The sequence below is a fragment of the Athene noctua genome, chromosome 25 (assembly GCF_965140245.1).
Source record: "Athene noctua chromosome 25, bAthNoc1.hap1.1, whole genome shotgun sequence".
NCBI lineage: Eukaryota > Metazoa > Chordata > Aves > Strigiformes > Strigidae > Athene > Athene noctua.
This window is the reverse complement of record NC_134061.1, coordinates 2,686,688-2,750,762: the sequence shown is the minus strand read 5'-3', so window position 1 is coordinate 2,750,762 and position 64,075 is coordinate 2,686,688. Positions and strand designations below refer to the sequence as shown.

The 64,075-nt window shown below is 47.1% G+C and overlaps 5 protein-coding genes across 14 annotated transcripts; 3 read left to right on the top strand and 2 right to left on the bottom strand.

Moving 5' to 3' along the window:
• Nucleotides 1–10,654: 10,654 nt before the first annotated feature.
• Nucleotides 10,655–14,757, top strand: GIP (gastric inhibitory polypeptide). Its single transcript, XM_074927153.1, has 4 exons — nucleotides 10,655–10,728; nucleotides 11,888–12,034; nucleotides 12,376–12,507; nucleotides 14,661–14,757. The coding sequence occupies exons 1-4, from the start codon at nucleotides 10,655–10,657 to the stop codon at nucleotides 14,755–14,757; spliced, it is 450 nt and encodes a 149-aa protein (XP_074783254.1).
• A 1,915-nt stretch (nucleotides 14,758–16,672) lies between these two features.
• On the top strand, nucleotides 16,673–23,026 carry SNF8 (SNF8 subunit of ESCRT-II). Of its 2 annotated transcripts, XM_074926840.1 has the most exons (8): nucleotides 16,673–16,744; nucleotides 17,188–17,238; nucleotides 17,805–17,943; nucleotides 18,245–18,349; nucleotides 19,066–19,138; nucleotides 19,792–19,933; nucleotides 20,093–20,167; nucleotides 20,594–23,026. In XM_074926840.1, exons 1-8 carry the CDS (start codon nucleotides 16,691–16,693, stop codon nucleotides 20,729–20,731), a joined length of 777 nt encoding a protein of 258 aa, XP_074782941.1. In that variant the 5' UTR covers nucleotides 16,673–16,690; the 3' UTR covers nucleotides 20,732–23,026. The 2 variants fall into 2 exon arrangements, with proteins under 2 accessions (XP_074782941.1, XP_074782942.1); XM_074926841.1 differs by lacking the exon at nucleotides 17,188–17,238 and having other exon boundaries at nucleotides 16,691–16,744.
• A 137-nt stretch (nucleotides 23,027–23,163) lies between these two features.
• UBE2Z (ubiquitin conjugating enzyme E2 Z) lies at nucleotides 23,164–33,124 on the bottom strand. The gene is made up of 7 exons (XM_074926839.1): nucleotides 32,775–33,124; nucleotides 30,884–30,956; nucleotides 28,919–29,106; nucleotides 26,852–26,963; nucleotides 26,132–26,244; nucleotides 25,501–25,591; nucleotides 23,164–23,676 (listed from the first exon to the last, which is right to left on the bottom strand). The coding sequence occupies exons 1-7, from the start codon at nucleotides 33,095–33,097 to the stop codon at nucleotides 23,506–23,508; spliced, it is 1,071 nt and encodes a 356-aa protein (XP_074782940.1). The 5' UTR covers nucleotides 33,098–33,124; the 3' UTR covers nucleotides 23,164–23,505.
• A 1,632-nt stretch (nucleotides 33,125–34,756) lies between these two features.
• ATP5MC1 (ATP synthase membrane subunit c locus 1) lies at nucleotides 34,757–37,381 on the bottom strand. 2 transcript variants are annotated; one of them, XM_074926653.1, is made up of 5 exons: nucleotides 37,231–37,381; nucleotides 36,670–36,718; nucleotides 36,007–36,084; nucleotides 35,559–35,734; nucleotides 34,757–34,981 (listed from the first exon to the last, which is right to left on the bottom strand). In XM_074926653.1, exons 1-5 carry the CDS (start codon nucleotides 37,371–37,373, stop codon nucleotides 34,867–34,869), a joined length of 561 nt encoding a protein of 186 aa, XP_074782754.1. In that variant the 5' UTR covers nucleotides 37,374–37,381; the 3' UTR covers nucleotides 34,757–34,866. The 2 variants fall into 2 exon arrangements, with proteins under 2 accessions (XP_074782754.1, XP_074782755.1); XM_074926654.1 differs by having other exon boundaries at nucleotides 35,559–35,710.
• A 199-nt stretch (nucleotides 37,382–37,580) lies between these two features.
• On the top strand, nucleotides 37,581–55,268 carry CALCOCO2 (calcium binding and coiled-coil domain 2). 8 transcript variants are annotated; one of them, XM_074926776.1, is made up of 16 exons: nucleotides 37,581–38,302; nucleotides 39,317–39,436; nucleotides 41,778–41,966; nucleotides 42,309–42,411; nucleotides 42,769–42,902; nucleotides 43,626–43,751; nucleotides 44,239–44,357; nucleotides 44,470–44,560; nucleotides 45,262–45,387; nucleotides 45,859–45,986; nucleotides 46,098–46,188; nucleotides 46,957–47,079; nucleotides 48,323–48,412; nucleotides 49,101–49,145; nucleotides 49,630–49,667; nucleotides 54,441–55,268. In XM_074926776.1, exons 3-15 carry the CDS (start codon nucleotides 41,787–41,789, stop codon nucleotides 49,639–49,641), a joined length of 1,368 nt encoding a protein of 455 aa, XP_074782877.1. In that variant the 5' UTR covers nucleotides 37,581–38,302; nucleotides 39,317–39,436; nucleotides 41,778–41,786; the 3' UTR covers nucleotides 49,642–49,667; nucleotides 54,441–55,268. The 8 variants fall into 8 exon arrangements, with proteins under 8 accessions (XP_074782877.1, XP_074782873.1, XP_074782872.1 ...); XM_074926772.1 differs by having other exon boundaries at nucleotides 49,101–49,218; XM_074926771.1 differs by lacking the exon at nucleotides 54,441–55,268 and adding an exon at nucleotides 50,185–52,174 and having other exon boundaries at nucleotides 37,581–37,910; nucleotides 49,101–49,218.
• The last annotated feature ends 8,807 nt before the right edge of the window (nucleotides 55,269–64,075 follow it).

Sequence of the window (64,075 nt, the reverse complement as noted above, 5' to 3'; positions counted from 1 at the left end):
TTTTTGCCTTAAAAACATGTAGATGCTGCTCACCAGGGAAAGTTTGGTTCCCATCCTTCCAGCTGCATTACTTGGCTCTCCTGAAAGTACCAAACCGAATTAGCCAGAGGAGTCTTTGTAGGAGCACTGCTGCGTCCATGTGCGTGTTTCTGAGGTTTCCAGGGTGTAATCCAAGCTCAAAATTCACAGGTGAAAAGAAGAGAGCAATGAAAGTGGGGAAATAAATTTCCTGCAGCACAAAAAAAAAAAAAAAAAAAAAAAAAAAAAAGTGCACTTCAAACCTTCCCTGGCTGAAAACTTGAGTGTGCACCTTCCTCTGGTGATAAGTGTGTGTGGCCCCCCCCCAAAAAAAAAAACAAACAAAAAACAGCTAAAATCAATGATCCACTATCTGCTTCGGATCTATTTCTAATCTTGACCAGAATACTTTTGTTGTTGCTTTTATTGGTTTACCCACTACCTTCCCCATGTAACATAATCCTTTGCAATAATGAAATGAAGGAAACCAACCTAAAAAAAAAAAAAAAAAAAATCCAAACAAAGGGGGAAGTCTTCAATTTAGATCTGAAACAAGAAAGGCTATCAGTCAACCTCCTTCCCCTTGCTAGAGCATTCCAGATGCAAGGTATTTAGAGAATGCAAACAGCAGAGACTAAATCATTGATCTGCTGGGGGGTGATAGAGCTGCACTCCCCTCTGTGCAGGAGCTGGGGGGGGAGAGGGCTGCCCCCCCAACCCCAAACTGCCCCTACCCAGGCTGAGCCAGGGCAAAACCAGCTCTGCAAAATCCACCCCCCTCAGGGAACCAGTTCTCCCCTCGCTGATTTAAATGTTATCAGCAACAGAAATCCAGTGGGATTTCTGGAGCCAGGGAAGGGCTGAGCAACAGTTTGCACCCGGGCACTGTCACTTGTAAAAGCCTCTGTGGCCTTTTTCCTCCCCCAGGATTTTCTGAAATTGGATTTTAGTTTTTTAAAAAAATCACTCTGAGGTGTTGATTTTTTTTTTTCGTGTGAGTTTACAAACATTTTACAGTTTTTCTGCCCCGCTCTCCCATCAACATAAAGCTTCTGATTGAATACATAAAATCTGATTTGGGCAAAAGTTGGGTTGTTTATTTTGTTTTGGTTTTGTTTTTTTTTTTAAGATTTAAACCTTTGAATCAGGCAGAAAAGGTCTTAATGAGTTTTTACAATTTATCTACAAATTCAAATAGTTATTGTTGCCACTTAGGAGTTTGGGGAAATTTCTTATGGGAGAAGGTTGAAGCTGGGTGGTAAATAATGCAGCTAAAATTTCACCGAAATGGGGGTTTGATACGAAAGGGTGCAATGACCACAGGCTGCTGAAGTGGTGTTGATCTGAGGCAGAACATATCTAAAACAGAATTTTTTTTTTATGGCAGATTAGCAGTAAACAATAACAGATTCTATTCTGTTATTTTTCTGCCAGTCATCATTTGAATCTTTAATTTGTTTTTTTGGTGTGTTGTTTTTTTTTTTTTAATCTCTGGTGATATCACTAGTATTTCATTTGGACAACGTTAAAGATGCACTTAGAAAGCCCAGAAACTTTGAAAAAACCCTCCATTTTCAAAAGTTTGAAAATATGTGTTAATTACTATCTTTTAAATATGGGCTGAAAGTTTTCAGTAAAATACACAGGTCGTGAAGGAAAAAAAAAATATAAAAAATTTGTTTTCATAGAATCTGTTTCAAACAAATCTCAACTAGCAGAAATAATCTGAATCTAGGGGAAGTCTGTCCTTAAAACATAGGTGAGAATTCAACAGAAGAAGAAGAGTGAGGGTTACAGTTGAGAAATATTTCCTTTTACTTAAGTGGAATCCCAGTTTAAACCACCTTTTGTTCAGTTTTTATTATGTGGAAAATATTCATGACTGGAAAAAGCAGCTCATATCTAAGAAGATCCAGTTGATTAAAGCTCGTGTTGATAAATTTGTTAAGAAGCGAACTTGCTGTGAAATTAATAGTTTGCTTTAAAACAAAATTAAGGTCTGAAGGTAGATTATTACTAATCCCCTGGTTCTCTGTGCATTTGAAACACCATCTTGGCATTTAAATGATGTTTTGTTCGAGCTGAGGATCAGAGGAGCATCCCCAGCCCCAAGGAATGGGCTGGGCGATGGGAAATGCCCCTCTTGCTCCCTGAAGGGTGAGAGGTTCAGGAGCAGCAGTGCTGAAGATGGAAATGGTTAAACCTGCAACTCGCTCGAAGATCTGCCTATTCCCTAAACATTTCAGTGCTTCACTTAAAAACAAAGCAAATCCTGCAATAAACTCTGGCTTCAAAAATCAACTCCCATCTTGAAAAATCCTTTCGTTCTGGTACTAAAAAGCTGGAGTCTCTTTAAAACAAACCCAACAGAAAACCACAACCAAACAACTATTTGCTTCTCCTCTCCATCTGCTGCTCTGCAGTTTCTGGGCTCTCCCCAGGGCAGGGTGCTCAGCTCCGCTCAGGACTGGGTGCTGGTTGCCCTTCCCAGGTCCTCCTGGAACAACCACCTGAATTCTCCGTTGGGGTTTGCAAACACGCAGAGAACTGTTCAAATTCCCACCATACCAAGCTGCTTTGCGCGGATTAATTTTTTTCGCCCCCCCCCCCCCCCCCCCCCCAATGGAAACGGTTCCGTTTGGGGTTGTTTTTTTCTGCCCCTTTCTTTGGGTAAACTCGAAATGTGAGGAAAGCAAAACGCTCATCAGAAAAAGCCCTGAAACGTTGTTCAGATAGTCCCTTTAAATTTTAAACATTTTCCCCCAATGAATATGCCACCACTTCTTTACAGCAGACCTTTCTAACCTGTCAATTCAGTTTTTCTTCCTCAAAAAATCACTGTGAGCAGCTGGACAGATAGCTGGAGCAGCCATTTCTCCTACGGATGGCTGGAGCCGTGGGGGAAAGTTCTGGTCTTGGTACAGTGATAAACTAAACTAACGTGGTGGAGAAAGCATCGTGGGGGATGAATCCTGCCGTTGCTGAACTCCCCCTGACCTTATTTCAAGTAGGAGCTGCTCGTTTGAACCCCCCTCCAAACATTTGCAGCACTTATAAGGCACAGATTAAATGTTTTCCTTTCAGTAACTGTAGGTATTTGTATCAGATTTCCTCCAGTCTGAAATAAATGCATTTATATCAGATTTATGCTCCGCAAGTACAAATTTGGGGGCCCTATAATTTCGAGTCACTGTTTAAATCCCCCAAAGAACAGCGGGCTCTCCAGCACTCACTGCTTTTCATATCTCCACTTTTTAAACTCCCTGTAGCAGGAGGCAACGAAAGGCTGAGCCACTAATACCACTGCATATTTTTTTTTTTTTTCCTAATTCTTTATACCCAAAACAAGTGTATCCCGGGAGGTGGGAAGCTGCACAGCCAACACTTTCTGTTGTGGGTTACTTTAAAAAATATAGGTCATTTCACAATCGAAACCTTGACCCATACTCCACTGCCTGTGCCGGGGCACCCGCACCGCTGGGCTGCCGGAAAGGTGGTGTTAGGAGAGCAGCGAGGGCACGAGATAGAAATAATTTCACGTTACTGAACCAGCCACTTGGGCAGGCGCCTTGCCGTGGACCGGGTTGTCTAGTTTCTCGTCCTGCTGGTACATACTTGGGATTTAGCGGGACTGATTATTTCCTCTCCTTTCCTGCAGCTCCACCACTCTGATCTCCCCAGCTGGGGAGTTCTGGCTCTATCTTTGCTCAAAAAAAAAAAAAAAAAAAGGAATAAAGGATGGTTTTCGCATTAAGATAGCTGCCACAAGGTAAAGTGCTAACAGGGTAAAGCACAGGTAGTTTTAATGCTAGAGCAAGCCCGGATCATCTCTCCAGCCTCTGGAAGCAGTGGCAGCACTGACTACGCAGAGGTAAAAGTTGCAGTTGTGGGATTTTTTTTATATGCAGCTCGGTGGTCCAAATAAATCTTCCTCGCATGGATGTTACAGGTGCTGTCGTGGGCTTTTTGTTACGGCCGTTACTGTCCTGTAGGTCCCTGCTCCTGGGGGGTACGACAAGCATTTAAGAAAAAAAGAAACAAGCAGAACATGCAGCGAGGAGAAGTCCATATTCCTCACATTTTGTGGTTCCCATTTTTAGTTGTTGTGGGGTTTTTTTTTTCCCCCCCCAAAGGACAGGCAGTCAGGAAGGCTCTGAGACAGCCACTCCAGCGAGCTTAATTCATCAAGAACAACTGCTGAAGCCTTAAAAGGCCCTAGGGTTTGTTTGCAGTTAAAAGGGAGTATTGGTGTTTAAAAACATATCTGGTATTTTGCCATTGTGAAAAAACCTGTTCCATTCCCGCAAGCCCTGGAGAGGGAGGCAGGTCTGAAGCCAGAAGAGAGGACGGAGCAATGTTTGGCACTTCGAGGATGCCCTAGAAATCCATCCAGCCCGCCACACGTGTCCCCAGTGCAGCTCGGTGCGAGCGCTGGGCACAAGGGATGGCACGAGGAGCCAGGCAAAGCCTCGCTGCCTTCAGCTGGAGCCAAAGCTGCTTTTGCCAAATTTTAGTAAGTCTGAGCTCCCTGGCAGAGTCCTGGCACTCAGGATCGGGTCTGTGGTTTTCCCTTCCCGACAGCACCAACCTTTGCTGCACGAGATCCAGAAGATGCCGTACGGAGCTGAGGCTGTGAGCGGGCAGCGGGACCCCAGGCAGCCCCAGGAAGGGAGGGGAAAGCTGGACGTGGGCTGTGGGGTCAGGGATTGGGGGAAAGAAGCTCGTCTTTAGGACTTGTGCTCTGCAAAGGTGTAACAGGATGAGTGAGAATAAAGCACGTGAGAGTAACCTCCTCTGCGAGACGTTGTTGGTATTTTAGGGAGAGAAATGAGGTTCCAGGAAAAGCTTTGAGCCTCTATGGCTTTGACAGCAGCAAAGCGGAGTTAAAACCAGAATTAGTCCTGAATCAGGACCAGAGTTTGAATGATACTCCAACGCCTGTGATTTCAGGGAGAGGATGGGCATGAAAAACTTAAAAATCCCTCCTTCCTCTCTCCCTGTGATTCGAGGAGCAGAGCAAATGCTAATAGTGATCGATCGTAGCTGGATACAGTTAAGACTCTCAGATCAGCCTAACGCTTGCACAGAAAATGGAGCAGAAAGTGTTATTTTCACCTAGGACACGCAACACCTGGAATCCTTCTCTGGCAGAGCAGAGGTGCCCTGAGCGGTGCCACACAAAAGAGCAATCGAAGAGTGCTGCTCCAGAGGGAAAGGGAAAATCTTACTCACCGCGTCCACTGGGAACAGGAGAGAGGGGTAAATTGTGCCACTGAAGTGAGATGTTAAACACTAAGAAATTTCTTGGGAAGTTTTGCAGCATTTCCATTTCTGAAAACTTTTGGGAATGGATCAGACTCGTCCTTTCAGAGCGATTTAAGCAGAGCTGAGGCTGTCTGGGAGCAGGGGAAGGAGTGGATGACCTCTTAAGGTCACTTCAAGCCCTATTTTCCATGATTACAGGGACATCTAATACTTGAAATGCTCTGTAATCGAAGTTGCCCTTGAGATGTTTCGGTGTCTCAAAGCAGAGCAGAAGGACCGTTTCAGTAGCGCAGCTGTGATCTTCCCAACGCATTCCCAAATTCCTGAAACACCAACTCCTCGAGTCAGGTCGGCTGCGGAGAGGAGCAGAGCTCGCTCACTAAGCGCTGCCTGGCAGGGGAGGAGGAAGCAGGGCAGCCCCAGCTCTCCTGTTGAATTTGTGGGGAGACAAATGCCACAGCTGGGTGAAACCTAAAGTTGTCCTCAGTCCCAAGCTGGGAGCCAGCTTGTGAAATGACTTGTGTTATCAGCAGAGGCAGCGGGACACAGATAATGCGGCAAGGGCAGCGCTGCCGCGGCTGTGATGGGCTGAGGTTAGAGAAGAGCAAAGTTTGCATCGTTAATTAGACCCCCCCGTTACCCTGGAAGAAGCAGACGTGGGCACGTGGCCCTTCTCTAGGTCAGCACTTCACTCGTCACCTCTGCACCACCCGGACCTGAACTGGCATCAAGAGGTTCAGCATTTTAGGCAGCGGTTAGTGGATACCACAGAGAGAAGGAAATGCAGACAGTGTCCTCCCGTCTTTGGAAACAACTTCTGCACATCTGGGTTTTGGGGTTTTTTTTGTTTGATTGTGAGAAATTTTAGAGGGATGCTGCTGTCCGAACTGCATCACGAGCAGATGCCCTGAAATAACCGTAACTGTGAACCCTGGGTCAACATTTAATGTTGCTGGATATTTATTTCACTCTATTAACTTTATATCCTACAGAGGCACTTAATGAGAGGAAAACAAATAGGTTGCACTTTGGAGAAACAAGATATCCGAGTTGGCTGGGAGTGAAGGACCCAGAATACATATAATAATGACACCAGGATAAACTATTCCATTTTATTGATTAGCAACTGTGCTAGGAGTGTAAATTGGTCACTTGTAACTATTATAGTGCATCATTTATTACAGCAGGCACGATGCTCCTGCATGGGTGAAAAGCTTTGGGAGACCCTGGCATGCTTGTGTGCTGCTAGAGAAAGGACTAAGCCACGTGCTAAGTAGTTCCTGTGAACGTAGTAATTGCTCCCTAATAGCACTGAACTCTTAATCTACGTTAATAATGTCCTTCTGAGCCTTTATCTTAATGCCATATAGAGGCAACACTTTTTGCTGGGGAGGCTGGTTGTGCCAGGGAGTTGTGTAGCTACAGAGCAGCAAGAGCTGAGCTCAGCCAGCGCCGGGCTAAGCTGGACACGGTTCATTCCGTGCCCTACGGTCTCCTGGGGCAGGAATACAGGGAACGGTTAAAACCAGCCTGTTGTCTGACGCTCTGTCCCCGCAGCACTTTCTGAGAAGAGTAGAAAAACCACTTTTTTAGAAAGGAACCGCAGAGCGGATAGCTTTTGCGTGGAGACACGTACCTCACCACGCTGGATTTCTTGCACGTGTTTGGGACAAGATACAGCACGGGCACAGCGCCAGCACAGCAAAACCCTCTCCCACGCCAAAACCACCGACACTTCGATTTTGCTATTATTACTGCAGTTCCACTGAGGGCTGTTTCTTGCTCAGCCCTGTCAACCAGAAATCTGACTTCTTTCCCACACAAATCCCTGATGTCGCTGAGCCAGCACAAACCTGGGGAGGATACACGCATACACGCACATCCCTCCTCCGTCTAGGTGTGCGGGGTTCCTGCTCCGAGCGGCTCAGCTGAACTCCACAGAAAATAAATAAATTTAAAAAAAAAAAAAAAAAAAAGGCTGGCAGACCTGAGGGGATGGTTGTAACTTGGATAACCTCCTGCAAAAGTTCAGGCAACTCAGGGAAATCGAGCTGCGGACGGGACTGGGCTCGGCAAGCCAGCACAGCCACGGGCACTGCTTGGCTTTGGTGCTGATGTGAGCAGAGCTTAGCTCCTGGGTTAGGCTGGTTCAAACATCATCCAGCTCTGCTCCTTCAACAGATTGAAGCTGGGTGTGACGGGGTGTACCTAGAGCAGGCGTGCACCTGGTAGCAGTCCCTAAACAGGATTTACATGTTAAAATGTGATGGGTTTAACTCTCCCAGAGAAACCCAGGGGAAGCAGGACAGGTCAGACACCGGGTAAGACATCTTACCAGGCACAGCAGAGCTGGTGGGAAGTGGATTTACCTCTTGTACTCCGGTGGCGTGATTAACATCTGCAGAACATCTGCTCTCCTGGATCCAGCTGTGCAAGGGCAGGGCAAGGTGGTGGCCTCACTGACCCATGTCCCCAGCAGCTGCAGAGCCACAGGGAAACACTCCATCACTCACTGAGGACAGAAAGAGCCCAAATGGGTGCTCGGGTCCAGCTGCTTCGCCTCACCCCTCATAGGCGACTGCTGTGCCACCAACCTCCACCTCGTTAACCAGTGCTGCCTCACCATTTCCTACTAGTTTCCTGTCCGCCCCTCTCTATCCCAAGTTTTCTCCTCTTGGAATGCCCGTTTGGGGGGATAGATGCTGTTTTCTGAATTTGGGGTTTGCACAAGGGGTTGCAGACTGCAGCTGGGATACCCTGACTTGATGGTGACTAACAATGATGAGAGTCATCGATTTTAGCAAAGTTATTCCTCCTGTAAGAAAGAGAAGGAGCAGACTGGATCTCTCAAAAATAACATTTACATTTGACAAAAGAAAAGATGGAAATTAAGGAGGTTTTTATCATGGAAGGCAATGCGACGTGTAATTAAAGTTTAGACCAATGTCGTGTGCATTACACCCACAATCCATGTGCATTCTTGATTTGGTGATATAGTAATGTTTAATTGCCATTAATGTAAACATATTTTAAAAGGTTATTTTCCTGCTCTATAGGTCAATAGACCTAATGAAGCAGCTCTAAGTGGGTTTGAATTGCTTTGATTAGGTGCTTGATTTCCTGTTTACCTCATGGAAGTGGGTTTGGTCCTGCCCAGCTAATGTATATAAAAGCCCTGAGGGGTCTCATCAGCACCAGAAGTAGCTGAAATCCTCCAGGCAGCTTCAGAGGAGAAAGGTAAGAAGCTCTATGTCAGTCTCTCTTTTTAACTTTTTTTTTTTTTCCCCCCAAGATAGTGGGAGTGAATAGTGTTTGAGAGCATCGGGCTGTAGCAGAGCAGGAACAGCCTGTCACTTTGGCTGAGTTTTTCCCAAAGTGGTACAAGACTGGCTGTTTTCTTGGTAGCTTTGGCAAAAAAAAAAAAAAAAGACCTGCAGCAGTGTATGTGTCAGGCTGTAAAGGGAAAGACTGTTATTTCAGAGGAGGATTCAGTATGTGGCAAATATCAGGTTGGGATCTGCACCTACCCAGGGAAAAGAGGAGAAATTGGTTCTTAGCTGCTTTTTGGGGACCTCCCAACTCTGGATAAAACAGGGATAATGCTTCTTCTAAAGGAGATGGTATTGCACAGGGGACTGGCAGACCTTCGTGTTGCAAAGATCCCACCAGTTGTTCCTCTTTTTGTGAAGAAGTCAAGTTATTGGATCAAAACAGCGTAGGTATCGCAGCAAACCCTGTGCCAGACTGGGCTGGGAGAGCTCAGCTACTCCAGTTCAGTGTCACACGGGCAAAGGCGTCTTGTATTAATTCAGAATGGTTTTTCAAGAGTCTCTGAAAACGTGGATTGCTTTTCCTCCCTGTTTGGGTAAATTCTGCGGGGAAGTTACTGCCCTTTCTTAAAATTAAGGCTACAAGGCATTTCCTCTCCCAGCATCGTAAATAATTATCCGAAGCAGAACAATATTCTTGCACAACTTATCTGTTTTCAGACCCATCATCACACCCACAGTTATACCACCAATACACGAAATGAAAAACAAATAAGAGGGAAAACCTCAGTTACTTAATCATGACTTTTTTTTTTTTTTCTTTTCTCACTTGAAATACTCCTCAGCTTTTTGGATAATGGAATTTACTTCTGCTGTTAACACTCTGTAACAATTTGTCTTTTATTGCTTTCAGCCTAAGTATTTTAGGGATTTTGCCAGTGTTCAGAATATTATACCTTTGCTTTTAAGAGCATTCCTCAACACTTGAAAAATCTGAGATAATGCAATACATTTAGGTTTGGGGTTTTTTTTCCTCACTTAATAGGAAGGGCTGAAAACATTTGTAAAAGATGTCACAATTTTCCAGAGGAAAAAAAATGCTACAATTACAAACAACACCCAAACTTGCAGATTCTTGCTCTCTCCAAAACAATAATTGGGCTGTTGTAAGAGTACAAATAACTACTTAGAGGAGTAAAGTTCTATCAATGTGTGAATAAATTTTTGAAGGATGGGATAATTGAGTCCTGATCTTTTTGTAACTGTGTTATTCCTGTTGACAGCAGCTCTCCATTGCAATGGAGTTTCCAGAAATAGGTATAACAGAGTGAGGGACAACAAAATATATCTGGGAGCCATGATCAAAACCATTTTTGTACAGAGTTTGCAGAGCTGGAATAGTAATTAAAAGAGCTCAGATGTCCAAGGACTATTGAGCTGAACTGTGGATGTGAGGACTAGGAACAGCTTGAAACTAATAAATCTTGGAATTTGATCCTGTCACTGTCCATGGGATATTTTTCATAACTGATATTCGCTGACTGGCTCCAGTCCCTACGTAAGGCATTATCCATCCCAACAGAAAATCTCCCAGAAATTAGATCAGGCTCCTAAATCCTGCAGAACCACAGTGTGGGATAAGCAGGATGCCATTGCTGCTGAATTGCCTGATCCAACGTACGTTCCCGTTCACATACTCAAGATTGAATCGACCCTTAAAGCACAATGAGGTACCCACAGGGTCAGCTTGTAAACATGGAGGAAGACAAAGCCCCTGCCTCCAGGAATGTGAGACCCACAATGAATTTGATGGTTACAATAAAAGTATAAGGAACCAACATTAAAAGACACCACAGTGGGGAAAGAGCGTTGGCATTGAAAAAGTAATTTAACTGGGAGCGGCAGAAGAGGGCTTTGTAGGATGGAGAAGGCTGCTCGAAGCACAAGGACTGAAGGAGCACATTTACAAGCACAGGCACGTGCCCAACCACCGCCGCACATGCCTCTGGGTTCGCTGTCCTGCCCCTTATGTGTCCCATGTGTTACAGGGGCTGGACATCTGGACTGCCCTCTGCTTTGGAACAGAGAAACCAGCCAAGAAAATGATGTCTTTCAAAGTTCTCTCTCTGCTCCTCGCTTCTCTTGGGTTTGTTTTGATGGAAGAAAACATCTCGGGGTAAGTGTTTTGGAAAGCTCACGGTGTGTTTTGAGCCTTTTCCAGCTCCCCACTGGAGGCAAATGGATTTTTTCCACTGGCATCTTGGTAAGTAGGTGAGAACATGAGTCCTGAGGTTGATCTCAGATAATAGAGACAGCCAAGTGTACAGAGATGAGGGAATGATAAGAGAGATATCAAACTAAAGCCCTGAGCCTTTGAGATGAAGCCAGGAACTCCCAAGTTTTCCCTACAAATTCATAGCTCTGGGTTAGGAGGAACAAGCTGGAAGTAAACCAGGAAGAGAAGAAGGTTGGCTGTGAACTAGAAACAAGATGTAATCATCTCACATGAATGAGGTTAGGGGGCATCCAGTATTTGGAAGCCTCTGAAAATATGACCAGTTACATAAAGTAGGTGTATAATAAAGACTTTCCTTCTCTTTCCCTGACTCCTGCTCCAAAACTTCCAGCTACTACCTGAGAAGATCCAAAACGATCCTTATTAGAGCAATAGGAGTTGCTGCAATCCCAGCTTGTAGGACTAAAAAAGGATCAGCTTTGAAATCTTTTGCTAACTTAGGTAGCCACCAACTATGTCTCTACTGTCAGACCACTGGTCTCAGGGTCAGCCCTTGCCTCCTGCCACCCACCCTGAGCCTCTCGAGGACTCAAGAGGTGGATTCCCTGTCCGTAGGTGTGCAGCTCACTGGAGGAGGGAGCCTGAGCATGCCTGGTGCCTTAGCTCGGAGCCAAAGTCCACGTGAATATAGGGGATATGCTGGAGTTGAGAACTGTCAGTGCTGGGTTAACAGTTGGACCGGATGATCTTCAAGGTCCTTTCCAACCTAACTGATTCTGTCAATCAGGCTACGGCAGGGAAAACCATGCTGACTCCAGACTATCAGCAACTATCCTGAGCTGATCTCCTCCCAAATTCTCCAGTCTCGAGCTGCAATTGTCAGGAGCAGGTGAAATGGCTGAGGAGCATGTTAGCCCCTTCCCCAGCCATCCCCTTACTGTTACAGCGCAGGAATTGTCACCTGCACCATTAAAAGCGATCACAAAACCTTGCTGGCGAGGAACCGCCAGGGCCACCACGTGCAGCCCAAGCGAAACTCGCCCAGCGTGGGCTCCCGCTCGGTGCAGGACTCACTCTTGTCTCTGTGCTCCTACCCCAGGGTAAGTACAAGGACTCCCAGTGCCAGACCAGTGCAAAGACGCTACTCTGAGGCCACCCTGGCAAGCGATTACAGCCGCACGATGGATAGCATGCTGAAGAAGAACTTTGTGGAATGGTTGCTAGCCAGACGGGAGAAGAAAAGCGAGTAAGTGTGTGTAGACTTTCAAAGCTCCTACGATCCAAACTCGCAGCTGTCGTCAGCCAACCGATGGCTACAGAAGAATGTAAAGCCGAGGATATTTTTCTTGGATTGCAGCAGTGATTCTCTAGGGAGTTGGTTTTCTTTTTTTTCTTTTATTTTTCTAAGTCCTAGAAATGTTTCTGGTCTGTCGGCACACAGCACAACTATCCCTCTCCCTGTCCAAGACCGCCTTCTTCTCTGGCTGGGAGATGGAGTGGGAGGGAGCTGGGTTTTTGTGGAAAAGAAGCATTTTGGCACCCTCTTGTGGCATCTCGGGCTGCTAGCTTCCCATTTTGCCTTTCCAGCAACATCATCGAGCCGTACAAGCGGGAAGCTGAGCCCCAAGTATCAGCTGGGAATGGTCAGAGATTGGACCTGGGCACTCAGGAAGCCAAAGATTTCTTCGCCTGGCTTCTAAAAGCCAAGAAAAATCAGAGGTGAGATGGGAGAGTAGAAAGTCTGGTCGCAGGGAGGGAATGAGGACCCCAAGTGTTTAACTTTTGAAGGAATGTTTGGAGGCAGGAATCTATGGTAACGGATTCACATAGAGGGAAAAAAAACCCGATTTTAATTTCAAAAGGAAATTTCACATTTTGCAATTCTGTCTCAGGAGTGAGGAAAAGAACAAAGACCAAAAAAGCCTCTCTAATTTTGAAATTTCTCGCAAAATGCCCAAAATATAGATGATCGGGGTCTCTTTTGGTTTTGCAAAGGTCAGCACAGCCTCATCAAAATCCAGCACTTTGATAAGGTCAAAGCACGGACTTTTGACAGGGCTGAAGCTCATCCATTCCCCTAACACCCCAACATCACCCTAACAGAGAAGTCAAAATGAAGTGTTTTGACCTGATCAGAACAACAAAACCCTCTCAAAAGAAAACTCTCCAGCAAAAATGATGGGCAATTGATACATTTCTGCAAAACATTTTGATCTGATCAACAAAATAAAATCCTACTCGTTCGCACTCTCAGCATGTGGACTAGTTTTTTTTTTTTAAAAAAAAAAAAAAGCAAAGCGGTTATTTCCTCATATCACTGCTACAAGCTCTTATTATGAAAAGCTTGTCATCTAAACGTGAAACGAGGCAGGGGGAAACCACGCAGCCAGGAGGAATTTCCCAGTTGGGTTCTGATCTGTGTGTCCCCAGTTGCACAGATTTTTTTTTAATTTTTTTTTTTTTAAGGTGTAATCACCTTAAAATCATCACGATGGTGGTAACGATGGCGAGACGAGCTTGCCGGGAACAGGTACCTCTGGGCAAGGTAACCTGGTCCATCTGGAGCTCTCTCCTGCTGCAGCTCGTGCCTTCGTTCCCCGAGCCATCTGGCTGAGAGCACACTTGTGTATCTCAGCGCTGCGTGGCTTTGTGCTGTGTCAGCATATCCGCAGCCTGTCAATAGCCTGTTTCACCTCCCCCAATCTTAGCTTATGTCACAAATGTTCAAACAGCAAATTAGACACGAGTCCAAAGGAGAAAAATCTGTTCTCAGGCACTTTCTATATTTAAAAAAAAAAAAAAAAAAAAAAAATCCCACCAACAAATGAATGAGGGATACATTTCCTTTCTTTAACATGAAGGGGATTTTGTAAAACCTAACAGGTTGCTGCTGCTTAGTCTTAAAATGGTGGCAAGAAGGAAAAAAAGCACTTACCGCACACAGTCCACATCCTTCAGGCACAATCCTAATGTCTTCTGGCAAAAAAAGAATGGAATTTCTAACTACAGGGAGTCATGGGACAGTCACCCAGAACAAGAATCTGGGGGCATTTGTTGTCTTTTACAGCCTTTGCATGAAAACTGCTTTTGAAACCAGGGTGCGGGGGATGACCCGGGGTGGGGGAAATGAGCACAGTTATGGTGCACAGGGGTGTCTCAGGCCAAGCACTCAGAAAATCAGACACTGAGAACTGCTAGTCATACGGAAAATACAAAATCAAAGAAACAAGGGCTTTGAGGGATCTCAAGAGGTCATTTAGTCTGACCTCTGCTCCGAGGCAGGATCAATGCACCCTAAACTGTTCCTGACAGATGTTTGTCTAACCTGTTCTGGGGGTGGGGGTAGAAGGGGGAAGGGAAACCTTTGATGCTAGTCATTAATCAGCTTGATTAGCTTCATTTTTTTAAAAAAAAATAAAATGTTTTCTAGTGTCTCCCTCAATGTTCTTAATTGCAAATAAAAAATGCAACTGGCAGAGGAAAGTCCTTCTTGGAAACAAAGAGTTTCCTTTGTGAGTCTGAAGCATAGATGCTGCTTCACCCACGCTCTGCTTTTGTTTTGATGCCTGCTGGTTCTGAGAGGAGGTGGGGCGAGAAGGGGGGGTCACTGGACTGTTCCTTCTCGTCCCCCCAAGCCTGACAGACCTGTCCACTGCCGGGCAGCCCAAACATGCCAAGATCAAGGCACTGTTGAGTGCAAGGAGCTCGCCATGTCAAAAAGCTTTTTGTGGGTTTATCTGAGTCAAAGATATTAAGACAACGAAAACAAAATATCCCTGTGAACTTGAGGGGACTGGGATAAGAGAGTGTCGTATACTGCACCTGAATTATTGCCTCTCCTCTGTCTTTACGGCATGGCGCGTTTCTTGCAGTTTGACTTCTCTGGAAGGTTCAGAAGGTTTGAAGGCTGTTTTGAACCAGGATTTTCTGACATGGCTGATGTTGACTGATCTCTGCAGACCGATGTGAGTGGCTGTTCTACTTATTCCTGTCATTACAAGCACCCCTACAGATCCTTTCCCAGCCTTTTGCCCCAAAGGTACTTGCTGCAGTGCTCAGTCAATGAATTTAGGATTTCTTTAGATAACCACTGAGTGCTTACATGGCACAGCTCAGCTGGGTTTGACTGGAGAGGTAAGAGCTCTGGCCAGAGTTTGGTTCTGCAAAAGTATCTTCAGACCATTGATACAAGAAAGATGGGGGAAGACAAATTCCAAAAAAATACTGTCTAAAGAAGGGAGGATAGTAAATCCTTTTCCCCTCTTTTTAATGAGCAAATGAGGTGTTCATCAAACCACTTACAGAACATTTTTTTTTTTTTCCCTATGGATTGTACAGTGCTATGAAAGGCATTCAGAGACACACACAAGAAACTGCGATGCAAAAGGTGCAGGGGAGGGCCATGAGGAGGCTCAATGGAATCGCAAGCCCACTCTATGTTTAGTGGAGTAAAATGAAGGCTGAGAGAGACAGTCACCATCTATAAAAAAAAAAAAAAAAGCCACAGAGCAAGAAAAGAGCTGTTTATGCTAATAGCAAAAGTTGGCACAAGAACAAAAAGGGATGAACTGGCCATGAATAAATGTAGGTTGGAAATAAGAGGCAGCTCTGTGCTACAGACAATTCCATGCAGCTTGGTCAGACAATGTGAGCCGAGTGGCCAGCCAGCAGGCCAGAGAAAACAAATAACGGTTGAGCTCATACTGCAGCCTTTCCTGCAGAGAAACACTTATTTGCATCTCTCTCCTCTAATCAGTTGCTGATTTTTCTCAAAGCTTGTAGGTGCTTACTGTTAGATACTAACTTTGATAGACGTCTTGTTATCAGAATGGATTTGCAAGGTATCAGAGGGGGCTGCAGCGTGGAGAAGGCCAGGACTTCTGTGTTTTCTATAGGAACCAAATGAAAAGGGGGTGAGTGCAGTACACAGGAATTGATGCTTTTCTCTCCCTCTTCTGCTTTGTCAGGACTGTGTAACTCCAGGACCTTCCCGAAGAGCTCTCCTCATCCTACCAAGACACATGAGAAGGAGGAAGATGTCTTACATTCATTCTGTTCTGTGCATATTGTCTATTTTGCTAATGCAAGCAATAAAGAGTTTAGTCTGAAGCTGAAATAAGATGCAAAGAAAACTTGACTTGGGGATGGGCTATAAAAGATTACTAAATTGCCAAAAAAAATAAGCATCCTTCCCAAACAAGGATGGTGAGGGTCGTAATAACACACTTTGTGTCAGTGAATTGGTCTGCAGCTGGCTGAACCGTAACGCTGAAAGATCCCGACTGCAGGTTTTCAGGCTTTTAGGATCTGCCACGGGGCTCTGAGTTAAAAAATGATGTTGGCATCAGCTGTGGGTGGTGAAGTCCAGCCTGGGCTGCAGGGAGACAAACCCCGGCCGAGGGCTGGCCCTGCTGAAACCCACCTGGGAGCCAGCCCACCCTTCCAAAGGGGTTCTGAGGGCTCATTCTCCCTCCTGACCCCCCCAAGTGGGGCTGCCCCACACCCCCCAGGGGGAACACCCTCCCTCAGAGGGGACCCAGCCCCACAAACAGGCTAAAAATCTGTGGGGGAGGTCACCTTTACCCAAAGCAGGGCTCCCCCCCACCCCGGGGGAGACTGAAACCCCCTCCAGTGAGAGGTACCACAGAGAGGGGGGGGTCATCCTCCCCCAGAGGGGACCCAGCCCCCCATCAGGGCCTCGCCCCCCCCATACCCACACCCAAGGACCCCTCCGCGCGGCCTGAGGCCCCTCAGTGTCCCCCAAGGCCCTCGGGGGGTGACCCCGGGGGGGATCCCCGTTACAGGAGGGAGGAGGGGGGGACACCCCACCCCTGCCGTGCGTCGGCACCGCCCGTCGCGGGGTGATGACGTCAGACGGAGCGCGGCGGGCAGCGGCGCCGGGATGCACCGGCGGGGGGTGGGCGCGGGCGCCATCGCCAAGAAGAAGCTCGCGGAGGTGAGGAACGACGGGACCCTGCTGAGAACGGGGCGGCCCGGCCCGGGTTGCCGGGGGGAGCGTGTCAGAGCCGGTGCGAGGGGTGTCAGGCCCGAGGGAGGGGACCGGGAGCGACAGGGCCCGTGTGAGGGGGGGCCAGGCCCCCCAGTCTCGGGTGGGGGGAGCTGCCAGGCCCCATCGGGCCCGTGTGAGGGGGTCCAGGCCCCTCCGGCCCTGTGGCGGGGGGTGCCAGGCTCGGTGTGGGGCCATCCCAGCCCGGTGCCAGCCCTGCGCCAAGCCCAGGGTGCCACGAGCTTCCTGGCAGCCTCCCAGCTTGCCCAGAGCCCCGGGCTCTGCGTCCTCCCGGTTCATCCCTCCTTAAGGAGCATCTCCCTCATCCAGCTCTGGTTTCTGGTCCATCTGCCCTTCAGCACTGTCTCCATCATCGTGTTTTCCTCCTGCAGGCGAAGTACAAGGAGCGAGGGACGGTCTTGGCCGAGGACCAGCTGGCCCAGGTGGGAGATTCACGCCTGTCCTGGCAGCAGGAATAACGGTGGTTGGGAGCCCCGCAAACCTGGGCTTCCTTTCCTCCTCTGCTTCAGTGTCTGGAGCACTGTCCACAAGAGGTGTGGATAACGATGGCACCCATTAGGTTGCCTTGCCATCAGAGAGCTGTGATGTGTGTGCTACAGGTCTTGCTCTGCCTCCTGAGACCTCAGCGACACCTCATTTCTGTAGAACTGGTTTTACCCCATGCACACCACAGAATAACTGCTGCCCCCCCTTCACAGCCTGTCTCTTTGTTCAGAACAACCCTTCGCCTTATCTCCACTGTGGTCTTGACACTGGTTTGAATTCAGTGTTAAAAGCATGGAGAATTCTCATTTAATCAAGCAGTTTTATCTGGTTTCCTTCCTTTGATACCACTGGGCAGGCAGCATGTCAGAGACTTGAGTGTTTCTTGAGGAGTCTGCTCACTTAATGCCTGTCTGCTCGCTTAATGCCTGTTGGGGGGCTGTGTTTTATGCAAAAACTGCATTACGTTAAGTGCTAAGACAGAAACACTTCGATTCTCTTTCAGATGTCTAAGCAGCTGGACATGTTTAAGACCAACTTAGAAGAGTTTGCCAGCAAACATAAGCAAGAGATCCGTAAAAACCCCGAGTTCCGGGTCCAGTTCCAGGATATGTGTGCAACAATCGGAGTGGATCCTTTGGCATGTGAGGGACAGGCACTGGGGTTAATGACTAAGGACTCATCTCACTGTTCTCAGACTGTAAACTATTTCCTTGAGGAGAGCTGATGGTGTTTTGATTCCTGGGGTTTGTGAATGAGTGTAATGTACTATTGGGTGTTACTTAAAAGGGTGTGGGACAACAGTAACCAAAATGGAGACTCTTCTCCGACAGATCTGAGAGCTCTCGCAGCAAGGTTTGTGAGCAGTCTGTGTCACACCAGTAACTGTTAAGGAAGGATATTTTTGCCAGTGGTCCAATCGCTTTCCCCTTTCTTGCTTCACAGCTGGTAAAGGATTCTGGTCAGAAATGCTGGGAGTTGGAGACTTTTACTATGAACTGGGTGTGCAGATCATTGAAGTTTGCCTGGCTCTGAAACACCAGAATGGAGGTGAGGATCCTACTGTGTCTGGTTTCTAGGAGACAGAGCGAACAGGAGGATATCTTTCCCTGTGGAAAATGAGTCGCAGGGCTCAGTGTAGTGCTCTTTACTAGATTTCACAAATTACTGAATGGCAGTTCTGTCTTCACTGTCCCCAAAAGTCTTGTTTCCTTTCTGTAACATGTTACAGCTACACCACTGGGAATCACCCAGCTTTATTCGTTCAGAAATCAACCAGCTCTGCCCTGTGTAGGTAGCAAAACCATAACTCACAGTATCATGGGGAAGGAGCAGGGATCCATGACAATCTTGGAGTACAAAACTGCTAAGTTACAGCGTTGAGCCTGGCAGTAAGATTGTCTCTAAAGGATCACAGCAATATCCCGAAGAGTTGGAATACCAGTGATAAGTGCCTCATGAAAAGATAGTAGATGTTCTTCGCTCCAAAAGGGCAATCTGAGACCAGGAATGGGCTACAGCAAAGCCAGTTGAAACTTGAGTCTGATACATTTGTGGGAGAAGGCAACAGCTGAGCTGCATGTTAGTTCTGGGAACAGAAGTGACTCGATGCTGATCTCACCCGGGGCTGGATACTGGGAACAATGAACAGCCGCTTGTAAAAGGGAAGGCAGGGGTAAGCCAGTGCCAAACGCACAAAGGATCCTTGACTGCTCTTGCTGGATGAATTTTGTAATGCTTTCCTGTCTCCTTTTGTTGACTCCTAGGTCTGATAACACTGGAAGAACTTCATCAGCAAGTGCTGAAGGGAAGGGGGAAGTTTGCTCAGGATGTCAGCCAGTGAGTGTCTGCATGTTACAGGAAAGGGGAATCAAGTAGCATTTGGGGAAGAAAAGGGGGTGACTGATCTCAGCAGCACTTGTAGGCACTGCTGTTAACTGAACTTCAAATTTGACTTCTAGCAGTGGAGCCACTTAACACGTGATCCACAATTAATGGCCTGACCATTTCAGAACGCAGCAGTGTGCTTTCTCTGGGAGCCCTGAGGCACAGAGGACTGTTGCCTGGAGCCGGAGACAGTTCCCTGCAAACCCAGCTCTTTCTGCCCGTCTGCTGAAGCTGCTTTGGTCTTCTGAGCTGTAAGGCAGGGGCTGATGGGTGTCACTGCAGAAGTGGACTTTAGGACACTACTCACCACAATCACTAATTGGGGCTGAATCTTAAAGAATTTAGCACCTGCAGCTCAGGTGCTACAAGTGTGACTCTACTGCAAGTCTGTGCTTCTGAAAGGGGGCACAGATATGCCAATTAATTCTAAATTGCTTTATAAAACTTTTTTTTTCAGCTGTTGATTACCTGGTACTGCAGCAAGCTCCAAGGAGCTGTTACTGCTCGTAGCTTCTGCACGTCAAGTCTTCCTCATTCACAGAATGTAGTGTGTGTTTTGAGAGAGACTCTCACTTCAAAGCCTTGCATTGACCTCTGCTTCTCAGGGATGATCTCCTTCGTGCAATCAAGAAACTGAAGGTCCTGGGGAGTGGCTTTGGGATTATCCCTGTTGGTGGAACATATCTGGTCCAGTCGGTACCAGCTGAACTGAACATGGATCACACTGTCGTCCTGCAGCTGGCAGAGGTATTTTTAAAATCTCCTGGCTCAATACAACCAGTTTGAAAGAACCTTATTGCTTCTGTGACAGGGAACTGAGATTAGACCAGGCCTGTAGGCAAAACTATCCACACTCTTCTAAACTACAGACTTAAGTCTTTATAAGTATTTTTCCTCTCTTTTCAGAAAAAGGGCTACGTGACAGTCAGTGAGATCAGGTCCAGCCTGAAGTGGGAGACAGAACGTGCAAAGCAAGTGCTGGTACGTACGAAGGCCTCGCGTGCAGGGTGGAGTTCAGTGACAGTGCAGTGACTGCTCCCGCAGCCGACGCCTGGCTGGGGCTGCGTTATCACGTCATGCAGGGGGGATCCTAAGCTCGCTGGTAGACCAGAGGCAGAGTACACACTGTGTAAACATAGATTAAGGAAAGCAGAATCTCAGAAGCTGCAGATATTCCTGTGGCTTCACTAATCTCCGTTAAAACTCGGATCTTGTTAGCTCAGGTCTTACAAAACACGCAGGGCAGGATGTCTGAACTATATTTCTCCTGCTTAAGTAAAAATTATTGTAGTCCAAGTTCTACACCCTCCCTTACTCTAGAATAGATGTGGGGTCAGGCCTCAATTGCAAATGGCTTCTCAGCTCTTTAGTTAAGTTTCACTCACAGTTTCCTCTCTGTTTGTACAGGAACACTTGCTGAAGGAAGGAATGGCCTGGCTGGATACGCAGGCAGCAGGAGAACCTCAGTACTGGCTGCCTGCTCTCTTTACAGAGCTGTACTCTCAGGAAATCACTCCAGAGGAAGCCCAGGAGGCAATACCTTGACTGCTACGCTTTCTGTGCCTGTATATAATTCTTCTTGTGAGGTTATTTGCGTATCACCTGAAACACAGGGACAGTGGACTTCAAATAAAAGTTTTGTAAAAAGTGTCTAGCTTGAAAAGTTTAATAGGGCCAATTCATGCTTGCTTACCTCTGAATTTTCTCCTGTGTTGTGGGTGGAAATGCCACTTAATATTACAGACAACTGATTACCTTGTCACAGCAAGAGGGGAATTATCTAAGCTGCTATTGCAACTGTCTCAGAGGATGCAAATGTGACTCTGTCTAAAGAATCTTGGAGCCAGCAGTGACACTGAGAAACTGTTCACTAGTCCTGTCTGCTCTGTGAATGAGTCGTTGTTCAACTAAGGAGTACCACAGTCTAGATTCTGCCAAAACAAACTTTATTGCACAAAAAAAATCTTATGTACAATAGTATATAAACAAGGTATCTTAAGAGTGACTCTTGTGCATATATTTTCAACTCAATTAGGTCTAAAAATCTGTTGCTAAAACATCTCTGCCTAGAGCAGTCATTTGAGGATTGTCACTTTGAAATGGAAACATTCAGAAATGGTAGGACAGACAACATTAGAGCTATAAAACTAATACTCTTTTACAGCCACATGCTAGTTATGTGAATAGTGTCCACAATAAGGCATTTTCTTGTTTCGTTGTATCGGTGGATGGTAACGCCACATGCATCACAAACAGATTTCAGAACCAGCTCTGCCTTGGGAAGGCAGCAGAGTCACAGCTCTACCCACAATGCTACGGAATGGTGAAAAACAACGTGACATTTACAATGGGATTAAAGAGGCGGCGAAGTAGCACACAGCTCATGACTTCTCAGGAGAGCCCACTGCCTCCCCAAGACCTCATTTCAAGGTGAACACCGCTTTAATTTACTCTCGTCTGGTGTATGTGTTGAGTGAGTCCTATGTAAGTTCAGCTTTCCCTCAAGGGAAGACAGGGTTTAAGTCTAAATCAAGCCAATGACAGACCCAGGGAAGTTTGCTTGCTCAAGGGAAAAAAAGGTTCCCAGGTTGTTAAATGGCACCTTAACAATTCCGAAATGTTTCCACCTTTCAGCTTTTCAGAGCTGCTTAAGCAGCCTCGCGCAGGCTTCTGAGTTCTGCAAGAGTTGATATAAATCAGAGACTGAGAAGAATTCAGTGACGCATGGGGCATTGCCTTTCTGTACAGCGCACGGCAGGGGTCTTTTGGCCCCTCTTTCTGCGCTTTTTTAGAACAAAGACGACTGCGTTGGAAGTTCTCCCACCACCATCAGGAGTCTGAAACAGGGCCGAGCTGGTGGGAAGGTGTTTAAGGAAACTAGGAGAGGGCCCAGGACAATGTGCAACTTTGTGCTTGAGCTTTCTATCAAAGCTCCCGTAAAAATATTAACCAAAAAAAAAAAAAAAAGTAGATCAAACTCTTTATCAACAAAACATACTGCTCCAATCAATCATCACCAGGTTCGTTTACCTGGAGAAACTGGGTATTTCACCTCCACCCAAGTTACACTGAACACATCTTCAAGGTAATGGCACTCGCAGCCAGCAGACACCTCTCCAAGAGGCCGGCCTTCTCTCACAGTAAAAAGCTGCTGTTTATAACGTTCAAAGCACTGAAGTGTTAAAACTTTACAACACTCGGCTAGCTTGTGCTCAGCCAAGTTTGGCAGAGGAATTTGTCAGTAACAAGGCGTACACCTCTGCAGAACTCCACCCAGAAGCAGTGGCTTCCTTAGCTAGAATTGCCCCTTTTTCTATCGATGGATCAAGGTAGCAGTGGGGAGCGAGGTGGCAGGAGGAAGAAGGGAGGAAAATAAAATATTACACTGACTAGAGAGGTGAAAAGCAAAGAGTACTTCAGTTAAGGAAACAAAACAGCTCCATTCAGAGCAGCCAGAATAAAATATTTCTAGAATGCTAAATTCAAATCAACACCTTAAAAAAAAATAATACACAAACTAGACTTATTTTTAAGTGCTCCCCCCATCTCTGACCAATTATTTTCTCACCCTCCCTTCCCCAAAACGCCAGGATGAACACACCTGCACTTGATTTATGGATTCTTGCAGTTTCCACTTTTCATCCGCCCCTTTGCGCCTGAAGTCTCAGTGGATGAAGTCACCCAGGGCTTAAATAAAGCTTTCAGAAAGGAGCCCAGATTCCACCACTGCTCTTTATCTTTGGTCTGTCTAGAACAGTGTCTAGAAGAAAGACATCAGGTAGATGGGCTCCCCAGAGCAGAGAGGCTCCCCCTCTCCCAACCCGCACAAAAAAGGTTTTGCCTGGGCACACGGTACGTGGGCCCTGTCATACCCTGGCCTCATCAGAGCGCTCCTACAGCCACAGCTCCACATTCAGCATGGCCCCAGGGAAGGGCTCACTGTCTAGGAACAGAAAAGCTGTAAAGAGGATTCGCAGTCTAGATCTCATTCTTTAATCAAATGGAGAAAAATAACCAAAAAAAAACCAACAAAAAAACCCCAACCAGTGTAGGTGTTTCCAAAAAATAACCTGATGCCACATGCTCCAGCTTTCTAGCATAGTAAGTACCTTTTAAGAGTAGCCTGTCACAAGCTTGGCTTTGTCTAGCATGAAGTCTTCTCGTTCAGCGTTATCCACCAGAGCAGTAAAAGGAGACAGAAGATATCCTGAAGTTTTCTCCACTCTGGCATTGGTTTGGTTGTCGAGTTTGTCAGGGGTACTCTAGAGTGTGAAGACAGAACATCCCCACGGCTTGGCCTCTCCACTGTTAACGCAGCTCTAAGCTTTAGAGCAACCTTGAGTGTCTGTCTCTGTCTCGGAGGAGCTGCTCTCAGAGTCTATTTCTGTATTCTCCTGCTGGTGTTTCTCCTGCACCTTCTGCCGAATTCCTTGCAAACGCACTAATAGGGACTGATAGTCAAAGTGGCCTCGTTTTTCACCGAAAGGATCCTGGAAGAAAACCATAGATAAGCCCATTAATACAGACCATTATCCTTCTGGCAAGAGGCAGAAAGAAGCAAGCTACAGAGTAACTGGGCAACAAATGGTCAAAGATTTAAGGATTAAATCCCTTTTTATGATGAAGAGGGCCCTTAACTTCCCACTGTCGTGGCAGAGGTTGAAGACTGACGATAATTTCTGTCTAGAGTCTCTTTTGGAAAATTTTACAAACCCAAACAAACTTTAAAAAACAGATGAAAGGCCAAGCAGACATGGGTTGGATTTCTTCTACCAGTTTTGAGGAAGTAAACTATTTCAGAGATTTGGTCTCAGGACCACTCCAGAGAGGCAGAAAAAACATTACAAATATAAGTCTCTAAAATCCAGAGACCAAAGACTTGACCACACTTTTATTAGTGCTACAGACCCTTTCTAACCGAGGCCCCCAGCTGAGACGTGGCCAGGTCAAAGACAGAAAGTTTTTGGAGCTTATTTAACATTTGCTGCTTTTATCACCGTCCCAGATCGAAGACACATTGTCAGGGCTGTAAGGGGGTGGTAGAATTTACACTGTCCTCTCTGATGGGAATCTCTGGTACAAGCCAACACGTGGCTCTGGAGTTAACAAGACAGCACATCTGGCAAATGCTCGACTGCTACTGAGCCTGGAGTGACTTCATTTTAAACACAAGGCAATGAAGATAACAATACCATCTCTCCAGCACATTGTGTTCATGCTTCCTGCACTACTATTTACAAGAGAACAGAAAACCAGCCATGGCAGTCACTACCTCTGGGAATGGAGCACAACACACTGATCTTCACAAAGCCCGGAGAAAGCAACTGAGCCCTGGCTCCTTGAAGAAGGAATAAGAGTGGGCAACACCTGATAATCCTCTAATGTCACCAAACTTCGCTAAGCAGCCTTCAGCGCAGCAATCTCTGCAGCTGTAAGTCAGGCACAGAAGTTCCTTATGGGAATTTCTCACTCCAAACATGAACTCTCCTGCTTTGGAAATGCTTTCAATTTATGAATTACACTGCCAGTGATGGCACTGACAAGAAAAAAGGGCTCAGAGACACAAGATCATTAAATCAACCACCTCCATCTTTTCTTAGCAGTGGAATTTCTCAATGAGTCAGACAAGAGGTGGCTGATGAGGGAGGAAGACACATCTGTTCATATGCAAATAGCTTGGCAATCTATCCTTTAAAGTCTACTTTCCTGCAGAAACAGGCTCCTGTATTCAACCTGTCTAGATGTGTCTGCCATATTTTCAGTGTTCCTCCACCTCTTCCTCTCCGAGTAACTTTTGACTCCATCGGCCACTTTGGATCTCACCTGACAGAACAAGGAGTGTCAGAGAAAAGTTCTTATCTGCTATATAAGCAAAGGAAACTCAGAAAAAGAGAAACTCTAGCAGTGACCCAAGAGGAAAACACTGCAATGGAGTTCAATTGCCACCAGTAGTGGATAACCTGCATGTGCCCTCTCTGCTTAACATCAAATCCACATGAAAGCGAACTATACTGGGTCGACTACTGAACAAAGTACCTGCTTGCCTGGGGAGTGTCTTGGGTCCAGCACTCAGAAATCTAACAGCCTTGAAAATACCGCGTGTGTACTCTGAACTTGGGGACGGTAGGGTTTTATCCACAGGAATGTCTCAGGTCTCAGTTTCATGGTTGATTCAAAGTTGGAATATACATTTCATAGAAAAGATCCAGATCCACCCCATGTAGCTCTAGGTACTGCACATTGTTGATTGTCACTAACCACACACTCTTGACTAAGGCAGCGTGTTATCCACAAGAAAACTGTCTGCCACTCACCTGCATTGTCTGTCCTTGGAGATAAAGTCTCTCTTTACACACCCCTTCATAGAAGTCATAGTACTCCATGAAGGATTTCTCCATTACTCCCCTGAATGCAATGAGAGAGCAAACAATCATCACAAAACGACAGTGTTACAACCGTCACATCACCCAGGGTCACCCCATCCCCACTGAACCCCAGTTCAGGTAGTCAGCAGGGACACACATAGGGGTGTCCCAGACAACTAACAGGGTCCAGCGAGGCAGAACACAGAACAAAACAAACTGCAGCATCACTGCAGCTGAAGAGATTCTGCACATGCTTCCACAACAGCTGTGCTCCCCTCCCTCCCAGATTTTTTTTTTTTTTCCCCCATAAGACAAGGCACATTTATTCCCAAACACAAGTCAGAGGATGCAGCCATTGTGCACATTAACACAGCCTTCGTCACTGAGCAGCTCCTCGGCGCCGCACAGATTCAGCCATCCACTTCAGGGGAATCAAAATGACTCTTGGCTGGACAGGGAGACTCTAAGACTTGCTCTTCCCTGAAGCAACTCTCAGGATCTCAGGAATAGCAACCAGAGAAGTTTATCCTGCTTTCCCACACCCACTTCCTTATGCCCCCTCCATCCCTCTTTTCCGTACCGTAACGGCTCAGGACAGGGACACTTTCCTTCCAGCATGTCACACACTGCTACTCGGATGGTCTCATGCCGAATGCACTCGTTATAGTTCTTGCTGTCCCCGGGGTGCCTCTCCTGGAAACAGAATTTGGGCCACTGAGTCCACAGGACTGCAACGGCTCTTCGTCTCTCCCTCCTGGGCGGGCGCCGATGAATTTCGCTGGTGCATGAACCCACTACAGTTTTGTCTGTTCTGTGTATGCTGAGCTAATTTATCCTGCAAATGAAAAACTGGCAAGATCTCACACGTCTCCAGAGCCTTGGACACACACAGCTCTAGAGACAGGTTGACTGAGAAAAGTTCACACAGAAATCTGCCTCTCTGCAAGATGCTGGAGACCATGAAAACCTAAAAAGTCTGGTTCCTGCATGGTCCCAAGGAAACCATTTCAGGAGTCATGTAGCAGAGAAATGAAGAGCCATCCCATCTCCCCGGCAACTTCTCAAATGCCTCATGTTCTTCTGTTACCTTACACGTACATGAGCTAAGCAGCCTCTGGTTCAGAGCTGGCTGGCAACTCCCCCTCAAGCTCTGACTAGAGGCAGAACAAGCTGGAAAAGAGCCAGGCGACATAACCTACTTTTGTCCCCGTTTCCAGAATGTGATTTGCCACCAGGAGCAAGGGTGGAGGGAAGAGACAAATCGCTGCAGAACCAGAGATGATCCACCTCAAACTCTCACCTGCTCAAAGCCGGGTTCATTGTGATAGGGGTTCTCAGTCATCAGAGACTGGATGGAGATGAGGACTGAAGAGATACTCTGTGCTGGGCTCCATGCAGGCCCGGTCCAAGTGCTGAGGCATTAAAACAGAAAAGCATCGATTAACAACACAGGAGTGGCCCAGTGAGTGCCATCCCTCCAACTACCAAAGATCAGAAAGCTTGGGAAAGCACACCTACACCTTATAGAAATGTGACGGGAAAAGAAACAACTGCTGCAGATATAGAAAGCACTGGACACTGAGAAAGTTTTCAGGGTCAAAGCAGTTTATTTTCTCAACCAAATGAGTACTTTGGCTTGAGCAAGACAAGAGAGGCTGGTAAACCTTCCTCCACTGCTAACACACAGAGGGTATCACAGAGGAGTGGAGGAAATGTAATATTTCTGAGCATTTTAACAGGGAATTTGAAAGCTGTGGCTGTCATCTCCCCCAGCAGCCTGGAAGAACACAAGCTACCAGCACTACCACAAGTCAAAACCAACAATTCTTTAAGACCTGAAATCTGATTTTCAAGACTCAAACAAGACCATCACTTGTACAGTCTGTACTGCAGACGCTCAGCCCAAGGGCTGCCATCAAAAGCACTAACGGATGCTCTGCTATAGGAATAAGGTGCCCGTTTCATACACACAGGGTAGCAAAAACCTTTGCACAGAACGGCATAAGCAGAAAAAGCTGTTCTGCTGCTTGCCCTTAATATCCTAGTTCCAGATACAGACTTCGTCTCCCTGTGAGCTGAACAAGGATGTGCTGACCCACATATGCTCTTCCTAAATCCTTTCATTCGCAGCTCCCTCTGCGCTTCCCGTTTCTGCTAAGGCCGAGGCTCTTTGTTCACTCTTCAATAATTTAGTTTCCATGCCAGGGCTACAATTGCAACAACGAGCAACAGGGCAGCTTGCATGGGAGCTGCTGGGCATTTAGACCCCTGAGATACGGACATGCCCTACGCATCTCGGGGCTTTGCAGGCATCGGCATCCAGCTGACTGCATCAGGAAGGCTCCTGGGCTGAGAGAAGTGTTTCCCAGCACAACCCATCTCTCTACCAGCCCTGGGCCAGTATCTATCTGCTCCTAGGTTATCAGCTACTTGGACTAACTTTGGTGTAAGAGGCACATGCACCGCACTGCTGAAACCAGCCCAGCAAAAGCTGGTTTATCACCACATTCATGCTCAGACTCATGCTGGTTGATCAAATCCCTACAGGGATTGTCCCTGCATCCTTCCTCACCTGGCTGCTGCCACTACCTCTCTGCAGCAGGAGGAACCAGGTACTGACAACCCAGCTGCACCAGTCCAGAGTCTCAGCAAAAGCTTTTCTTTTTACTGGCAACTGAAAGTGTCACAGCTGGGGTTGGGAATATCACACCAGGGCCAGGGTTCCTCCGGCAGAGCTGTAAGAGCTGTTCAATCAATCCGGGCTCTCACATGTTTAAAAATCAAGCAGGGGAACAACAAGCACTTGCAGCAGTGGAGCCTGTTTGAACAGGCAGCATGGGAGCAGTGCTTGTAAATCATTACACCCACCGCTCAGCCCCACATACAGTGTGTAGGTGGAAGCCCAGAGCAGTCAAATGGCTCTCAAGGAAGTTCTTAGTGGCTTTTAATTTTATTTATTTATTTTTTAAACCCACACAGAGAGAGGAAATTAAAACCACAAAACCCTACGTTCAAACAACATTAAGGATCAGGCTGCAAAGCGCAAAAGCGGAAGAAACGCAGTGCTTGGTCGGAGGCTTTGCAAAGGGAAGCGGGAGAAAAGCAGCAGCATCCGCTGAGCTCTGCGCTTCCCCTGCTCCCTTCTCAGGTGCTTTTAAAGACAAGCTAGACTCTTGTTTCAGTAGAGGGATTTGTGCTGCTTTACGTCTCTTGATTCTGCACATGACTTCACAGAAGCATAACGGTGCATCCAAGCACATGTCTGGGGCAAGATCAGGGCAGAAAGCGCTGAGAAGGATGCGTGAGGCAGAAGACAGTCTGCAGCCACCTCCTGATTTCCCATAAAACAGCCAAAGTCTCCTCTTACCCTAGAATACTCAGGCAGACTTTCCCATTGCGGTAGAAGTTGGGGTTAAACCTCACTGTGTTATTTCCCGTTGTCATCAGTTTGACCCTTGGTGGGTGGATGGGATAATCTGGAGGACAGCGAAACAGGAACAAGAAGAAACCCCCTTCATAAGGCGTGTCAAATGGGCCTGTGATCAATGCATGAATCTGGAAAACAAAAGCCCGTCTTGCGCACCACTTCAAAATTGTGCAGCACCGTCAAAATCCTCAACAAAGCCAACCGAAGGCAAGAAACCTCCACCCAGGCAGCAGCACGGAGGCAAGCGTCTTCCCCAAGCATGTGCAGGCCATACTCAACCCTCCCTCCTCCCCTCGTCAGGCAGAGCCACTGCTGCACACTTCTCTCCCCTCCGCCACACTCAACGTGCAAAGCAGGTTTCCAACGCGAGGTTTGGCCGGAGTCCACAACAGCTGCCTCCCATACATCTCTATACAGTCCAACCCAGGCTGAATCACAGTTCAGCTGGTAAGCTGTGCTTTAAGGAAAAAAAAAAAAAAAAAAAAGATTTCAAATATGAAAAAAAAATAAATATCTAAATTTAGAAAGAAAAAAATTCAGAATTTCTGCCAAAACGAGAGCATTCCTCAATTTTATGGTCTCGTGCTGATTCGGTCTTATTAAAACCAATCCCTCAATTTCCTCTGCCAGGATCCGAAATTAAGACCCTATTCTCTCCATGGTAATTACCCTCATAGATCCCAATTGCATACCAGGAAATCTGCTCCCTCTGGGCTATTAAGGAAGCTTACTCCCCAAGTGATCCAAGCAGTTTTAATGATCCTCTTACCTCCCCAGGATTTCAGTTAAAAGCCTCCAGGCTGGTGTTCTACAAACCCACATTTCTCGTTGAAGGGCATTTTGGCACTTTCAGCTCCAGAGGCTGAGGGAAGGCAGAGCTGCAGCAAAGTGCCCCAGGTGGGGGTTGGCTGTGCAGAGACACTCCCTTTGTGCTACCTCCAAAAACCCAGGGGCCCTAAGTCAGGCAGGTGCTTACATGGAGGGAATTTGGGGGAATCTGGGGAATGCCACGTTTGTCAGGGGGGTGGAAGAAGTGTGCAGCAGAGGAAAACCAAAGCAACCTCACACACACACATACACGACTCTCAGAAACCAGCACAACCAGACCAGAGAAAGGGCAGCACCAGCCACAAAACACACCGGGTCAAGAACGTGGTTTGAGTCTCCCAGCTCACTGCATTCTCTCCAACACAATCAGAAATTCCCAGTCTGGGATGGAAAACACCAAGAGCCAGGACGGGGATAACTGGGGCAGGAGAGGCTGTAGCCATGCCTGTGTCCCCAGAGAGTGGGTCTGCTGAGGCAGCATGGTGGGAGCAGCTGCCTGGGTCAGACCTGCAACCCTGGTGCCTGTGAGAACCCAGCGGCAGCTCCACGGCCGGGGCCAGGGACACATCTCTCTACCAGCTCACAATTAAACACTCCCAGTTTCCACAGGTGGATTACAGATCCTCCAGCACTGCTTGTGGCTAATGGACATTTCTCATTTCCAGCTCCTCTGAGAAGCACCCCATGACCAAGAGCTTTCCATGGGGCTCCCTCTTCTTTGAGCTGTTCTGTTGGTTGTTTTCAACCATCAGTAGGGTGAAATGAGCTGGAGCAGCAGCCCACTGGTTCTTCACAGGGCCACCACGCAGAGCTGGCTTTATCTGTGGAAGCTCCTCAGATCCCTGTGATAGTATCTCTCCACAGAGCCAGTTTTCTTGAAAGCCTCCTCACATTTTAAATGCATCCCATCTCAGTGTCACCAAGAAATGTGGAGCCTCATTATGCTCCTGCAAGACTCATCCTGACTTTTCTCAAAACATTAAGGGAATACTCCCATTTGGGCAAACCCTTAAAACAGCCACCAAGAGCAACATACAGAGAAGCAGAAAGTTGAACCAGCTCTAAATCTTCCCTTACCTTGGTCATGTCGTGGGGATCAGGCACAACAAACATTCCCGGGGGTGGTTCCTTGTAAATGGACATGATATCCCTGAACAAAGGAAACAGGAATTAGTCAAGATCTCCCTTGGCATTCAACAGTCCTCAAGGTACAGAACGTTCTAGATGACAAATCTGTGCACAGATGCAAAGGGACAGACTTTTAAGATGGAAATTTGCAATTCCTAAAGAGCTAGACATTTTTCTTTTGCCTCTGACTTTTCTGGCTGAGCTCTTTCAACTCATCCCCAGAACCAGTTGGGACATTTCAAGAGCACAAGCAACATTCAATGAATCAATACACGAAGCATCAGACCAAGTGCACCTTGACTACCTGCTGCCTCATATTTTACCACAGATCAGCTCCAGTGTGTAAAACCTCAACCATAAGCTTCCCCAACCATAAACCCTTCCCTAAGATAGTAGTTTAAAAGATGTGTTAGGCGAATTTTGTTGTTTAAAGGATGATTTTCCCGCCTCACGTTTTCCTTCTTCACACTCAAGACTATTGACAGCATCTCTTTCGTATACCCAGTCATTTTTTTTTTCCCAAACATAGCGTTGAGAACCTTACTGCTCTGACAAATTCAGGTTTAGTCAGATAGCAGGTTCAAGAGTAGTTAGGATGCACGTACATACAGACTTGATCACAATGGCCTTGTTTCCTTAGGAATGCGGACTAAATGAACTGAGAAGTAACAAACCACCTACAACAGTCTACAGATAAACCAAATGGCACCCACTACCTTTCATCACCAAAAAACCTCCCTCCCATAATCGGAGCTGTGCCAAGCTCCAGCACAAGCTCCCACTCGACCTTCCCATTTGGGAAGCAACCGGAGTTCAGAGAGGTTTCAGGGCGAGAACAAGTGTGAGAGCAACAGGAGCACCTCGCCTTCCTGCCTACGGTTACAAAGTCAGTGCTTTTGGCGTTTGGATTGGAAAGTGCCCAAATATCTGGTGCCATCTTTGGAAGACGTTATACAAGCTCTAGAACAAGGATGAGCAAGAGCCTGGCAGGCAGTGTTACTTGCTCCGAAGGAAGAGGAAGAACTTGTTGAAACGGTGCCAGCATGTCTAACAATACAAAACCATATTGCTCGTTATATCAAAGGTTACTGACATGCCAGCTTTAACTAAACGATCCTTTAAAGAGCCTGAACAGCCAAATGGGTGGGCACCAGCAGGAAGGAGGATGCTATGGGCAGATCTAGGATAAATAACTCGACCGTTAATGGGGACTGAGAAGCCAGCAACCTTCCCCACTTAACTTCCCCTCAGCATCTCCGAGGAGCAGCCAGCAAACCTGAGGCAGGATTAGTGCCGTGTCCCAAGTTGCTGTGAAACGCCCCAGCGACAGCAGATGGAGAACGAGACCCCGGATGGTGGCACAGAGGTCCATGGGCCCTGGGCAGGCGAGGAGCGAGACTCCATCCTTGGCCAAGCACCTGGGCAAGGTGAGTCCTGGGGCCTGGCAGGGCGCTGGGTCTGTCCCCAGGAAAGCCCCAGGACAGAGGGAGGGACCAGGGCCTGTCCCCAGGCCCGAACCCAGGTCTCCAGGACCGCTGGTGCGGGTGTGGTGAGGCCCAGGGGGCAGTTACCGCCCCGAGGGTACCGGGGCCGAGCCAAGCGCCTCTGCCGCGTTACGAGCCTCGGCTCCGTGCCCGCTTTCCGCCCGGGCTGCCCCCCCAACACAGGCCGGGGGGCTCCCTGGCCCGCGGCTGGCTAGGCCCGGAGGAGCACCACGAGGTCGGCAGAGGCGAGGACCGGAGCCACCCCCGAGGTCGCTACGGGAACCGGCACCCGGCAGCGCCGATCAGCCCCCGGGCCCAGGAGGCTCCGCCGCTCACGGGCAGGGCGGCTCTCTCACCGTTTGATCCGCAGGAGGCAGGCCGGGCTGGGCCGCTCGCTGTCCCAGTCGCCGCTGACCGTGGGGTCCCAGAAGGCGGAGTGCGTGAGGAGCGCGGCCCCCGCGGCCGCCGCCGCCGCCGCGATGGGGGCCCCGCCGCTCCCCGGGGCGACGCCGGCGCCCGGCGTCGCAGCGCCGAAACCCGCCGCCGCCCACAGCTCGGCGGGTATGAAGACGCCGGGACTCCCCGCGCCGCCGCCCGGGCCGGCCGAAGCGCCGCCGCTACCCGCCGCCGCCAGCACCGCGGCCGGAGCCGCCTCCTCGGCGGCCGGACTCTCCGCCATTCCGCGCCCGGCCTCGGGGAACGCCGCTTCCGGGACTCCGCACCAGCGAGTCCGCCGGCCAGAGCGGCCCCCGCCCCTCGCCTCCACCACCGATCGCCGGCCAGAGCGGCGCCTCCCCCGCTCCCCCCTCCCACTGCCGCCACTAACTCCCCCCACCCACCATCGAGTCTCGCCCCCATGCGGCGCCAGAGCGCCCCTTCCATAGAGACGCCTCAGCGTAGGCTAGAGTGTACCACCGGGAGGAGCGCGCCTCCTGCTGCGGCGGGGGTGTCCCGGGCTGGAAGCCGCAGAAATGGCTAGTTTGGGGCTTTTTGGGTGGAAAAAAAAGAAAAACCCAACCCTGCGCTGGGAAAGCGGCTGCTGCAACAGACGCGGCAGGAGAGCGGGACGGGCCGGAGCGAGGCACAGCCATGGGGCAGCGCCCAGAGCTCTCCCGGGGTGCCCAGCCTCAGCCCACCCGCCCCAGGGAGCAAAATGGCCCCTTGGGAGAGGGGGAAGCCGTTATTGCAGCTCTGCTTCTGGCCTCCGCGAGCCATCTGACCCCCGAAACACCTGCCAGAGCCCCCCAGCAGCACTCGGTGTCTTAGAGCAAGGTATGACCACACCTGAGAGCTTTCAGGGCCAAGGTCACTTTTGTTTCACCATGAATACAAGAAGTTACTCACCCACCGCTTCCCACCTCTAAGGGAGAATAAACGTAGCGAGCTTAGACACATATAACAGTGCTGTTTTTCTGGCTGCAGGTGTAGGGTTTTTCCTCCCTAGTTCACCCAGCAAGTCTCCTTTGAGTTCTTTTTGGTTTCAGAGTCACATTTCTTCAAGAAGTCTCAGAGGGTTTTTTTTAAAAAAAATAATCTTCTCAGCCCCTCTTCCCCTCACAGGGGAGCTCCTGCACCCCATTCCTACCCCCAAAGAGGTCACAGCCATGCTGCAGTAGTTTTAAGCACACACACAGTAGCTGCATTAATTTAATTACCTAAAGCAGATAACAAGACAAGCTCCCCCAGTGCTCAGCTTCCTACCTTCCTTAAAGGCACAAGGTTTGAGATTCGGGTCAGATTTTAGCATTTCTCCTCTCTACTATAGTGCAATAGCTAAAACAGTTTGAAGCACATAACTGATGGGGGAGGGAAGAAATAATGCTGTGGTTCTTTGTGTAAACTGATGCTTTGAGAAGGAGCATGACTAGCGTGACCTTGAAACCAGCTCTTCTTTGCTAAGGAAGAAGATTCAGGTATGGCAAGTGCATACCCTCATGTCCTTGTAATTTAGTTAAGCAAACTCCATTAACAAACTTCTAAGCACCTTCACCCGTACACATCACCTTTTCTACATAGTCAGGTAAAAAAAAGGCAGCATAGCATTTTCAACAACAGTAAGTGGAAAACACCAACACTTTGTCAGCTCATCTGGAAGTATTTGCTTCACTAGGGCAACGCTTGTTGGGATTTTTGGAGAGATTTGAGCTGTTCAAGGACATCCTCTTTTATCTGACTCACATTAGTTTCCCCTCCCACCGCCATTTCATATTCCTCTTCTCCTTTATTAGTGGGTACCCCCACACCTGGGACATTACCCTCTTCAACCAATACACCAATTTCCCCAAGTACTCCCCCACCACTGGACCAGAACATAAGAAAAAAAAAAAAAAGCCACCAGTTTATTTAGAGAAATCTTTTCTTTAATTGTCAGTCTGGAACGCTCTGATGGAAGCAGACTCAAACCGTGGAGGACAGAGTGATGGAAGCCGCAGCCAGGACCAGAAGTTGTCACATAGCAAAGAGGATAAGGAATGCCACCATCAAACAGAAGAGACCCATGGCCTCAGACAGGGCAAAACCCAGGATGGCATAGGAGAAGAGCTGCTGCTTGAGAGACGGATTCCTGTAGGTTGTACAAGGTGGGGAACAAACCAGAGAGACAGGGAGGGGGGGGGGGGAGAAAAAATAAAAAAGAAGTTCCACAGTGAGGAAAAAAAAATCCCAAGCCAGAGCCCGTATCACAGAAAGCCAGGACTGTGGCACATAAGCAACAGATTTTGGAGCACACACCAGTTTTATGGCAGGCAGCCATCAGCTGGAATAAGAAAGCCATGATTTTTCCCTGGTTTTAGTGATGCAGACATGTTGGGCCCTGAAGGCTAGTTCTACATGCCCTGGTGGTACTAAACAACAGCTCCTGCTAACAACTAGCCCTTCATTTCTTCTAGAGGCAGGCAGAGCTCCACAGGGCAGCTGCATCATTCAGAACTATAGGGTGGATTCAAACAATTCAACTGCTTTCTTATTTTAATAGAATAATGGACTATAACCACCATTCTATATCCAGTTAAACACGGTACCTGCTTGGACACGCTAGACATGTAGAGCTAGACATACATTACAGAGAAAGCTCTACCAATCTACTAAATTTAGTGCTGCAGGAAGGGAATAAATTCAAACCAGTCTGGCATCTTACTTACCTGGCATAGCCAATGATCAAGCTGCCAAACACCGTTCCAATACCCGCTCCTGAACCAGCCACCCCGACCGTGGCAGCACCAGCACCAATGAACTTAGCAGCAGTGTCGATATCCCTGGAAACAGCACTGGTTTGGAACTCACGGCGTGTCAGCTGCGGATGGGAAACGCCAGCTGGCTGTGGGTTACAGGACAAGAAACACACTAACGACACTTTTAATCATAAATATTTCTTTTAATAAAATATTATCAACATTTATCCTCTACTCAAGGCAGAACAAAATCAGCCAAGCTTGCGAAGTCATCGCCAATCTGGGCTAGAAGCTAGGTCCCCCTATTAGCCATCTTCTTGATATACAAACGTACTCCTCCATCCCAGGAGGAATCGTGACATATCACGGGCAGCAAGCACAAAAATACAGGACCCAGTTTACCATGTAAGAGTCTCACCTGTACAATCTGAACTTCAGGCCTGCTGAAAACAGACACTGAAACTGGTCTGGCCAGAGCCCTGGAACAGCACCGGAACTGAAATGAAACACAAGACAACTCCTATCATGGGATAGATCTGCACTAATCCTCAGAAAAAGAGCAGTTATTTAATGAATGTCTTGGAATTTAAAAAAAACATCTTAATGAAACAAGACTAAAAAGCAAAGGCATATACAAATCCAGGATATTTCTACTTTAGCCAGTGGGATTAAGCCCAGGAGTAGCACTACCACAGACCACACACTGCAGCACAATGAGCATCATCTCCACTACAGCAGCTCAGTCATTACAATATCATATGTTCTCTTGCTAATGCATACCTTGAGAGAAAGGGACAGCTGAATGTTTTTATGATAATTAATTTATCTCCGGAGAAACCCTCAGGCCTGCAGTTCAATGTACATCCACTAAGATAGTAGCTATCGCCCTCTGGTCACCAGAGGTCACCTTGTTTCCCCTCCTTGTTAAATCCGCAGTAAAGCAAACCCACACGATCTCACCTCAGCTGAGGGTGGCCAGGACAGTGTTTTGAAACAAGCACCACAGAGAAAGATTCCACAAGCATGTATTCCCACTAAAAACTATTATACTTAATTATTATCCTTAAGAAAGCCAACTTACCAAAGCTGGAGAGCTGACGAGAGCCAGAGGAGCCTGCATTTTGCTTAACCTAATACAAACGAAGAAAAAAAGGAATTGGGAACCCCGATGCCGTTGCCACCAGCCCACACCCCCCTCCCAGGAATGACACACGTCTGCCTGGAGCCACGTCCCTGAGGCTTTTCCCCACTGCCCCCACGCCCGGCTCCGTGTCTCCCCACTGCCCCCACGCCCGGCTCCGTGTCTCCCCACAGCCCTCCCTCCATTAATCCTCGTCTGGGCCCTTTCCAGGGAAAAACTCGGAACGGCGCATTTCTGTCCTCCCCAACACAGTCGAAGCCCCTCTCAAGGGTCAACTGAGCCCGCCCGAGCCCCGGGGGGGTGCGCGGGGACAGCGGACACGCCGACGTTTATCTCGCCCCCCGCGGCTGCCGCCTCCCTGCGAAGGGCACGGCACGGCCGGGCGCCGACCCCACCGGCCGCCCGGGCCCAGCGCTACCCCGCGGCCGGCAGAGCCCCCCCCCTCCACCGCCGGGCGGGCCGCGGTGCCCGGAGGGAGCTGCCGGGCCGAGCGGGACCCACCTCCGCGGGGTGCGCTCAGGGCGGCGGCGGCGGCTGTGAGAGGAACGCGGCGCTCCCGCCCCGCTCACCTTGCCGTGTCCCCCCGCGTCCTCCGCGCTCATTGGCTGCCGCCACGCACGGCGCGAGGCATCCTGGGACAACATCCGCTCTCCCCATTGGCTGCGGCAGAGCGAGCACCTCCCACCAGGATCCGGAAGAGCGCTGCCGAGCGGGAGGGCGGTGTCGCCAAACGGGCCGCTATTGGTTCGGGTTTTTTCCCTGCGTGCTTGCTGATTGGCTGGAGGACCGGAAGTCTTCCAGAGGACCATAAGGCGCGCGGGGCTGTTCCGTAGACTTACCATAGAGGCGGGTGGTGATGGCGGTGGGGCGGGCCCGGCTGCTCTCTCCGGTGTGTCGGCGGCTGCTGCGCCCGTCCCGGTACCCGTCTCCCTTCCGAGTCTCTCCTAAAAGATCATTTCGAACATTTGAACGTTTTCCACGTGGTTTGTTAAAGTGCCCGGTTCAGCCGCGGCTGAGCGTCGCTGGAGCTGAGGTTTAGTGCCGTCGGCCCGGGGAGGGGCTCGGGCTCCGGGGAGAGGGGGATCGCCGCCCGGCCGTGGTGTAGGGGCAAGACCCGTCTCCGTGCCCTGTTACCGGCAGCCTCAACCGCTGGGTACCGCCGTTGGGGGAGCCGAGGGGAGGTGGGCCCGCCCGAGGTTGCCGGTGTCTCGCCCACGGGGCTGCCCCGGAGGAGGAGGGCGGTCGGAGGGGCGTCCCCAGGGCCGTAGATCGTTAACCGAGATTTTTAAGTTTCCGTTTTTCTAAACTCCCTGAACTTTTATCCACCCCCATCCTGAGCCTGTCGGCCCAGGACAACCGGTACCGGTGTCCCCGGTTTTCCCCCAGCCCGCCAACCGGAGCGCCGGCGCTGTTATGGCGGTGGGGGGGGTGGATGTCACTCCCGCACCGGACTACAAGTCCCAGCAGCGCGGCCGGGGCCGCCCAGGGGGAGGTGTCCTGGCTGGGCTCTGCCTTTCTTAGTCCTCCACCTCCTCCTCCTCGCAGCTGCGGAGGTTTCCAGCCGTGCCTCTCGGTGAGTGAGGCGGCGGGGGGGTGGTGATGGGGTCCCGTATACCCCTCCCGGAGTCTGATTCCCCCTCCCAGGGCCGTGCAGGAGGCCGGGGAGTGAGGGGAGGCCGGAGTGGGGCGGGGGGCGCTGCGAAACGGCGGCGACACTTTCACTTTCGTTTCTTGGCGGCGGAGTCGGTGGTGCCCGGTCCGGGGAGAGGGGACAGCCCGGTGCACTCCCCACCCTCCGCCGACAATCCACGCACACGGGGGGTGCTAACGGGAGCCCCCGTGGCACACGCTGCCGGCGGCGGGGGAGCTGCTCGGTGCACCCGAGCCACGGTGTCCCGGTGTCCAACCGCGGTTGGCCGTTGGTCTCACTTGAGAAGGGAGAATCCGGGTTTTTCTGCGTCTTCGGGGCGCTGCAGGTTAATGAAAGATGAAACGGCAACAGCGAAAGAAATCGAAAAAAAACCAAACAAACAAACAAAAAACCCGAAACAGAAAGTCCCTGGAGAGAGGCTGGGTGGTGAACGCTGAACAATGTTATTTATTCCGCTCTGCTCCGTGTGAGCTGTAACGGTACCTCATTAGCTCGGCTCTGGGCTGGGACTGCCCGGTAATTACCAACACCCCGAAGGTGTGGTTGTCCCCATCCCCTCGGGCAGCAGTGGCCTCGCAGGGCCTCTCCTGCCTTCACTGATGACTTCCAGACTGTTCAAGTAAAAAAATGTCAACGTTAATAAAATGCCCTCCCCACTCTACTTCCTGTCACCTTTTCCTGGAAGTGAACTGCAGACTTTGCCATCAGCGCACTCTGCGTGGCTTCTGGGTTTGTTTTCCTTCACGTTCACAAGTATTTTTGCCAAAACCAACATCTTTTTTTTTTTTTTTGTCAGCAGCAGAATGCATTGTTTTGCTGCATCCGGGCACCAACTCTTCATTTGCATTGCAAGTTACTTTTAAGCCTTGTGGCAGCAAGGGCTCATGTCTTGTTCTGAAGTTTTTATTTTCTTTTTTCTGACTGGTGGCTGTCAAGAGTTCTCTGCCATTTGGGAACTGCAAATCCTAAATGCACATCAAGGTAGGAAAGTTTGACATCGGCCAGATAAAGACCAAGACTTAAGTGAATCGCACGCCATTTCCTCACTTTCCTGAGGTAAGTAAAAGCGAAACTGTAGCCCTGGGTGTCCTGCACCAGGGACAATAGATGTTTGTGCCATATCTCTTTATACTGTCTGCCCTGCTTTCTGCTCCCCGCAGGACAAATTCTTTGTCCTGCCAAGGCAGCCCTTGTCAGGGCAGTTATCACCACTCTTCACAGCTGTGGTTACCTTTTCCTTTCTGAGCACCGCCCTGCAATCCCTATCTAAGCTTCTGCCTGCTTTTCAGGCTATTCTTTGACATAGAATACAGACAGTCTCCTGGGTGAGGTCAAAATAAAAAAATGCAGGGTTCCAGGGAGTTCATTTCCCTGCAAAAATTCTGGATTTCATCAATCAGGAGACGACCTAAAATGCGCCAGTGGGATGGTTGCTTGTGGTGAACTTTCCCTCTATTCAGAGGTCAATCCTTGCTCGCTGCTGCTGTCGCTGAGATCAGCTGAGAAGGTTCTGCTTTGGATTCCTGCAATTGAATTGTCTGGGATTGGCAGCAGGGTTTTCTCAGCAGTGATCTGCCCCTTGATGCTTTGCTAGGGCCAAAGTCTGGCTGCCTGCAAGACGTAGTGGCCCAGAGGGGGATTTAGTGTTCTATTTCCAGTCCTGCTGGCAGTTTGGATACTCTCTTGATTGATACACCCTACAGATTTATATTGTGTGATTTGCAGTGCCACAATGCGCTGCAAAGTTTTATGCGTAGATAACTCGAGCAGAAGCTTTAATGCTCTTTGCTGAGCCTGCTGTCATGCAACAGGTTCGATACTGAGAATCATCCTGCAGTTTCAGTGTAGCAGTCACGAGCAGCAAGGCTGTAACAGCCTCATGACACAGGCTTGTGAGACGGAACTGCCACCACCTGCCTAACCAGGATCTCCTCCGTTTGTGCTCTGCCATGGGACCTGAGCTTAGCAAGGCACCTCTCTTCCCTTGGCGCCAGGAAGCTGGAGATGAAGGATACTGTTATTTGGAGGTCAAGTCATTGCGTTGGATTTGAGTGCAGAAGACGGGGAGGCTGCTGAGTTTGCTTATCACCAGTACGAGGGGTTTGTGTGTCTCACCACGGTCAGCCTGTGAAGGTGGCGTGTGTTAGGGCTGGGACTGCACGAGTCTTGGAGCTCCTAACGTGATAAATTGTAAGCTGGTAAGCCGCTATTTTTGTCTTGGAGCCTTTTGCTGATGCAGCAAAACCTCTGTTCTCAACCAGTGTGCTAGTCTCCAGATTTCAGAAGAGCTGATGCACCCCCACGTTAACCACCTATGGTGGGGCTGTGCCTGGAGTGGCAAATTACATTAAAAACGTGATGTGAGGGTGCATGTGGGGACAGCCAGCATTCCAGCAGGGTCTTCCAGCACAGGATCCCACCAGCGTGCTCCTGCTGCTACAAGACACCCCTGCCCCTCCCGTGTAGCAGATCTGTAGGGTAGTCACTGCAGCTGGTTCACGGGGTCCCACGCAGGAGAGAGGCTGTTGTGGCACACTGACAGCCTCAGAGCACCAGGCACCGTGGCTGGGAATCACAGAATCATTCGGGTTGGAAAAGCCCTTGCAGCTCCTCCAGCCCAACCGTGACCCTCACCCTGACCCTTCCCAACTCCCCCAGATCCCTCAGCGCTGGCTCAGCCCGACTCTTCAACCCCCCCAGGGATCCCGGGGACTCCCCCCTGCCCTGGGCAGCCCATTCCAACGCCCAACAGCCCCTTCTGCACAGAAATCCTTCCTCAGAGCCAGCCTGACCCTGCCCTGGGCAGCTTGAGGCCATTCCCTCGGGGCCTGGCGCTGGGGCCTTGGCTCCAGAGACTCACCCCCCCTCTCTGCCCCCTCCTGGCAGGGAGTTGCAGAGGGCCAGGAGGTCTCCCCTCAGCCTCCTCTTCTCCAGACTGAACCCCCCCAGTTCCCCCAGCCGCTCCCCAGCAGACCTGTGCTCCAGACCCTGCCCCAGCTCCGTTGCCCTTCTCTGGCCACGCTCGAGTCATTCAATGGCCTTTTTGGGGTGAGGGGCCCAGAACTGAACCCACTCAGCGAGGGGCGGCCTCCCCAGTGCCGAGCCCAGGGCTCAGATCCCTTCCCTGTCCCTGAAACCAGCGGTCAGATGAAAGAGTCTTACACATCTGCTAAAGAGGATCTACAAGCTGCCGTGGATGTCAGGAGCAGCCTGGCCACAGTGGCAGGGACACCAGTGAGGTCATGTGCCTTGCTGAGAAACCTTGGTGTGTGCGTAGGGGGCTTTGAACCTCACATCCATGTCATTCCCAAACCGTGCCTCTTCATGCCCTGCACAGACACAACTATGTTGGCACCATCCGAAGATGAGGTAATCCCCTTATTCTTCCCCCTTGTAGACTTCCACGATGAATGGGACCTCTGATGAGCCTCCCACCTCCGCCGTCCTCTTAGACAGCTGCTACTTCTCTCAGGTCATCTTTAACAACGTGGAGAAGTTTTATGTTCCCGGAGGAGACATAACCTGTTATTACACCCTCACGCGGAACATTGTTCCTCGCGGGAAGGACTGGGTGGGAATCTTCCAGGTGAGTGAATACGGTGAAGCCACTTGTGCCAAGTGTGAGGAAGTGGTGCTAGGCAGGAACAAATAGCTTGGGCTTTGATAGAACAGGGTTGGGGAATTTTTTTTCCAGTGTAATGGAACATCTTTATTGTGCCTAGGGACAAAGTACCAGACTTGTTGTAGTCTGAAGAGCTTCAAGGCTGAGCAAACACTGATTATTCTATCATGCATAAACCACAACTCTCACAAGTCAGGATATCAATGCAAAATTCCTCCCAGTAACTGATCTATAAGGAAATATACTCCCATTACCATAGGATAAACATGAACTGAGTGATGCCATATAACAATTTTGCTGTTGCAGGTGGGATGGAAAACGACACGGGAATGTAACACGTTCGTGTGGGCTCCTCTGCCCGGTGACATTCACAGGGACGCCCCTGTGCAGCAACAGATCTGTTTCAAAGGTGAGTTGGGAGCTTGGGTCACTCGGGGAAGGTATGTGCACAAGCACACACAGCCACGCACGGGCAGACTCCCACTTTGCTGCCACTAATGAGCACTACGTTCGGAATTACAGAATATCTGTAGGGTCATGCTTTGGGGGACTTATTTCAAAGGCCATAATCACAAAATTTTGAATCTGCTGAATTCTGCCATCCTAACTAAGTGATACTGTTCTTATCACTGCCACAAGGAATAACTAGCAGTGCAGGAACAATACAGAACTGGGATGTTTTCTGAGGTTCTCATTTTCTGTGCTATGTAGTTAAGACATTTGAATAATTAGAAGCTGAATATGAGGCTGTTGTGTTTCTCTGAAGCTTGCTACCTACCGAAAGATGATGAATACTACCAGTTCTGCTACGTTGATGAGGATGGCATGGTCCGAGGAGCCAGTGTGCCTTTCCAGTTCAGAGCAGAAACTGAGGATGATATCCTGGTGGTTACCACACAGGTATGTGTCCTTTCTTCCCCTGCGTTTTACTGCCTCAGCTTTTATTGGCATATGCTCACTGCTAATGTGGAGTGATCCGGTAAATCGGATGCTGAGATAGAACTCAGCAGACATGGATACTAATCTTGACTTTTCTCCTGATCTGTCACACAAAATTGGGCAGCCTTTTTTTCTCTATCTGCCATTTATCATTTAGATTGTGAGCTCTTTATAACAGGGAGTGACTTAAATACATAATGTTTCAGGACATTTTGAATATTTTAAAATGAAAATGTCATGTTTATGGAAGCAGCCTGCCATTAACTGCAGTAAGCACATGCCCATGGCCCACAGTTGAGGTGCTGTGAAGCCAAACACTCTTTCTTTGCAGTGTCTTGTGTGCAGCCCTTTTGTTACGGACTAGACGGCACACAGGGTCCTGATCTAACAAACTGCAAAAAGCCCCAGAGCTCTTCCTCTGCGGACTTCTGCAGACACAGAAGGCATTGAGCATCTCCAGAGCTCAGGGTAGTATGTGCTCAGTGTTCAGGGACCAGGTTGAGGGTCAGCTTTGGGCAGGCTGGGGAGAGGGAAGCAGCGGGCTGGTCTGCGCTAGTAGTGGAGGCACAGGGAGGGACACTGTTCCCTGTGCAGGGCTCAGCTTGCTTTGCTCTTCACCCTGTGCTATTTGGAATGGAGCTTGTCAGTGCTCCTGTCTGACCAAACAACTTTGTTTCTTGCCAGGGAGAAGTGGAAAAGATTGAACTACAAAACAAAAATTTGCTTAAAGAAAAGGAGGATCTGCAAGCAAGCTGTGCAGGTCTCCAGAAACAAAACAGCGATCTGCAGGAAGAGCTCAGGAACACACAGGTAAACTAAGAAGTTAATATAAGAAGTCAGAATGAAGCTGTAAGCCTGGAAGAGGGAGAGGGTCTGAGTCAGGTCTTGTTCCACTGTCTGCTTCCAGGAGAAAATTTAAGAGGTTTCTGCCCATATTATCTGATTAGTCCTTTACCAAATCATACGACACCTCCACTGCAGAGAGAAGGATAACGATGAACAGGAGACATCTTCAGACACAGGAGCCAGGAATGGACGGGAAGGAGAGTGTTCAAAAATGTTTTGTAGGCTGTCCTGAAATCACATTATTGTTACCTTTTCTTCCTGAAGTTTTGCTCAGGGCTTCATATAAATGCATCAGGGGCTGAAAATGTAGTCGGGATGCAAAGGAGACGTTTTCCTCCTTCACACGGGCTGCCTGGCGGTGTTGCATTTGAGGGTTCTTGCCGTTCCAGTGCACAGCAGGACTAGTGCTTGGGTCCCATTTACCTCCTGTTGACCTCACTGTGATTTTCAGGACAATTTAGAGTCTCTGAGGAGCAACACAGAGAAACTGGAGCTGGAGCTGAATGCCCTGGAAAAGGAAAAGCAACATCTAAAGGAGCTGGATGACTGCAGAAAGGCAGAACTGCACGAGTAAGTGTATTTACAGCACATCTCAAAACAGGATTTCCTGTGAGCACCTTGCCTTGATGGATTAAAATTGCCATCTGTGAAAGTGTGGTGTGTTTTGATTTGTTCTGAGTAGGCTCAAAGTGCAATTTCAGAATGTGACCTCTGACAAGGAACAACTGGACACGAGACTGAAAACAGCCCTGGATCACATGGATCAGCTGCAGGTAGCAAACATACAGCTGCTCACCTTTGCTTTTATGAACTGTCTGTGATGGAATCAGTTTCCCTCTGACAGAGGAGTGAACAATCTTGAGCCAGTATGTGGTCTATGAGCTTTGCTACTGATGTCACACAAATCTGGGCAGCCTTTTCTTCCCTACCTGCCGTTTTTCACTTGTATTGTGAGCTCTTTGTAATGGGGAGTGACTTACATACATAATGTTTCCGAACGTTTTGAATATTTTAAAATGAAAATGTCATGTTTATGGAAACAGCCTGCCATTAACTGCAGTAAGCACATGCCCATGGCCCACAGTTGAGGTGCTGTGAAGCCAAACACTCTTTCTTTGCAGTGTCTTGTGTGCAGCCCTTTTGTTACGGACTAGACAGCACACAGGGTCCTGATCTAACAAACTGCAAAAAGCCCCAGAGCTCTTCCTCTGCGGACTTCTGCAGACACAGAAGGCATTGAGCATCTCCAGAGCTCAGGGTAGTATGTGCTCAGTGTTCAGGGACCAGGTTGAGGGTCAGCTTTGGGCAGGCTGGGGAGAGGGAAGCAGCGGGCTGGTCTGCGCTAGTAGTGGAGGCACAGGGAGGGACACTGTTCCCTGTGCAGGGCTCAGCTTGCTTTGCTCTTCACCCTGTGCTATTTGGAATGGAGCTTGTCAGTGCTCCTGTCTGACCAAACAACTTTGTTTCTTGCCAGGGAGAAGTGGAAAAGATTGAACTACAAAACAAAAATTTGCTTAAAGAAAAGGAGGATCTGCAAGCAAGCTGTGCAGGTCTCCAGAAACAAAACAGCGATCTGCAGGAAGAGCTCAGGAACACACAGGTAAACTAAGAAGTTAATATAAGAAGTCAGAATGAAGCTGTAAGCCTGGAAGAGGGAGAGGGTCTGAGTCAGGTCTTGTTCCACTGTCTGCTTCCAGGAGAAAATTTAAGAGGTTTCTGCCCATATTATATGATTAGTCCTTTACCAAATCATACGACACCTCTACTGCAGAGAGAAGGATAACGATGAACAGGAGACATCTTCAGACACAGGAGCCAGGAATGGACGGGAAGGAGAGTGTTCAAAAATGTTTTGTAGGCTGTCCTGAAATCACATTATTGTTACCTTTTCTTCCTGAAGTTTTGCTCAGGGCTTCATATAAATGCCTGAGGGGCTGAAAGTGTAGTCGGGATGCAAAGGAGACATTTTCCTCCTTCACACGGGCTGCCTGGCGGTGTTGCATTTGAGGGTTCTTGCCATTCCAGTGCTTGGGTCCCTTTTACCTCCTGTTGACCTCACTGTGATTTTCAGGAGCTGCAGAACAATTTAGAGTCTCTGAGGAGCAACACAGAGAAACTGGAGCTGAAGCTGAATGCCCTGGAAAAGGAAAAGCAACATCTAAAGGAGCTGGATGACTGCAGAAAGGCAGAACTGCACGAGTAAGTGTATTTACAGCACGTCTCAAAACAGGATTTCCTGTGAGCACCTTGCCTTGATGGATTAAATTGCCATCTGTGAAAGTGTGGTGTGTTTTGATTTGTTCTGAGTAGGCTCAAAGTGCAATTTCAGAATGTGACCTCTGACAAGGAACAACTGGACACGAGACTGAAAACAGCCCTGGATCACATGGATCAGCTGCAGGTAGCAAACATACAGCTGCTCACCTTTGCTTTTATGAACTGTCTGTGATGGAATCAGTTTCCCTCTGACAGAGGAGTGAACAATCTTGAGCATGTAGGTGGTGTATGAGTTTCTTTTTTTAGTTATGTGGGTTCTTTAGGAAAATGTCGATCTTTGATACGATTTGACCTCCAGGAAACCTCAAGAATGCTCAATTCTGGAAGGAATGTTTGAGGGTGATGTGCTAAGAGAAACTGGAAGGATTTTCTTCCCAAAAAACATCCCCTTTGCATGCTCATGAAGTTGATCAGAATTCAACTGTTGTTTACCTCCTGCTAGCTAATGATTCAGGCAGAAAACACTTCTGGTTTTGAAAACATTTGATAACTGTGTTCAGTACTTCAGTGAAAACAAGACTTCTAGCTGGGAGGTGTGTGAAGGGAGAAAGTAGATTGAAAATAGCTGAGTTGTTAGGTCTGGGACACAGGAGACCCAGAATGATGCGTTAACCATCTGGCTATAGAGTCTCTGTTTTTCTCTCTTTCCTCTGACTTCCCAGATTTGAAGTGTTGTGTTGAAACTTAGCTCTTCACAGAATGTATGAATGAGTACTGTGTTCTGATGAATACATCAGCTCCAGTATATCCCCAGTTTCTACAAAGGTTTTAATGAGAAAATGTTTGCAGAAAAAAAATTCGAGCGATCATAGTTTCTAGAGCTTTGCCTTCTGTAGCAAAAGGTGCCTTGCTGTTTGATTTTCACTTTTTGCCCGCTCTTCTCTCTCCTTAGTCTCAGGTGTTGAGTTATGAGAAAGAAGTGGAAAACTTGTCTCTCATGGACCGTGACAAGGCAAAGAAGCTTGAACATTTAAAGAAAGAGAATCAGCAGTTACGCATGAGTAGAAGTCAACAGGTAAAGCCTTCCCTGATTATCACGGTGCTTGGAGGAGCCCGGGCAGAGAGCCTGAGGCATCCTCAGCAGTGAACATGTACAAATATTGCTGAATCTTAAAAGAATAGAAGGGATTCTGTGGCAGAAAGAGGAGTGTCCATGGTGGCGTGAGTGTCCTCATAGGTGATTCTGTGAACACACCATCTGACAGATTCTTACAGTCTACATATATTCTTATAATATAGACGTACATATTAGTTCTGGAAGAAAAATCTTTGTAATTCTGATTCTCCGTAGCAGAAAAATTCAGTCTCTGTCTTGATCTCTTTTGAGTCAGCTCAGGGGATAAAATAAATCCCCTGATTTATTTTTTTTTTAATATTAGATATTTATTATATTTTTTAATTTTATTGTACTTTTTTTTTTATACTGTAGTATATCTCATTTGATGTCTACGTGTATAACAAATTCAAGTTTGTGGACAAAAGTCTTGCTTTTCTTAGGTAGCTTCTGCAGACCTTTTAGAAATAATAGACAAACCTCAGCACTGGAAATCACTCCTTGAAGGAACTTGAAAGATATAAAAGGGCAGCAGGCTGTGGCATTTCTTTCCACTGAAGAAACCATCATTGGCAATGACTGAGGCCGTCACATCATCTTTAGCCTGTTGCCCTGAGTGACCTTCTAAAGGTGCTTTTCCCTCTGTTGTGCTACTCAGGAGGCTTTTGGAGGCTCTGCCCCCACTTCGGCATTGAAAACTAGATGCCTAAAATAGATGATGTGATTACCTCTGCTGTGATGCCAAATGTTCAGGATTCTCAGAGTGGTACTTTGACTGCAGAATCCCTGAGTGCTCCATCCTACCTAATTTACTGATTGAATTCAAGAGTCAGCTACAAGATTAATTCCTAAGGATGTATTAGCTGTCCAGCATCAATGCAAGCCTTGCAGCACCAGGAAGCCTGGCAGACTTGGCTAGCTTTCACCTGCCAGGGTGGATTTCTCAGCTGTTTGTGTTTCTTTTCTTCAACCTCCCTCTTTGTTTGACCCTTCAGAGGTCATGTGTCATCTCACAGCTTGTAATGAAAATAGAGTGTGAGTGGTGACGTGGGGATATCCTAGGGGTCAAACTATGAAATGGTAAGACTCCCATTGAAAGTGAAGGGTTATTTCTTGGTAATAAATGCAGCATGAGGCAGCTCCAAGCACTGGATCTCTCACTGTTTTATTTGCCAGTTTCCCAAATAACACTCTTCCTTCATAGCAACAGAACTCAATGAAAGAACTTGAGGAGCAGAAGCGTTTTGTTCAGGTTCTGCAGGCAAGAAAGAATGAAGCTGATGAGGAAAAGCAGGTGAGAACGTGGCACAACTCCCTCGCCTTTCTCCTGTGTTGAATATGACACTAACCACTCAGTCTAGTGTTCAGTTCCATTAACCCTTCTACCAAACGGGTCACTAATTGTGCCTCCATCACCCAAACCCAGCTGCCAGGCTGTCTGCAGGCACATACAGATGACTCTGGGAGTACGTTCACAGCATGTTGTTGCTGTCACGTCTACAACCTAAGAGGAAGGGTCCAAAAACTTGCACCTTTTTCCCCCACCACAGAATAGACTGGTTGGCCCGTAACAGCACGGGGATTTTCAAAAACCCTTAATGTTACCTTAATTCTGACACCATTGAAATGAATGGACTTATGCATTTAAATGGACATAGCATTTTGTCCAGTCTAGGCAATGACTGCTCAGATTTTTTCCTTACTCTGCATGACTTCAGTATAATCTTCTGCGTTTTAAAGTGTATTACTCTATTGTGATCATCCTGTCTGCCTTTCTGAGCAGGCCACAGAACGGATCCTTGCCCCTCCTTACCGCACTTTCCCATTTGGTCAAGCAGGACTAACACTGAGCTACCTAAAAGAAGCTCAGAGCAATTTTGATTCTGATATCAGAGGATCTATTTTAGTGCAAAGTATGACTTTTCTCTGAAATGGTCTCCTGAGCTTCTGGAAATCCATTCTGACCTTCTGTCCCTTTGCAGAAACTAAAGGAAAAGAATAACAGGCTCCTGAGGCTTCTCTCGCAGGTTTGTTCACGAACTCAAACTTCAGTTCCAGCTTCTGAGCTAGGAGATCTTCTGTTTGGAAATCCATATTATGGTGAGATTACTTGGCATTCTGTCTGAAACCACAAATACATGGCAGTTAAAGTCTCGGCAAATTATCCTCCCTCTCGAATTGAATGCTGTAGAAAAGACATTATTAGCAGCACCTCTGCGCAGCTTTGCATGTGTGCAGATGACTTGGCAGCTGCAAAATGCTGCCAGGTGCTGAGAGTTGACTTAAGTGATCAGCTGTCTGTTCATTTTCTGCCAAGAGAGACAACTATTAGCTAGTTTTATTCAGCTGCGAGACTGCTAGTTTTGTGGCTTATGTCCAGTTTCCATAGTGCTAAATATAGAGGTTTAGATCCAGAGCCACATCCTCATGTTTCAGGAATTACTAGTTATCAGCACATCACATTGCTAATCATTTTGCTGTGGCTAAATTGACTTTTTTTTTTTTTTCCAGCTCCAGGAATAAACCTGTTGGCAGAAGCTGCAGACATAGTAAGTAAAATGGACACAACTGGACATGAATTAGTGTTTATGGACATGAACTGGTGGTTTGAAATAGAAAGCTCCCAGTTCAGCTCTGTAGCCAATTGTCTACATACTGGTTTAGTCCTCAGACAACAGAATGGAGCCATGTATGCTTGACTCATAGAATTAGTGAGACTTACATATATCAAGGAAGAGAAAGGAAACTGTTGACCTTAATCTTTAAGGCCCAGCTCTTGGCAGCTTCTAATGTCAGAATGAGCAGCATGCAACTGCTCAATACCTCGTTTCATACTGGAGACATGGACATATATGCTATGAAGGATGGAAGGTCAGAGCACCTCACAGGACCTCTTGACTTTTAAATGCTATTTAGAGAAGCCTGGAGACATTTGAAAGCTTGAGAATGTTAGAAGTCAGAAAGACTTGTCCAAAAGTGATAATATCTGGCTACTAAACTTTTCTGTTTCTTCTCTTTCAATATAATTTTTTAACTGACTTTATTTGCATTTGCTTTGTGCTTTAGGCTTCTCTAAGGAAATGTCCCATGTGCAGTGGTGTATTTCCTGAAGATACTGAGACAAATCAGTATGAGACCCATGTGCACAGCCATCTTCTGGAGTGCCCGTTCTGCAGCTAGACCTTTGAAAAGTCCAATAAGCAGGTCTTTGATGACCATATATTTTGTCATGACCTGCAATTTATATCTGCTCTGTAGAATAAGTGGCAGAGGCTGCCGTACAGAATAGACCACAATCACTGTGTAGGCTTAATTCATGCTAAGATCACCCAAACAAGACTAATTTTACCACTAGTACTGTAATTCTGAGCTTTCTGTGCCAGGTAGCATATGACCAACACATAAATCAGGTCAGATGTGCACACCCTGAAACTGAACCAACGTCATCAGATTTAAGTCCTCTGTCTTGGATCCGAGTATATGTGCTTGTTAAATGAGTTACAAGTCCTATAATTAGTAATTTAGTTGGAATGTAGTACCAGTTCTTTAGAACAGGATTGGCCGTGTAACTGTTCATTCAGGTAGGGATCCAAGTGATGGGATGCAGTACAGCAGTTTTCTGTATTTGGCTGATGCACCTGCATTATAATGGGTTTATTCTTTAATATAGCACTGTGATTGCTAACCAAAGACCAGGAACATTGTATAATCACACTTTCAGTCCTGTTCAGCAGAATTAATTATTAATAAGTAAAAAAGCCTGAATAAAAATACATCTTTCACCATCAGTCATAGAGCAAGTGAAAGATACATGTTGATAAAGAGACTAAATATCTACTTGCAGATCTGAAGGACACAGCTTACTGGAAGGTGAAGCACCATCCATTTCAGAATGAGGAAAACCTGAAATTTCTGAAATGGGGAAGGTCACTGCGGTGTGGAGCCCACAGGAGAGCAGTAGCTGAGTTGTCCTGGCGGCACAGAGGATAAATAGCCTCTCAATCAGAAATTGGGCATCCTCATTTAAATGAAATTACAAAATTAATTATTTCTCTTTTATGTTTCTAAACCTTCTTGATTTAACAAGAAGAAGCTGTTCTCAAACCTTGTGATTCAAAACTAAGTGCCTTGGGATATTAGTGCTTTGTGCACGGGTTATCCAGTTACTATTTTTATTTCTGCTTCAGAATTTTCTATTTATTATTAACAGCTCTTTTTTTCCATGCAAACACAAATGGGGAAAGATTTAATATCCCAACTATATTAGACTGTTTCCTGCTGAATAGCTGAAGCAATAGAAAATGTTGAGAAGTTTATACAGAGTTTTAAGAATATTGAGAGTAACAAAGGCTTCAAAATACTTTACTGTTTGGTTTCTACACAAACTTTTTATCAGTCTAGGTTTAAATAGAGTATTTCTCTCTTGAGGTGTACTATACTGATAAGCATTATTTATAAAACCTGTAAAAGAACATAAGAGCAAAAAAAAATCAAAGCTATGTGGATAAAACCTTTAAAAAAGATGTCTGTGTTCATTCTTAAAGAAATAAATTGGAGGATTTGATGGGGTCTTAAGGGAGCTGTTTGTAGGCTTTCCATTACTTGCTGAAGCTTCTGTCTAACAGAGTACTAAGCACTTCTCTGAATAACTTCTAGCATGGAACACAGTATCCCTGCAGGTTGTGAGACTGGTTTGTTTAACAAAAATCGTGTGTTTAACTGGTTTGTCCTCGGTGGCTCCTCACAGCATGGGAATATATCATGAAGGCCAAAGGGGGTAGTATGAGATAAGAGAATGAATCCAGAAAGTAAAATGAGCTGTATGGGGTCTGTTTGTTTATATCCATTCATCTGAAAAGCTAGAGCTGGCTGAATTTCTTCTGGGTCATAGGAACAACCAGTGTATCCACACCTTTTTTCCCTAGGCTAGGAGAAAAATCTGAAAACCTCCTCACTCAGAGGACCAAAAAAAAACCCCAACTTGTGCTTCTTTCGCATAATCTGGGCGAGTGTCCTATTACTGTTTTTAAAACCACATTTCTTTTTATTCACCATTCAGCACAGCATTTGGCATGGACATCTCAGCCCAACATATGTTGCCTACCTGTTTGTCCTCTCCAGCACCCCATCTAGGGGCCATGGTCAGCAGTCCTGGGCATGGGCAACAGGGACAACAACTCATCCAGTATCAGAGAGATAAAAAAAAAATACCCATTGCTCTTAAGTCAGTCTTCAGACCACTTGCACAAAGAAGCAAGTCTGACAGAGACCAAATATGAAAACCTCTGAGAGAGGCACATTTTCATTGACTAGGTGTGGTCATACCAACCTTTGCTCAAAAGCACATGGTTTTCTTTCACTTATTGTGAAATCCAGGTCTCCCCTCATCCAGGATGGTAAAATATTATTTAAAAGCACATGGTTGTTACCAAAACTTTTAAACTCCCCTGCCCCATCAATGTCACCACCTTAACACTTGGTATTGTACATGTTTTGGCATGATTTGATTACTATAGTATATCTCAACATTCCTGGCATAGCTTTATCCCAATTTTACAATAGAACATTACATCAAAATGAGGCTCATTGTTAGCTGAACACTTGTTTCCTCAGGAAAAGTCCCATTGTTTTTCAAGAAAATGCTTCCTCCCCCCCCCCCCACCTTTTCCCGTACGTCTTCATGCTAAATGACATTTTGCTTCTTTCACTGCACTGCGTCTTGACAGAAGCAGATCAAACGTGGAAAGACACAAAAGCAGTTTTTACTAAAACCCTGGTAGTTCACCCAAATGCCAGTTATCAAACCTCTTTCCTTTCTACACTGTTGCTAGTACTGGCTTTAGCAGCTTGGATCCTAAACCCAAACCCAGTCACCTGGGGTTAGTCACATCGCGATGCTACCTATGCCCTTGAGCTACCGGGGCCAAGTGTCGGTGCCCCCGAGTTGCCTCTCCGTCCCTTTCACACGGGTACCTATCATTTTCCACTTGCCTGCCCCTATCATTTCTACAAACCTCAGTGCCTGTGTTGAGGTGCCGGCCCTGGGCCACAGGCAGTGAGCGGGTGACCGGCAGAGGGGGTCAGACTGCAATAAATCTCATGAGGATGCTGGCTTTCAGAAGTATTTTAAGGTATGTCTTTTTTTTTTTTTTTTTTTTCTGTAATAATGGCACAGATTCAGACTCCCAGCCATATACTTCAGCCTGATGCAGGTCATGCCTTCCCTATCCTGGGCAGCCAGGGACCAATTTACCCCTAAGCACAAATTACATCATATATTTTCTGACCAAGTTTTCATTTTGCTTGTAATTTACAGCATTATTTATGTTACTGCTGCATTTAGCCTTTGGAATCATAAGAGGTTTCAATCCTATCTCAATTTTATGGTTTAATACAGAAGAAGCTCAAATGGCTGATAATTAGATATAGTTATACTTTGGATGAGATCCAATACTACATTGATATGTATTGGGTAAGGACCTTGAAATAAATTTTCAGAAGGGACAGTAAGGGTTTGGCACAATTTATACCCCAGTTGATGTAGCATCTGAATGGGAATTCATTAGAAATGTATCTAAAAAGGAAGAAGTCATACTTTGTGAGGCAAATCTCTGTGAGTATATGTATTTTTAATTCTTTACAGGGCATATCAGTTTGGTCCAGCTTAGGAGCAGGCCCAGTTTGCTCTCCATCACCGATCGCTGCTGGGATGCAGCGTAACATTTTCTGTTCCCTCATCCAGGCAAAAGCACTCAGCCTCAGAGAGCTCTTCTCCCTTTGCTTGGTCCTTTCGCTTCTCCCTCATTTTTGTCAGACCCTCTCCCTTCCTTTTCCAAGAAGTCAGTTCTTCCCTTGGGCTTTCTCTCCTATTCACACAGAGTATATTTTGAATATATCTGTCCCTGTCCACAGCACATCATTTTCCAATTAACCGGTATGTTTCTGTATGTCTAAAATGCAAACCAGATGATAACTTCTTTCAGCTGCAAAGACACGCTGCTAACTGGTCAGAGAGGGCATCACATACCAACTGATGTCAGTTCGTTTCATAGGAAGGACCATCATTTTGCCGGGGAAAAGTTAGTTTTGGCGTAGGAAAAAAGAGAGAGACTGGCCACAATGGGAGATGGTTACAGATTCCAGATTCCCAAACTATTTCAGCCCTGAAAGTCTGCAAGGATGCTGAAATAACCGACTGGTGGCTCCGCTTCTTCCAGAAAGCAATGCTTCAGCCACAGTCCCACTTGAACAGCCTCTTTCCTCCACCCATCCTCCTGCTGGTTCCTCTTCATCTATCAATGTCTTCTTTCCTCTTCCTGCAGAACAATTTGGACCTTCAGCATTGTCATCCTCCTCCAGAAGCACGGTGCTGAGGTTTGGGGTGCAGACGAGGGGGAGGCAGAGGCGTGGAGCAGAACACAGTCTGGGAATGCTGCTGCTGCTTCTCTTCACGTCACCTTAATGAGGCTCCTGTGGGGAGCAGAGGGAGCTGCAAGGAAATAAAAAGATTCCTGACAAAAGGAATGTAAATAGACAAGATGCAGGTGAACCGAGGAAAAGGAAAGCCGTGTAGAAGTCAGCAATTGAGTGGTTATACTCGGCAATCAACTTGTCAGTTTGATTTTAAGACACAGCGGAAGAGATCGCTAATTCTTTAGAGCAGCAGAATGCACGTTTAGGGTTTCAAGTGTTTTGATCATCAGAGCCCTTATTTCAGGGATCAGTCCTGTGCTTACTTAGTAAGCGGAGGTGCTTCTGTATTTGGCATGTCAGCAACGGGCAGGGGAAGAGAGCAGAGAAGGGAATGGTGGAAAAAACCGTTGTGAAATGACACTCAGACAGACTGCCACCCTTAGTTAGGTCGGGGGAAGGAAATGCTCACAGGCCCCCGTGAGATTGAAGAGATTACTCTTAGGCAGAGGAGGTTTTTTTTGTCGCTCCTATTATTTGGTGAGGACACATTCTTTATCTTTGTTCTGCTGTGGAGATGCAGACTGACCTATTCCTGCTTGCACAGGAGTCAGTGAGTGCCTTTAGCTCTAGTGCACTAGTACAAATAGAGAGTGCTTAGTGGGTATATAACGGCACGAAATCCAAACGCTGCCATTTATCACCCTCTTTGTGCTGAATTAAATCGCTACGTGAAATGCGCTGAAGAATCGAACCTTTATTGTTTTGTTGGTGAAAGGATTGGGTCCCAGAATTACATCAGTTGTTTTCTCTAAGCAGCTATTAGCCTCCTCCATTATACTAACAGAACTGGTTTCCATCCTCTGGCTCATTTATTCCAAACCAGCATTATTGAAGTGAATGGGGTCTAGGCCCTGGATATTAGAAGAGCTGTTGGTCTACTCATAAATAACAAGTTGTCAAGGATTTTAATGGAAACCCTTGGAGTGCTGTAAATCTGTGCAGTTCTGCCTGCATCCCCTCCCTCATTTCCATCACAATATCACTCCGGTGGGACTGCAGCTTGCAGCATGTGCCAGGCAGCCTAGATTGGTAGGACACGGGGGAAGGAGGCAAAAAAAAAAAAAAAAAAAAAAAAAGCTGGAGATGGGGTGGGGGATTCAGAACAGTTGGTACTGCGGAAGCATCTGCTGGGTGGCCGGTTTCGGAGTCACCTGGCCTATTCAGCGTGGCGAGGGGCAAGGGCCATTCATCCAGGGGGGGCTTGGAGAGGGGAATAACAGAACCAGGGATGCTTGTGGAATAAAGACGGATGTAGTGCAGTTTACATTTCGCTCCGTTGGTCTGTGAAGCAGTAAATCTCGGCAAGTAGAATGTTTTGTGAGGTTTTGATCACATTTTAAGTGGTAGAGCTAGTGCGGTGGTACTGCACAGACCGTCTCTTGCTGTTAGGCAAAGAGGACTTTCCTCTTTGAGATTAATTTTTTTAACCTTCCTAGCCAGTCTAAACCACCTTCGGGGAAAATTTGACACCGTGTCCTGATCCAAACAGCGGTGTTTCTGTAGTTCACTGAATCTGACCAGAATCTGGTTACTATAAACTATGCCCTTTGACTTAGTCATCGCCCAAATATCTGCAGCTCAGCAGCCTGCTCGGATCACAGCACCCTGCTGCAGACAATGCTAAAGCTTTCTAGGAAGGAACTTAAGCTCACTCATCCATTTTTCGCTGGCTATATGATATTATGGGATATTTATGATTGGCACAGCCGTGCTTGTGCCCATTCCACTCGCCAAGCAGAGGGGACCGTACAGGGGCCTATTTTAAACAAGTGTGTGGACTCTCTGCCTTCTGAGGTGCCAGACTTCGTTAAAATCTGCATGCCAGGTCAGTTTAGTCTTAAATGTAGGCTTGCACCCTGGCTTACCATGTAATGGAAATAAAAATTACATTGGTGACAAAGCTTCTGCTAGCTTCAGTATGCCCAGGGCTTATAGTCTTAAATGATTATTAGTCTGGCACTGAGAGTCTAAAACACAGCAAAGCCATCAGCAACAGAGATCCTAAATTAATGATGTTAAATATAGCTCCTTTCACATTATAACCTCACATGACAAGCTCTGAAGAAGTAGGCCTTACGAGACTTCTGTTCTAATTAAACATTACCCCTGTGTTACAGACAGGAAAACAGTGATGCAGACATGAAGGAATTTGGCCAAAGTCACTCAGAAAATTTGTGGCATAATCCCCCTTTTCCCTTGCCAGATTTAACATTCATTTTCAGGAAAGCTGAACAGCACAAGAAGTGAGCCAGTATGGAGAAAAAGTGGATGGCTGCCAAAAGGGATTGATGCCCTTCAGACTCCAGGGAGTTTTTAACCCTTCCCAATGGTTTTCCCAGCCTGAAAAACCTGGTGGGGTTCATCAGGCCGTACTTCTCCTCTACTGATCCATAAGAGATTCGCCAGTGGGAGCAGCTGCTTGGAGAGCGAGTTGATAACTCAAGCCCTGAGGCACTTACATCTGTATGTCTCGTCCCCTGCCTGCTTCCCTTCCCCAGTAACAGGATGAGACTAGAATATTGCCTGTGCTTTTATAATGTGTATTCCTGAGGGGCCTTGGTCATGATTACGGCATCTAAATGCAACCAGAAACAAATAGTGACAACGAAAAAGACAAAAAAGATGGTCGGCCTGCAGATTCCAAACATTTTTTACACTAAATTTGTTTCTATTTAATAATAAGTTGCAGTTCCGTAAGCCATACAGTGTAGTTAACTCCTTTTTTAATAACTAATATTTTTGTGAGCAGCTGCTGCGCGTGTTATGTAGTACAGCTGAGAGAGCCATATGGATTTTTAATTCCTAAGAGTTATTACTTGGTTGTAGCAGTATATATGAACCCATGCTTGCCTTAATGGAGTCATTAGACTTGACAATCCTTCCTTAAAGAGGGCTATTGTTGGGATAGACCTGATCCAAAATGTAGGAAAGCTTTGGAAGAAGGGTTTTTCATTACATGAAACAGAGAGCATTAGTAATTTTCTTAGGCAGCTCAGTGGTTTTTACACCTTCAGGAAGTTCATTCTCTGTTAGTGTAGGATAATTTTAATGACCTGTATTCTGTCCTTTCAGAACTATACCTAGAAACTGTGCCTTGAGATGTTGTTGCTTTACACTGGTGGGTTTTTTAACAAATCAGGCAAAGTGGGAGACACTCAAACTTTCTCGCAAGCTACCAACTACAACACCCCTCTGCTCTTAAAGGAAGAAATCTTATACTACTACTCAGAGTTACAATCTTAACACACATATTTTGGAAGAGACGTTAACTTTGAAAGAGATATTAAATCATGTTTCTCAGTGAACTTTTCTAAGACAACCCCTAAACATGAGATTCTTGCACTTTATCCTAAAACATGTGGCACAATGAGAGACAAAAGATAGACTAGATGCATCACTGCAGGATCCTGAATTAAAATTTCTTTAGTTCCAGTAAAGGCTCCAACCCTTGTTTTTACAAGCAGCAGCAGAGAAAAATATGCTGTTTTAATGTAGAAGCTCTATGTACACCTATATATCACTTGAATGCATCGTATTGATCATGCTACAGATTGCTCAGATAAATCTGAGGAGCTCGCTGGATCTTTAATTGTATAGAAAACGTTGGAAAAACCCTTAACCTCAATTAGGATTGTAAAATTTAAAATTAATTCTAGTAAATCTGCTGCTGGCTGCCATGGAAATGGAGCGGGTTAGTTTAAAGGAATCAGTATCACAAAAAGAAAAGGGAATCCAAGGTTGCGTGTGTGTGTTGAACAATTAGAACAATCTGCTCCCTTTTTAGCAGCCTGTTTCCATGGCAGCAAGGAACTGAAATCGTACAACTGTTGCAAATTCTGGATGTAAATGGCGCTACCCATTGCGTCTTGCAGCACCAACAGACCTCAAAGTCTTCATTTCGGTTTCCCAAAGCCGGTAATTTGGTTTCATGGTTTACTTAGGATGGGTTTTGTGCCGATTTAAGACAAGGTTGCACTACCGTTAGCCCAGAGTTGGGGGAGCATCGCCATCTGGTGCGGATCGCTCTGCAAACTTCTGCCTTGTTTAAAACCGAGTGGTGAAATCCCACCCAACCGGGTGCGTGCTGCCTCCCGAGTAAACGCTTCCTGGGAGGATCCTGTATGCCCGCTGCTGGTTCGGGATCCGCGTTCCGCTCTGTGGAGGCCGCCGGTGCGCTGCCTCACCCGAGGCTGCTGTGGGGCCCACAACCACCTCCCTCCTCCCGGGCCCCCCGCCCTGCTCAGCGGCCCGGAGGCGGCGGCTCCCTCCGCACGGAGCCAGCCCGCGGAAGGGGCACGGGGCTCCGACCTGGGCACTGGTTTCGCACCGCAGGATCCCCCCGGGCCCTGAGGGGAAGGGAGGAAACAACCCACCCCCCCCCCCTGCAAAGCCCCTCCTCGGGCGGCGCCTCCCCGCCGCCTCCCAGACTCCCCTGCGCAGCACCGCGTTGAATATTCAAATCAGCCCGGTGTTCGCGGCTGTGATTGGCTGTGGCCGTTCAAATGAAGCCACGCCTCCCTTGGAGAGGCGGGGCCGTTAGCGGCCGTTGGTTTGGGGGCGGGAAAGGAGGCCGGAGCGATGGAGTGCGCATGCGCTATCCCGGCGCACGCCCGTTACGTCAGTGCGTCCTCTTGTTGCCGTAACAACACCCCGCCCCTTGCTGGTTTTATCCAATCAGAGACCCCTTCTGGCAGCTAGGCCCAATAGCGCGGCAATATGTTAACAAAGGAGGCGTGGCGGAAGGGGGTATGCAGGTCGTTTTGACCAATCAGAAAGCGGGGAGGGGCAGGTGTGTGCTCGTCTCAGGTTGCTGGGGGCGGGATGGGGCCGCGTTCCCGCCAGCCCCGGGGAGGCCCCGCCCCGCCGAGGCCTCCGTGTAGGCCCCGACCCCGCGGGGTGCGACCGCCCCTTCCTTGCTCCGAGCTCGGCGGAGCCCGCTGGGGGCGGCGGGGGGGATGGCGGTCGCTGTAAGGGCGCGCCTGGCAGTCAGCTCCTGCCTGCGGAGTCTCCCACTGGCGCTGAGTTAATGTCAGGCCCAGTGATAACTGCAGGGATGAAACCTTGGGAGGGGGGGGAAAAAAAAAAAAAAAAGGCCCCAAAAGTTGTGTTGCAGCCGTAGGATGAGTCTGTTGGGTTGCGGAGTCTGCTCCTGGCGCAAGGGTGGAGCGTTGGGAGGTCGTTCCCGCTGCCTCTGGAAGGGGGAAGCCAAAATAATTGTGGTTTAGTCAGTTCCTAAAGGACTAGTAAATTTACATTTGCGCAGGGGTCACAGCATTAACATAGCACTTGGATTGTTAGAAATCAAAAGCTTTAGTGTCTGCGCGTCTTGTTTTGCAGAAAGTTTGGCAGCCTCTCTCGGAATTCCCCCATTGATGCTGTTGACTTCAGACACGTGCTACCAGTCATTAAAGTATTTATTTATTGGCCCCAGAATGTCCCCAGTTGTTCTAACGCTTGCTCTTTGCGAGGTTGGACTATCCCTAATGTTTAATCTTTCTGAAATACTAGCTTGTGATCATTATACATATTTCTCTCATAATGACTGAAGTTAGGCAAGAAGTCAAAACTTAATATGTCTGTGAGCTCTTGCCAGTATTTTTCTGGATTCGTGCCTTGAGAGAACATGAAGAAGCACTGTAAATGGCTCCGTTCCCAACGCAAATAAAGCATTATTCAGAGTCGTATTCCAGGAATCTTTGTTTTTTCACCACTCATCAGAAATATCAATGGAACTGTTTGTTCTGGGAGTTATTGCTAGCTGGTACGAAGCTTCTGAAACACAAATTGTTGGTTTGTTTGGTAGTCATTTATGACTAATTGCCCAGATTATCATCTAAAGCAGGCAGTTTGTAAATAATACATCCGCAGTGAGCAAAAGCAATCCACCTTGATTGATTGCCAAGGTCTAATTGAACGGCAATTCTACATCTCCCTCTGAGTCCAAACAGAGTTTGAAATTACAAATCTGCATTCTCTTGAAACTGCTGCTCTGCAATTGCAGCGTGTGGACCTGCTAGCGGGGATGGCTTTTGGGGAGCAAGAGATAACGAGGAGTGAGCAGCATGCTGGACATTACACTGTCTCAACAGATCAGTTAATGGAAATGAAAAATAATCAAGTGCTTATGGGTGTGAGTTGGTTAGGCTATGTGCAGATGATGATCCCTTTATTGTTTTTTTTACAATCAAAAAGGCGAGGATCAAAATACATGTTTATGGCTTTTTTTTTTTTTTTCCCCTGGACTTTTTTCTCCAGAAAGTTAGCTACTTCCCTGGAAGGGGTGAGATCTCTAGGGAATATTTTCTGGCTAGGAACATGAGCAGGGTGGTAAAGCTCTTCCCAAAAGAATTCAACTGCTTTCTCAGTGTCTTCCTGCAGAGTAAGCCCTTCTTAAAGTCTGGCTTCCTTCTTGGCACAATTAATTTTTGGCTATTAGATTTGAATTCTATTATTTGCATATCAGAAGGAGCTAACTCCCAGCATATTAGAAGCCTCTGAATACTAGGCAAAGATTAATCTGCTGGGCTAGAGGAAAGCAAATTGTTTTCTCTGTTTGAAATTAGTGCTAGAAAAGAAATCAGGAAAGATAAGCAATTGTGATTTATAACTTTTTTAAGTGCAAAGGACTGAAGGAAGGTAGTTCAATTCTTTAATCTTACAATATTCTTACAATCCAATTTGCTGTTACAGTTGAAGTTACACTTTTGCAAAATTCTTTCAGTACATTGAAAACCTAGGCCTACAAAATCTACATTAGAAAGCAGCTTTAATGCATTATTTCATAACTTTTGTAGTGTCCCTCTCTTCTGTTATCCTCCTCATAGTTCTGACAATTTGTAGCCCAATAACAGATCAAGGAAACACAAGACTTGTATCTGTAAACTGGACTCTGGCTGCCAGGGCAGAGGCATCTTCCTCACCAAATCTGAGAAGGACATAAAATCTGGGCAGGATATGATCTGCCAGCTCTACATCTCGAGGGTAATCCTTCCATTCCATGTTTCAAGACTGCTGCTTTGTCACTGAGCTGGTGTTTCAATATCCAGCTCGGCCTTGCCCTGATGTGGTCAGCCAGCCATAAATAGCATTCACTGGTCATTTCCTTGAGATTCATCTCTGTCAAAAGAATTCATCGCTGTCAAGAGAAAAACGTCTACTTTACGTGTTATTCTGTAAACTCTTGTTCAGAAATTATTTCTAATATTTTGAGACAGAATCACCTTGACAAGAATTCAGGGCATTCAAGATAAATGAATTGAACAAAGAAAATTTTATCCCTCCTCAGTGAACGAGCACTTAAAAGATACTCATTTTTCATGAGTCCCATTAAGCCGTATCGTCCTACTCCAAACAAGTGTCTCACCAAAGTGGTTTTGATTGATGCTTTTAAGTCATGTCCCTAATGAAGTTTAATATCAAAACTTCTGCAAGCTTCTAGTAGTTTGGACTTCCAATAATTTGAGAGCAAAATCTTAATTTACTTTGGTTTATTGTTGACCTTTGAACATAACTTTATTTTACAGACTATATTTTTTTGACTTTGCATTGACCTCATTGTTATTTTTTTAGGGAACATTCCAAGGAAAGAATGAAAGTGTGTGAACGGCTGGGTAAAAATGATGGAAGGGAGGACACTTGGAGCCTCTGGCTTGGAGAAAAAGAAGGTAGGAAATCGGATCCTCCTGAGCAGGAGATGGGGTGGACTGACCCACAGGCTCCTTTAATGCTGTTAATGTTTCATTCCTTCAAACATTCATGCCTGAGGTGAACTTCAAAGACTTGCTGAGCTGTACAAAGACCAGCTACAGCTTTAAATTAAGTGAAGAACCTGTGAACACATACATGAGACATTCCCAGTGTCTTTCCCAGCTCAGCACCAAGCTAGACTCTGGTGGAAGCATACCTGGCATAGGAAGGTTCAGCAGGGACATCAGCTGGGCTTGGCACCTTCGCTATAGCAATTACTGAGTTACCAGTGTTGTTCATGTGTTTCATGCAAGTTTAGAAACAAAATGGCTTAACGTTCTCCTTCCCAACCTTTTACTCTTGGCAGATTTGAGTTTGATCTGAGGATTTATGCGTTGGTGCCTCGCCGAGAATATTTGTCTATAATGAGAGCCTTACACATTTTGCTACTTCAGCATCCTCTGACCTTTTGTATAATAGCTTGGTAAGTAAACAAGCCTATTAGCAGGAGTTAATGACAGTTCAATACATAGCAACCAGAGATACAGAGAAATCCTAATGGTTCGACTGTCCGAAGCATCCTTCTCTTGAGAATCTCTAAGCACTTCATAAATACTAGTAATTCATCTTGGTAGTATCTGAGTGCCATAAACAAAATTATGCATAAAATATTTGAGCAGATTCTGTAGTAGAATATGGCATGTGTTATATTATCCAGATCAGTGCTGCATACAAGTTTAGGCACAGTTAGTACCTCTATAAATACACACCTAATTAACTTTCTGTATTATTCTGGTACGGTTTTTCATGAAGCATTATTGTGAAAAAAATGTTATAAGACAAAGAGGTCTTGGCAGGAAAAAAATGTCCTAAATGCTAAGATATTTTGGTTTACTTCTTTATGAAAAGAAGTCATGGCTTAGCTGATGGCTGGAAAAGGTTCTGGTATGCAGTTCTGGATCATTCCAACACAGAATTAGCTCCACTAATAAGTGGTTGTAGAATGGGACCTGACTGAGAAAGAGGGTTATCTTCCATTGAAACTGCTGATTTCTCAGAAGTGATGGAATTGGAATGCTGATGAGATTGCAGTGAAGTGAAATTGAAACTGTTGAGCCTCATTTATTGGGTTCTTTAGAGTAATGGGATCAGTATAGGGCTGATCATATTTAGTGCCATTAAATCTTCTGTGCTTAATTAAGATGCTCTGTACATTATGCAGTGTGACCAGGATCATGTAGAGAGGAAGGGAGGAGGCTAATACCTTTCTAACCCTGCATCTTGTTCATTCATTTACAGGATAATGTATGCATGCATCTGACAAATTATTCCATTAACAAGAACAGAGTTAATTCTGCCAGAGAAAAAGAACACTGGAAGTAAGAGGGAAAAAGGAGAGAACATTTCTAAGCTACTCCCAGAGGGGGTAGTGTTTACCTTTTCTTGTACATCTTCATATGCTTGACCTATGAAAGCATCTTTCTGTGTTTCCCCAAGGCACTGTATGTTTTGCTGTTGAATAAATCAGGTGAAGAAAGTCAGATGAGTAACAGAATTGGACACCAAAATTGGGGAGAAAACTCCACAATTGGGGAGTTTGTGCTCCAGCTTGACAGCGTACATTGAATTTGTTTCAGTTTTTGTCTTGAGATTAAATACCTGCTTTTCCTAGGCACACTGATTTGTCTAATAAGATGTTCCCACTTCTTCCAAACTTTGTTTGTAACCTTAGATCATCACGCCATAACAATTCTACATCTTCACTCTATTTATCTTTGTCAGCTGTGATAGGCAGCTT

Coding starts and splice junctions, on each gene's coding strand:
- GIP (XM_074927153.1), top strand. CDS start 10,655: ATGATGTCTTTCAAAGTTCTCTCTCTGCTCCTCGCTTCTCTTGGGTTT. Junction 10,729..11,887: donor ATGGAAGAAAACATCTCGGG/GTAAGTGTTTTG, acceptor CTCCTACCCCAG/GGTAAGTACAAGGACTCCCA. Junction 12,508..14,660: donor AAAGCCAAGAAAAATCAGAG/GTGAGATGGGAG, acceptor CGTTTCTTGCAG/TTTGACTTCTCTGGAAGGTT.
- SNF8 (XM_074926840.1), top strand. CDS start 16,691: ATGCACCGGCGGGGGGTGGGCGCGGGCGCCATCGCCAAGAAGAAGCTC. Junction 19,139..19,791: donor TTTGCTCAGGATGTCAGCCA/GTGAGTGTCTGC, acceptor TCTGCTTCTCAG/GGATGATCTCCTTCGTGCAA. Junction 19,934..20,092: donor TCGTCCTGCAGCTGGCAGAG/GTATTTTTAAAA, acceptor CTCTCTTTTCAG/AAAAAGGGCTACGTGACAGT.
- UBE2Z (XM_074926839.1), bottom strand. CDS start 33,097: ATGGCGGAGAGTCCGGCCGCCGAGGAGGCGGCTCCGGCCGCGGTGCTG. Junction 26,245..26,851: donor ATGAACCCGGCTTTGAGCAG/GTGAGAGTTTGA, acceptor TTCTGTTTCCAG/GAGAGGCACCCCGGGGACAG. Junction 23,677..25,500: donor TCCAAGGACAGACAATGCAG/GTGAGTGGCAGA, acceptor GTTTTCTTCCAG/GATCCTTTCGGTGAAAAACG.
- ATP5MC1 (XM_074926653.1), bottom strand. CDS start 37,373: ATGTTGTCCCAGGATGCCTCGCGCCGTGCGTGGCGGCAGCCAATGAGC. Junction 36,085..36,669: donor TCGTCAGCTCTCCAGCTTTG/GTAAGTTGGCTT, acceptor GTTTCATTTCAG/TTCCGGTGCTGTTCCAGGGC. Junction 34,982..35,558: donor TTGATCATTGGCTATGCCAG/GTAAGTAAGATG, acceptor TACAACCTACAG/GAATCCGTCTCTCAAGCAGC.
- CALCOCO2 (XM_074926771.1), top strand. CDS start 41,787: ATGAATGGGACCTCTGATGAGCCTCCCACCTCCGCCGTCCTCTTAGAC. Junction 46,189..46,956: donor ATCACATGGATCAGCTGCAG/GTAGCAAACATA, acceptor CTCTCTCCTTAG/TCTCAGGTGTTGAGTTATGA. Junction 48,413..49,100: donor AAGCTGATGAGGAAAAGCAG/GTGAGAACGTGG, acceptor GTCCCTTTGCAG/AAACTAAAGGAAAAGAATAA.